Below are 60,948 nucleotides of genomic sequence, written 5' to 3'. Positions count from 1 at the left end.
CCACGCCAGTGGGAGGGCTCCCGCTCCTGCCCAGCAAGACAACGCAAACACCACCATCAATCTGCTTGCCCTGGGGAAATGGGGTTGCAGGGGCAGTTCCTACCAAAGCTGCAGACCTTGGTCCTTAGTGCTCAAGGGGAACAGGCATAGACCCCGTGAAGGACATCCCCTCTTGCCATCCACTCCCCTCTCATTTCAGGATTCCCACCACAGAGCCCACAACACTTCGAAGATCAGTACTTTATTTTCTCTAGCTCCAGTGTTGCAACTGTAGCAGCATATCAGAAACATCCCCACACAAAAACACACAATTCTCCCCTTCTTCAAAGAGCTGGCAACATTTGAGAGGCAGAAACAATAGTTACTACAGGCATTTGAGAAATTTAAGAAATAACACTTGCTCACCCTTAAAAACATACATTGTGCGTCTTGCAGGGAGGAAGCAGCAGTACATTTGTCATTCGAAGACACAACCATCCTTAAATAAAGTTAAATAAAACCTTACTGGCATAACAATGTGTTGGAGATGCAGCTTTATGGGGACTTTGGAGGAAGATGCTTGGAATAAGACATGAGCATTTTAAAAGAAAAAAATGAAAAAAACAAACTACACGTAGAATGTAACCTAGTAAATAGATTCAATGCAAAGTTAAGAAAACATATCATGGGGGAAAGATTTCACCCATTTGGAAAAAATCAGTTTATTGTATAAAGCTTTAATCTACAGGTAGTTGAACCTCAAATCATGATTTGGGCAGAAGAGCTACTCACACACACACACACCACATAAAAGTACGGGTGCTGTACCCAGGTGACACTGACTGGCTGCAGAGGTCACTCCAAAGACACCAATGACTGAGTACGTGCCATGATTATACTGAGCTGGTCACCAGGGTGGGATGGCGGGGTGGGGAGACCACTTACTATTTCACACTTTGCAATGTCAAAGTCACAATCAAAAACCAAACTGCAGTCTGCACGGGGCAACAATACCAACTTTGGAGATAAAAGCCAGAGAGGAAAGTTCATTTCTACAAAATTAATGAACACTTGTATCTGCTTAGTGCTTCACAACTTTCAAGGCTTTCCTCAACCTCCTGATGACCAGGCATGCAGGCTGGCCATGTGGATCCCCCAGCTGACCCATCCCTCATCACACAGGGAGGGGCCTGCAACCGGGGCCCACAGAGCTCCAGGTTCCGGTTTTCGCCTTTTATTCTTTTTTTTTTTTTTTAATTTATTCATTTATTTTTTTGAGACAGAGTCTCACTCTGTCGCCCAGGCTGAAGTGCAGTGGCACAATCTCAGCTCACTGCAACACTGCAACCTCCACCTCCTGGGTTCAAGCAATTCTCCTGCCTCAGTATCCCAAGTAACTGGGATTACAGATGCCTGCCACCATGCCCAGCTAATTTTTTGTATTTTTAGTAGAGATGGGGTTTCACCATGTTGGCCAGGCTGGTCTCAAACTGCTGGCCTCAAGTGATCCGCCTGCCTCGGCCTCCCATAGTGCTGGGATTACAGGGATGAGCCACCGCACCCGGCCTTCACCTCTCCTTCTTGCATCCTCCTAACCAAAGGAGTGCTCCTAGAGAAATCAAGTTTCTTTTCTAAACACCAGTGAAACCAAAATCCAGTAGGAAATACTTTGCTTCAGTGTGGCATATCTTAAGTGGACCAAAAGAGGCGGTAGGATAAACTTTTTACAATTTGCTTTAAATTCCACTTTGAAACTTAGAATTTGATTTTTTTTCCCCTCCATTTGCAGAATTTAACACCATTTAACACGAACCCAAGGCAGGTTGAAAGCGCAGATGTAAACATTTTCAGCAGCATCGTGGACTCTACGGCTTTCTGCATCCTCATGTGGACTGAGGCTGCAACTGGTTTTAGGCTGTAGGGGGCAGAGCAGAGAGGAGGTATTAACCCCTAGATCGGACCAGACAGCAGCCAAGCCCCACAACCCAGCTGCAAGGGGCTGTTGACGGGGCACACGTGGGAGGTACCCAGTTTGGCCCTTTCCCATCACTGATCTGAAAAAGTAAGTCAACTGACTGATAAAATTCCTCATCGCTATTAGGGCAAAATCTACTCCCGAAGGCACTGTGTGCATGGTCCCGAGATGGAAATTCTCCACGTGTTACTTCCTGGGCAGTTACTTCCTAGGCAATAGCACCACTCAAAAGAATCCAGGCCTGCACCTCCTCGGTGAGATGTACCACACTGACCGTGGTGGGTGGCGGCAGGTCAGGACCCGGCTCACTGAAATGCAAACACACATGAGCTTCCTGCTCATTTTCAAAGACAAGCTCTGGTGAGGGCTCCAAATCGGAGACAGTGCAGCTCGTCTCATCAGTATCCCCTTGCACGGCAGCCTGGCAGAGCAACAAATGGCACAGCTAGGGAAAACAGGTTTGTATTTTCTCTGGGCGGCAATCCGACTCGGCACACACCATTTCAGAAAGCGAGGCTGCGAGGCCTATTCTCGGGTGACACAGAGCGGACGAGGATGCAGAATGGCTTCTGGAGAGAGGTCTTCCGACTCGGGCATGAGGGTCCAGGTGAGACCTCAGCCACAGGGCCCTAGCAGATAGGCCTGGCTCTTGTCACATGCGATGAGAAGCTGTGACATTGGAATTAATGGTTGGGACAAGACAGGGGGACAACAGACAAAGACCGGAGACACGTTTCCCTAGACTGCACAGGGAAACACAGGAGATGAGATTCAGTCAAAACACACATAGATCACGTTACCTGAAGTGACTGAGTTAAAAGGCTGATGCAGAAATAAGTCCTAGGATGAAGGCAGGATTTACCCCAAACACCTGCGCCACAAGCCGCCAAATGCTGCCTATCAAGGGCTTCTAAGTGCTGGCCCGGGAAGGCAGGCATTCACCTCACTCACAAGGGGAGGAAGCGGTCTCAGCAGGTTTATGTCCAGTCACCCTAATGCTGCTGGGCTCCACCACCCTCCAGCGGGCGAGATCCTGCCACCCGGCATGTATGCAGGTGTATACACAGCAAGAGAAAATGGGCCAGGGCCAGATCTCTGGTCCTGAAATTTTGGGGGAAGACAAAGGAAAAAGGCACATGAAGGTGGCTGATTGAATTTAAAAGAAAAAAAAAAGGTAGCTGCAAGTGACATATCATTATTTTGATTTTTTTTTTAACGTACCTTTTTTTCCCCCATGAAAAGAGAAATTCAAAATATAAACTTTATTATTTTACATTCAAGTGAAACTTCCATCTGGCGGGGCTAAACACAGCTGCAGGTCACATTCAGTGATTTATTACTTTGGTGCCTTTTTCGTTCACCTGATGGAAGAATTCAACCCTCTCATTTAAAAACAAGAACAACAAAAACAGCTGGAGAGTCCCAGCTGCAATACTAGGTGTAGACACGCACAAGCACACACACAAATTCAAAAACTTCTACATAGAAAAATAAAGGATAAACATTATCCATCTATTTTGTACTGTGTCATGGAACTTTTATATACATAAAAAATTTTTTTTGTTTACTGTTTTCAGTCACTGCAAATTTTCTTCCCTCCTCTGGGATCTAAGGATCCAGGAAGGAGGCTGCCACAGTGAAGCAGAAAAGCTACATTCTGCCCGGGGAGGAAGAGAAAAAGCAATTTCTCGCTCCCCTTCCAAAGTCTTTCCTGTCCACCACCGCCTCGGATGTCCCTGCAGACAGCCTTCCGGTGAGCGGCTGTCCCGTCCCCTCCTCTCTGTAAGGCATTGGGGAGCAGAGGGCCCATAGGCAGCACCCTGCAAAAAAAAAAAAAAAGATCTAGCTGTGAAGAGAGGGCAAGGTACTGGATGCAGGCAGAGAATGACTTTAAGAAGAAAAGATTCTATGATCCCTTCCCACAGCCTGTTCCTTTAGTATGGAGCTCGATTTTCCAGCTGGCGCTTGGTGAGGAAGTACTTGAAGAACTCATAAACAGACCAAGAAATGGCGGTGGAGGGCATCTGGTAGACGACACGCGCCTGGATGCCTTTGAAGTAGCCGGCCAGGCCGTTGAGCTGGTACACCGTCCGGAAGGCATTGGCCATGCCCGACAGCCGGCCGCTGATGTTGGCCAGCGAGAGGGCCACGTTCTCCTGAGTGTTGAGAAGGGTCTTACAGACGTCCAGGGGGGTCGTGGCGGCCGCGGCGAGGGCCCCGGCCAGCCCGCCTGAGATGATGTGGGACTGCGGGTTGTAGGTCCGGTGGGGGTTGACCTGCTCCTGCAGGAACTCGTAGGTGATGAAGTGGATGGACTGGAAGGGGATGTTCATGGTCAGCTGCGTGGTGTAGCTCCGGTAGAAGGCCCCCAACCCCTCGGTCCTCCACACCGTCCGGATGCAGCTGAGAGCTGACCGGTGCTGCGAGTTGTACATCTGCAAGCGCTGCTTCACCACTGTGGTTGGAACCGCGGGGCAGGCCAGACGGACAGCCAGTGGGCAGTGGGTTGGAGGTGGCCCCACCCCAGGTCGGAATGAAGCCAAGCCATAAAGAGAAACAAGCCAGTTAGACACTGGAAACAGGCGAGAGCCAGCACACACAGCCCTAGTCTGAGCAGCCGCCGAGGGCCAGCTCCTGGCAGCCCTGGGTTACAATCCATTTCTATTTCCAGGATTCATGCCTGGAAGGTGGCTATTTCCTTAAGTTTCTCCTGCCTGAATCTTGCTGAAGGCAGCCCCCAAACCAGGCAGCCACTTCAGACTAGAGTCGCTGATCTATTTCCCAGATCCTGGCTGCCCCTGGTAGGAACCCTCAGGACCCACCACAAAGCTGAATCCTGTCCCCTATCCTCCTGCCCTTGTCCTTCCCCAATACATCAACTGGAAGCGTGTCCCCTCATGTATTCACAGGGGTTTGTGCCTCTAATGGTAATTCTAGCTTCTGTGACACAGTGTGTTTGAAACAGACACTAGAATTATGTCTGCCCAAGTTCAATGACATTCTAACTGGAGTTCACAGGACAAGAGATAAATGAGACTAACTGTGGTACCTTAGGCTCAGGGTTTTACACATAATGTGCTTTTCTTTACTTTTAAAGAAATAAAGACTGTAAATCAATAGTTATGACAAGGAGAAAGAGACAGTTTGAACCTCGCTTTTTTCTCCTTTAAAAAAGATAAAACTCTTGCTTGGTTACACGAAGTTAACTACCTGTTTACTGACCGGGTTCCTGAATGAACTGCCCTAAAAAGCAGCCCAAGATATACAATATGTAAGCAAATATTTATTTGGGCATTTTTAGGTTTTTCATTGAACTACTTCCTGGAAGGGTTTCCTCCCCCCATCGCCGCTTACCTAAGAATGCCTCTTTCCTGCCCCGAAAACACTCTGTCTTGAACACATTCATTACAGGACGAGCCATGAAGGCAGGTCAGTTTACTTAAGGGCATCACATCTCTTGAGAAAGATAATGTGTGTAAAACAAAACAGAACACGAGCTGTCTTTCTTAGCTGTCTACTTTGTAAATAAAAAGGGGAAAAGGTGTGTGTCCCTCCAGCATGCCTCGTGCAGCACACGATAAAGAAATCAATGGGAATGGAGAAGGTGATTTTCTTCACCTGCCCATTGGCTCAACCTCAGTACCCAGACCACAGAGACTCCCCGCCCACCTCCCAACCTGCCCCATCACAACCCTGAAGGTCAGACCAAGTCCTCTATCTGCTAGGACATGGGGGGTAGCTGAGAGCAAATTTAATAGCTTCACCTTAAAAGACAAAAGATAGGCAAACTTATAGCATAAGACTTCAAATGTTGAAACTTTTCTCTCCAATTCTCCCTTCTGGCCAGAAACTATTTTCAGATGAGGCAAAAAGGTGAAAAGAGCTCCACAGCTCACCCAAAGCCATCACCAGGTAGAGAATGACCCAGCGGCAGGTCTGCCCAGTGCCAGGCCCAAAACAGAGTCACTATTCAGACCCGAGCTGGCTAAGACAGCAGGATATATAAAAAGGGAACAGACTCTGGTCTGCCCAGCTGAGGCTTGCTTCATAATACCCCCGAAATATAAAAGAACAAAAAGAAGATAATGTGGAAAGAGATGGCTACAACAAAATGACCCAATGTTAATTTCTGAAGCACGGTGATGGACACATTGGGGTTCATCATACTATTCTCTCCACGTTCGCACCTGTTTGAAATGTAATCCATAATCTTTCGTATTAAAAACAGTTAAATTGAACACTAGCCCTAATAGCCTCTGATAGGTTCCCCATACATTTGTCTAGGATCAATAAGTGTTAAAAAGGGCTAAGAGAGTGTGTGTGTGTGTGTGTGTATGCACACATAGGTTTTAGAATAGTGCAAAAGCATGCAACAGAGTCACCAGGAAACAGATTCTGGTACCTAGCTCCAGGGATTCTGATCCAGTAGGCACTGTGTAGAGCCTGAGAATTAGCATTTGTTTTATTTTTGTTTTGAGGCACAGTCTTGCTCTGTCATCCTGGCTGAGTGCAGTGGTGCAATCATGGACTCACTGCAGCCTCAACCTCCCAGACTCAAGCAATTCTTCCGCCTCAGCCTCCCAAACAGCTGGACCACAGGCACGCACCACCACACCTAATTTTTGTATTTTTCGTAGAGACAGGGTCTCATTATGCTGCCCACGCTGGTCTTGAACTCCTAGGGTCAAGAGATCTGCCTGCCTTGGCCTCTCAAAGTGCTGGGATTACAGTTTTAAACCACCATGCCAGCCAGAATTAGCATTTCTTTTCTTTTCTTTTTTTTTTTTTTTTTTTCCTTTTGAGATGGAGTCTGGCTCTGTCACCCAGGCTGGAGTACAGTGGCGTGCTCTCGGCGCACTGCAACCTCTGCCTGCTGGGTTCAAGCGATTCTCCTGCCTCGGCCACCCCAGTAGCTGAGATTACAGGTGCACACACCACACTTGGCTAAGTTTTGTATTTTTAGTAGAGATGGGGTTTCTCTATGTTGGCCAGGCTGGTCTCGAACTCCTGACCTCAAGTGATCTGCCCACCTTGGCCTCCCAAAGTGCTGGGATTACAGGCATGAGCCACTGCACCCAGCCTCAGAATTCGCATTTCCAACACCCTCAAGAGGTCTGATGCTACTGGTCTGTAGAACACACTTTGAGTAGCTCTGAGCACAGGAATACCATAAAACTCAAATGTTCATGTCCCTTCTTGAGGCCTTTGATAACGTAGTAAAAAATTCAATTCTCCTGTCTGCTCTGACTGGAGACTAGGAGCCTCCCTGCCCACCTTCAGTCCTCTCCACTCCCCCACCATTTTTTGTGCCCCTTTGTGCATCCCCTACTGCCCCTCCCTGGGACCATGACATTACCTTCTGCTGGATTCATTACCGCATCGTGGAGCAGGGTGGCCATACTCCCAGCTATCCCTGCAAAACAAACTCCAGAAAATTACCCTCTGCGATCGGGTGTTCTCAGGAAGTTCCCGGAACCTAAAATCAGATGGAACCCAGGACTTAGCTTTCTAAGAAGCAAAATGTACTACCAGCTCCACCCAGGTGAGTATTGACTCTTAAAACCCTAAAGTGATGGTGGAAATATGATAAAAATGGGGGTGGCTAATTTAGGCACGTTCACCCACATTTTAATCTTGCAAAAACCTCGTTTTCTTTCTTGTAGTCAACCCTGGGAAAAAGCGAAACCTGCAAGTGTTGGTGGTTCCCAGAAACCACACATCACGGCTTTTTCCACTGTCTAGATGTTAACTCTCTCTTGTCCCTTGCCTTTGTCTACACATTAACTCACTTTGCCCTGAAGCTGGGGCCCTGAAAGGAGATAATACATATACAGCTGAGAAGGAGGAAAAAAGCAAATCTGGTTAAAATCCAGGCTTTAAAAAAAAAAAAAAAAAGGAGAAGAAAACTGGGCAAGAGAAGAGGAAATCAGGAGAATCTGCATTTGGTAGATTTCCAGGGTCGGTCTGCAAAGCAACGGGACTGACCCCATCTGAGAGTCAGGTCAGGCCTGGCTTCAAGAACCAGGAACCTCAAAAGCCAGAATCAGGCCTGGAATTTTGCTTTTGGCTTTGAGTTTCCTCCCTTTGCGGTGACACTGCCCCGTAATTAAAATGACCACGGGAAGGTGGGAGGAATGAGGAACACCAGGATGACTCTTCAGCAATGCATGTAATACCCACTCCCCCGCCACACACACACTTATAATCATTCCTAGCCAGATCACCACAGCATACACCACACGTTGCAGAAACAGCGCAGGGCAGCACTTGGCATCAAATGGATTCCGTCAAATCTCTTTCAAGGAGAGAAACCCTTACAGAAGGCAGTTTCAGCAAAAGGGCCCCAATGTCATAGAATCGGGGTAGGTCAGGGCATGGCTCTTTAGTGACCGTCTCAATAAATGCACTAATGGCCAATTTTTACAAAGCAAAACAAGTATCTGCAAACCAGCCAGGCACGCTTATGATCAAGGTTGGCTAATGGGAGGAGAGATGCTTTCTGAGCAGAGTAAAAAGAGAGGGGGAGAAGTTATTGCTGGTCATATCTATGTCTCCATTGTTGAAAAAAATGAATTTTGTCAAAATAAAGGTACTTTATGCTGCTATCCATATTTCCATTCCAAACCCAAACAGAAAACAACAAAAGCCAACCCCACCAGAGAGGAAAATAAAAGCTCAGCCCTCCCCAGTAAAACATGCCTTATGTAAGAGCTGCTGACAGATTTGCACCCCCCACCCCGCCTCTCTCCCTCAAAACAACCAAACAAAATGATTTCAGCCCTTGCTTGCAGAGAGACGAGACTCAGACAAACAGAAGAGAATGGGGGTAAAATTCGCAAATCCCCGGAAGCTTAAGGTGGGAAAGGCCTTCTGCGTTGCGAGTCCTTGTCAGCCATAAAACTTCTTGACCTTTTAAAGCTTAGTTAGATCTTGGCGTTGTAGAGACCTGTTGTACCAGTTTTTAAATAGTCTCAAAGAAGCTGTCCAGATAACTTTTTTTTTTTTGAATCCAGCATTCAAAAGTTTTGTTTCTATTCAGGGTTTCTCCTATGTCTGATCATTAATTGCTTTTGAATGTTTAAAAACAAAACAAAACAAAAAATAACAAAAAAAGAAAACCCACATAACAATAAAACCAAAACCCCCTCTGTCACTGATTTCTCCCCAGGCTTCAGAAAGCGGAGGGGAACAGAAAAAAGCATGTGTGTGCGCGCGCGCGTGTGTGTGCGTGTGTCTGGGTGTGCGTTGCACACACAACTCTGAGTTCTTTATTCATGAGCAAGCGGGCCGAAGTCGAGGCGGCTGGGTCACAGGGAGGAACACCCTGGGGAGGGACGTGTTGAAGAAGAGAACTTTCTAACTCCAGACAAACGCTTTCAAAATACCGTTGGCTAGGTGGCTGTTTCCTTGGTGGTGGAAAACGTCATTTAAAGTCCTTTTCATGTTTTCATAGCAGGCAAAATACATGGCGTGGGCCGGCCCTGCACCCATGACCATGACGTTGACGCCCCGCAAGGGCCTCCAGAAGCCTTCAGTCCGCATGATTTTCTGGAGGGCTCCGTAGATACTTGTGTACCGGGCTTTGGGATCTGGACTCAAACTCTGCATTCGTGTCTGGGAGTGGGCAAGAAGAGAAAATAAACAAAAAATAGAGTTAATCAGCATAGTAAAGAAGGAAAATAAGACCTGGAGAAGGAGAGAGGGAGAAAACAATGTTCATAGTTTCACAGGATTTCTCTGGGAAGGAAACATTTGAAATTAAAATGAATTCTACATGGACATAATGAAACCTACATGAATGTGTGCATGTAGATTTCATTATGCCCCACAAAGGGAGAAAGAGAGAGAAGGCTGTGGAAGACGAAGACCTTCCCCTGCCACTGGCAAGTTGTGTGGCCTCTGGGGAATCCCTTAACTTCTCTGGGCTTTAAGACCTTCAATTAAATAACAGAGTTGTTGCAAGCAGCAAACCAAACAATGCATATGGAAACCCTTCAAAAACTCAGAGTCCTAGATAGATGTAGAATTGTCCTGTGGTGCCCACTCTGGTTGTGAAGACTTCTGTGTCCTCACTTATCTGAAACCTCCGTGTTCTGGAAGCTTCTATTCAGACCCTAAACCATGAAATCTCTCCGAATCCTCCAGCCCTCACTTACCTTGTCACCTCTAAATACCTTTTTACATTTCATTTTTATAAGTTGGCACTTAAATATAAATGGTCTTGTTCTTAATTTCTTTTTTTTAAGTGAAAGCAAGTTTGTTAAGAAAGTAAAGGAATAAAAGAATGGCTACTCCAGACAAGAGCAGCATTCTTAATTTTTTTGCATGCACAATTTTGTGTCCTTGAAGCAGAGACCTGGCTTTCCCCTCCTCTGTCATCCCTAGGACACCACCCAGGAGGGAAAGGCGCTTGCACAGGTGTGATGGTTAATTTTATGGGTCAGCCTGAATGAGCCACAGTACCCAGATATTTGCTCTAACACTAGTTTAGATGTATGTACGAAGGGATTTTCTAAATGAGATTAACATTTAAATCAGTAGACACTGAATAAAGTAGATTAACCTGTATACCATGGGTACATACACCCCCATTTAATCAGCTGAAGGGCTCATGAGAAAAAAACTGGGTCTCTCTCAAGGAAGAAATTCTGCCTCCAAACTGCCTTCAGACTCAAACTGTAACATCAGCTCTCCCTAAATCTACAGCCTGCAGATTTTGGACTTGCTAGTCCCCACAATCATGTGAGCCAATCCTCAAAGTAAATCTCTCGATTTCTAGGTAGGTAGGTAGGTAGGTAGGTAGGTAGGTGGGTAGGGAGATTAGATAGGTAGGTAGGTAGGGAGATTAGATAGGTAGGTAGGTAGGTAGACAGATAGATAGACAGACAGACAGACAGACAGACAGAGACAGAGAACAGGCAGAGAGTTAGATAACCTCTTTATGTAGCCGGATACAGATGTCTCTGTCTCTCCTGGTTTCTGTCTGCTAGGACCTAGGGAAGGTCTTCAACCAAAGGCTGGTCTTATAAACCCAAGTAGACTTCACACATCTTAGTATCTGTTTCTCTGGAGAACTCTGACTAGTACAGTAGGTAAGAAATACTCGCCAAGTGGAAGATCACCATGGCTCAGTCCCACCGAAGTAACCACATTCCTTCCTTCCTTCTTCCACCCTCCCTCTCTTCCTCCCCGCTCCCTCTCTTCCTCCCTCCCTCCCTCTCTTCCTCCCTCCCTCCCTTCCTCCTTTCCTTCTTTCCTGCCTCCTTCCTTTCCTTCCTCCCACCCTTCCTTCCTCCCACCCTCCCTTCCTCCCTCCCTCCCCCACTCCTTCCCTCCCCCACTCCCCCCACACACACACATCCTAGAGGAGAAGCTTTTCAACTTTTGGCAGGGGTATCCTTTTATCTCCAAACAAAATCATACAAAAAATCTAATCCTATATATAAAAAAGGAGGGCGTCTCTGATTGAAGACGGGCAAAGGACTCCCTGGGGCTCCCTGTCACTCCCCAGGACAGACAGCCCCAGGTACCCCAGGCTCGGAGGAACAGTGAAAACCAATCACCTGAATTAGTGGTCATTTTCAGAGTTCAGATTTCACCAGCTATTAAAACCACAAAGGAAATGGACACACCAAGGCCAACTTTTTATTTTGCCCAGAAAGGACACAAAAACAATAACAATATAAGCAACAATCACCACCGCCCTCTACCGCAAACATCATTTCCTAAAAGGGCATTTTTAATGCTTGAAAAAAAGTAAGAGGCCGGGCACAGTGGCTCACGCCTGTAATCCCAGCACTTTGGGAGGCTGAGGTGGGTGGATCACAAGGTCAGGAGATCGAGACCATCCTGGCTAATACGGTGAAACCGCATCTCTACTAAAAATACAAAAAAAAAAAATTAGCTGGGCGTGGTGGTGGGCACCTGTAGTCGGGAGGCTGAGGCAGGAGAATGGTGTGAACCCGGGAGGCAGAGCTTGCAATGAGCCGAGATTGCGCCACTGCACTTCAACCTGGGCGACAGAGCGAAACAACGTCTCAAAAAAAAAAAAAAAAGGAAGACTACCTCTGATTATAAAATGGTACCTTAAATTAGATTTAGCTTTATTTTTTATTTTTTTCTTTGATATGGAGTCTCACACTGTCGCCCGGGCTGGAGCACAGTGGCGCCATCTTAGCTCACTGCAACCTCCACCTCCCAGGTTCAAGCGATTCTCCTGCCTCAGCCTCCTGAGTATCTAGGATTACAGGCACCCTCCACCATGCCCAGCTAATTTTTTATATTTTTAGTAGAGATGGGGTTTCACTATGTTGGCCAGGCTGGTCTCAAACTCGTGACCTCGAGATCCACTTGCCTCGGCCTCCCAAAGTGCTGGGATTACAGGCGTGAGCCTCTGCACCTGGCCAGATTTAGCTTTATTGAAAACTCGCTACTCTGCTCCCTTTTTCCTACCACAGAGTGGTGAAAACAACTTCTGGCCCAGTCCAAGGCAGCTGCCAAGACACCTGGGCCCCAGCGTCCTGGGGAGGGTGGCCCTGCACCCTTTGGTTTTTAAAAGTGATTTCAATTTTAAGTTGTTTCAAAAAGGATTTGATCTGATTTAATAAGATGATACATTAGGCTAGGTGTGATGGCTCACACCTGTAATCCTGGCACTTTGGGAGGCCACGGCAGGAGGATCGCTTGAGGCCAAGAGTTTGAGACCAACCTGGACAATATAATGAGACCTCATTTCAACAAAAAAAAAGAGAAATTAGCCAGGCATGGTAGCACACCTCTGTAGTCTTGGCTATTTGGGAGGCTAAGCTGGGAGAATTGCTTGAGCCCAGGAGTTTGAGGCTGCAGTAAGCTATGTTTGTGCCACTGCACTCTAGCCTGGGTGACAGACGAGATCCTGTCTTAAAAAAAAAAAAAATAAGAATTAAAAAAGGGATACATTATAAGCAAGAAAGACCAAGGGAAGGACAAGCAAGTGAATGTGCCAACCAAGAAGGTATCTGAACCAAGAGAATACCCAGGTCACGGTCACAACCCCTCATTCAGCTCCCGAGTGTCCTGTTGGCCAGACCAAATGAAGTACACACCATGCCAAGTGCTCATGCTGGGAAGGAAGAGACAAAACTCCTCCTTTAGGACACATGAAATCGCTCAAGTTTTAGAGCAAATAAGGCTTCGCATGTCACCTGGCTGCTTCTTATACTTGCCCCTGACAAAAAGCGAGGGTACCAGGCGGTACGATGTGGCTGTCAAGAACCCCAGCTTTGAATCAGAGAGAACTGGGGCTGAATTCAGATTCCATCACTCATGGTGTGACCCTGGGCAAGGTCATTAAACTCTCTAAGTTTGAGTTTCCCCACCTGAGAGAATGGTTGGGAAAATTAAATGGGATAATACGTGTCTAAAACCATCATTATTGTCAGTAATAACACGAGTCCCCTGTCGAGGGGCTACATGACGGGATTCATGGAGAGGTCAAGTGAAAGGGTTCTAGTGTGTGACCTTCCAGGGTTGTGCAGGCCACAGAAGTGGGTTGTGTTTGTCTTGTTCACAGCAGATCTCTAAGGACCAGTAAGATGATTTATTGGGAGCCCAATAAATATTTGTTGAATGAATGATGAACAAACAAACCCAACTTAGAATACCCACCGGAGTGAAAGGGTACTGTGTCTTGTCTCTTAGCCCACCACCCCTAAATAGGAGCCACAATTTCTTGGACTTAGCCATCCTTGCCATCACCTTTAATTTGGACCTCACGTGTCACTGCATTTCTCAAACCTAGGTGTGATCTGCAGAACCACATGTGGAGCAGAGGCAACCTGTCCGCGGGGGGCTAACGTGGGCCTGTGAACAAGAGGTGGCTCCAGGCAGCGCCCTTCAGGGGAGAGGCTCCCATACCTTGGGAATGGCAGTGCATCTTCTTGGGGATGAGCCCTGACTAGAGCCCTGAGGTTTCCAGCCTAGGGCAAGGTCCTACCAAGGTTTTGCAAGCCCAGCCTATGGTCAAAGGCCTTCCTTGGGTTCCAGAGCCCTGCTGAGCAGGGGTGGCAGTCTGAGCAAACACAGAGCACGGAGAACTGGCTACTGAGGTTGCACTTTGGACCTGATGCTGGCTCTGGCTACAGCCCAGTGGCCTTGGCCATGGCATCTCATCTCTCTGGTCCCCAGTGTCCTTGGCTGGAAAATGAAATCAGGGAGGATCAGAGCAGGGGCTGATGATCAGAATCACCTGGGAAATGTTTGAAAATACCCATCCGTGGACACCACCCAAGCACGCACTGATTCGAGTCCTCTTTTTCTTTTTAAAGTTCTCCCAGACGATTTCGATCAGCACTCAGCTTGGGGAACCACTAAGTGACCATCTAGACCCCTTCCAGCCCCAGTCCTCTGCCTGGGCAGTCGGGAATTACCTCTGGTTACCTCCGGAGGGAGTGGCTGAGAGAAGGCAGGGGGCACAGAGGGTGCCCGGGCTTTACAGTCACCCAGTTCGAGGCTGTCAATCTCAATTCCAGCTCTGGGACCTCAAGCAGGTTCCTTAACCTTAGGGCACGGCCATCCTTGGCTGGAATAATCTCCCATAGAGCTGCTGGGAAACACCCAGCACAGGCTGGCTGTCAACAGTGACTGTCCCCATCCCACCCCGTGATAACGTGAAGCCATCAAGAGGGTCTCCCCTTTAAAAAACTGCTCATGTCAGCCAGTCGGAGGCTGTCATCACACCAAGACTTGAAGGGACATTTGGAACTGATTTCTCACCCCCTCCCCTTTTTAAATTAGGGGTAGGGCAGTTGGAGTAAACACTACTGAACCAAAATGCATCATTCTCTTATGAAACAAAAAGGTCAACTGGGTATCTTTGTGCTGTGAAAGAAAAATAAAACCTCAGGGCCCCAAACTCACTATGTCAAAGGAAAAGAAAGTTAAGCTTGGGAAGTGAGTCATGCAAACCTGACCTTCTTTTTGTTCCCAAACAGACAGCTGTAATTTCATAAGCTTACTTTATCTTATGTAAAACGTAGATTTACTCAGTGCAAGACCATGATTGACTTTCCCCAACTCCCTTCTTTTCACATGTAAAATGCAGATTCACTGAGTGCTAATCAGAGCCTCACAAGAATGGTATCACTTGCCTCAATGCCTACCCTTCCTCCTTTTATTTTTCTTCTCTCCCTCCTGCTTGCTTTTTCCCCTTTAAATACTGATGTTCCCAAAGCCCTCTTTGGAAAAAGCACAGGACACAGATCCTACTGTAACTTGTGTTTCTTTTTCCTGGTGCATCCTCCACCTTGACAGAATAAACCTCTAAAAGATTGAGATCTGCCTCAGTCACCACACCTCAGTGGACTTCTCTGCCCTCAGAGTGGTTTACTCAAGGGCAGGCCACAGTTAATGACACAAGCCCCAGACAGAGGCAAGTGGTCCATGAGTGCAGAGATGGGCCTGGTCAGGCCCCCGCTGGGACCACTGCAGCCACAGCAGCCAAGTTTAGGGCCAGAGCCTCATTCATCCTGCACCACCATCATTTCTTCCACCTGCCTGCAGGGAGCACCCAGTTAGCTTGACACCAGGATACAGAGGAGAAAAAACGATGGGGAAAAACAAGGAAAGTGTGTGATAAGAAGAGGAGGAAACGAATCACAAGGATGCCTTGAAGTAGTGTAGGGCAAGAGGCCAGGAGGGATCAACCCTGCAGCAGCCTCAGGAGAGGCAAGAGAGGCAGAAGGCAGGCGGCTAGGAAGGCAGGCGGCTAGGAAGGCAGGCCGAAGTGGCCACAGCCAGAGAGACAATAATCAATTTAGTCTCTTTTTTATTTTTTATTTTTATTTTTTAAGACAGGGTCTCACCCTGTCACCCAAGCTAGAGTGCAGTGGTGCGATCACAGCTCACTGCAGCCTCAGCCTCCTGGGCTCAAGCAATCCTCCCACCTCAGCCTCCTGAGTAGCTCAGACTACAGGTGCGCACCACCACGCCCAGCTGATTTTTGTAGAGACTGGGTCTTACTATGTTGCCCAGGCTGGTCTCAAACTCTCGGGCTCAAGTGATGCTCCTATCTGGGCCTCCCAAAGTACTCTCTTTTTTAAAGCTCCACTACCCATAAAACGTAAAAATGAAGGCTGGGCATTTTCTATTCCCTGAGGATCAGAGAGGGGTAAAAAAAAAGTCTGGGAGTGAGTGGAAGCAACTCAAGTGTCCATCACCAGATGAAAGCATAAACACAATGTAATAGATCCATACAGTGGAATATTATTCAGCCTTAAAAAAGGAAAGAAAATTCTGACACAGGCTACAACATAGATAGTTCTTGACAACAACATGCTAAGTGAAATGAGCCAGTCATGAAAAGACAAATACTGTATGATTCCACTGATATGAGGTGCCTAGAGTAGTCAAATTTGTTGACTAAAAGTGGAATGGGGGTAGCCAGGGGCTGGGGTGAGGAGGAAACAGGACAGAGAGGTCTTGTTTTATGGGCACAGGAGTTTGAGTCTTGCAAGATGAGGAGAGTTCTGTGGATGGATGATGACGATGGTTGCGTAATACTATGGAATGTACTTAATGCCACTGAACTAACGGTATGCTTAAAAATGGGTAAGATGAGAAATTTTGTTATGTATATTTTACTACAATTTTTAAAAATACAAAAAAAGGAAGTGAGGGTGGAGAGGAGGAAAAAGGAAATGAATGAATCAGGATGCATAGAGACAGGGCAGAGATTAAAAATAAACACGCACACACACGCACACACACACACACACAACCGGAGACAGAGAATTTCACAAATCTCTTTTCCTGTCCAGGTTTCAGTTCCTGCCCAAGACCTAGCTGCCAGTCTCCTCCTGTTCAGTAAAATCAGTTTCCATGTTTGCATTTCAGTTCTCCTCTCTTGGAAATTCATAAGCACATTAGCATACTAAAGCCTCTGGGAAATCCTTCGGGAAAGAAACCCATTTCTCCTGGTTTTCCGAGGCACTTCCTAAACCTCTGTCTTTAGCAATGCAAGCCTTGTCTCATTTAATAACCAGAGACACCTGACCGAACACACGTGTGAAAACACAACTGTAGCCAATGGGAACCTAAGCCCTTGAAGCAGCAAGTACGGAGAACATCCAGGTGTCAGAGAGAGTCAGAAAGACCCCACTGGCAACTGTGTGGGGAGCAGGCCGAGGCAGGCGGTTGTGTGGCTGGCCCCTGGAGGGGACAGGGAGTGCCAAATAAGCAGCTGAGAGGAGCCCTCGCGTGCTGGCTGTGAACATGCATTCCTCCTCTGCACCTGCCTGCAGGATGGAGAAATGTGTCCTGCCCGGGGAATCAAAGAGACAAGGGTCTCTGGCCTGACACTGCCACTCCCAGTGTGACCTGAGCAAGTCCCCTCCAGCCCCAGAACTAACTGCTCCAGGACAGTGAAACTCCCAGTGATGTGAACTCTGTGTCTGCATCCACTGGCTCCACAAACTCCTAGCAAGGCTAGAACGAAGTGAAGGGTCAGCCCCTGACACCAATTCTCCCCTAAGATGACAAAACAGGAAAGGCCTGTCTCACTGGCCTGTTCTCTCACTGCAGGGAGGAGGGAGAGTGGAAAATGCACATTCTGTCCCAGGTGAGCTGGCGGAATCATGTAACAGGCGCTACAATGCCCTTGGGAGACCGCATCCAGCCCAGCCCCCACCTTTTCAGATGGGAAACTGGAGCCCAAGAAGGAAAATGACTTGTCCAAGATCCTGTGGGTAAGGAGCCTCTGATCCAGGCCCAGGACCAAAAGACAAAAGAGAAAAGAGAAGGGGGCAAGTTGAGCCTTGTAGGGGGCCTCAGGCCCTTCTGTGGGTCCTGCAGAGGTCATGCCACCCAAGCCAGTCCCCTGTAGCATCAGAAATGCAGCCACTGACTCCCTGCCTGACCTGGTGACAGCCTGTGACTCCCACCTCTCCAATTTCTCAAAAATAAAAAACTTTCCATGTTTGAAATTCACGTGGCATTTCTAGGACTGAGGAAATAATCATGTGAAATCTACTCACTGGCCCGTTCTAAAGCATTTGCTTCACACCTCCCTTGAGCCAGGTGCAATGGGGATACAGACAGGAAACAAACAAGCACTGTGATACCATGAGCAGCACAACTCTGGCGAGCGGGGGCAGGGCTGAGCCCTAGAGGCTGCTCTGCACCATCTCTATTGCAGACTTTCTTCCAGAGAAACGAAACAAGGCTCAGGCACCTCGAAAGTGTTAGGATAAATGCCAAATGTTAGCCTCTGCTGCCCAATGTCTGCTTCAGAATTCAAAATCAAACCAGTAAGTTTTTTCTCTTTCTGTCAACTGTTCCCAGCTAGCACTGACATTCACTAAATGAACCACAGTAAAATGTGGGGCCAAGCCCAGCCCCCTCCCTGTTTTCCAAGCCTCACCCTGCAGTCCCCTGGCCAGCAGCTCTCCCGTGTCCACCATGAGCCCATCCAGAGCTCTATGCTCCTGCTTCACTGGGGTCTGCTGAGGACACTCTCAAGACACCAAGAAGCCAACTCCCAACCACAACTGTCCAGAAAGGATCAGACCAAGGAGCTGGTTCCTGCAGAGCCCTCCCTCACTGCAACTCCACGCCACAAATCAATCACAATGCGAGGCCCAGGAGGAAAAGGCTTTTTTGGCATTGTGCTTTATGGAAAGGATTGTCTTCCTAAGTAAAGCCACAAACCCCATCTATGCCTTGGAAAGCCCTGTCTCACCTTCCAGCATCCTTAGGAGGCACACGCTACAAATGCAGAAACCCAAACCACATCAAAGAGCACCATGCACACTAAAACCACCGGCGCTCCCCGTCCAAAACCACCTGCTCCTCGTCCAAAACCACCAGCCTTCCTCACTCGAACCTCCTCCCTTCCTAGGCTCCTTTACAGAAGAGGGACTCTTCACAGGGCTTTGGATGGTCACACCCTGGCCCTTTGAAAAGTCATGTAAAAATCATGCAAAACTGGCCAGGTGTGGTGGCTCACACCTGTAATTCCAGCACTTCGGGAGGCCAAGGCAGGCGGATTACCTGAGGTCAGGAGTTCGAGACCAGCCTAGCCAACATGGCAAAACCCCATCTCTACTAAAAACATAAAAATTAGCCGGGTGTCGTGGCACATGCCTGTAATCCCAGCTACTCAGGAGGCTGAGGCAGGAGAATCGCTTGAACTCGGGAGGCAGAGGTTGCAGTGAGCCAAGATCGCACCATTGTACTCCAGCCTGAGTGACAGAGCGAGACTCTGTCTCAAAAAAAAAAAAAAATCATGCAAAATAAAGCAGGAGGACATCACTCAGCATCACTCCCACACACCGCAGGCAAGAGCAGAGCAGCACAAACAATCCTTTAACTGCAGCTCTCAGAGCACAAATTAAAAATATGCCTAATTTCAAGATTCCAAATCATGTCTTTTTCTAACATCTCCCAAACTGGCAAAAAAAAAATACACAAAGAGAATATACATATAATGCATATACATACACACACACAAATAAACACACATATATATACACATATATACATAGACACATATATATACATGAATATATACATATATACATACATACATACATATACACATATGTATGTTTTTAATGAAAAGGAAAATTTGAGCTGGGTGCAGTGGCTCACACCTGTAATCCCAGCACTTTCACTTTGGAAGGTCGAGGCAGATGGATCACTTGCTGCCAGGAATTCAAGGCCAGTCTGGACAACATAGCAAGACCCTATCTCTTCAAAAAATAATTTTTTTAAAAAATTAGCCAGGCATGATGGGTGCCACTTTAGCTACTTGGGAGGCTAAAGTGGGAGGATCACTTGAGCCCAGGAGACTGAGGGTGCAGTGAGCTATGATCATGTCACCACACTTCAGCATGAGTGAGAGAAAAAGACTCTGTCACCAAAAAAAAAAAAAAAAAAAAAAATGGTGCTCTTAATGTTTTGAAACCAGTAAGAGAAAAATGATTCCCCTCAAAGTAGTCATTGCCCCCACCTCAAAAAAGGGGGAGTGGGGTGGGAAAACTATTACCTATCAGAATCACATGGCAGGGGACTCAAGCAAAGCTAGAGGAACACACATTCTGAAAAACGCTTCCTGCTCATCTGAAGAGTCTCTGGTGAAAACTACTATTTTGGAACAAGCAAAGAGCCCAACCAGCTTGCTAGAAAGTCAGCCAGAAAAGCTATACCAAGACAAAATGAAGAGCTGAGACCTGGTGGAAAACACTTGTCCAACTACATCAGGTCTACGTGGCCTTCCCTCCCTCACCTACAGGAAGGCCTAGACTTCCTTTAGCGTTCAGGTCACCCTGATGTTGGAGAGGGGAGAAAGTGGGTTCATATGTGTGAGAACAAACCACAAAGGCTCCTCTGTCTTTCCACCTGTGTACCCGAATGATCCCAGTTTTCAGAAGGGTCACATTTGTCCCTCTGAAAAGACCAGCCGCAGTCTGACCTCCTGGACATCTGCCGCCTCTGAAGTGGACCACAGAGGATTCACGCCACCTGTCACTGATGCTCTCCAGACACAGTCCTGAAACACTCAGGGTGTACCGGGGCTTCAGGAGGCACTGCTGTTGCTAAGGACAAAAGACTCAGTGAAGAGTTTTCGTTGCACATTTGGTAGAAAATAACAATTCTGCTAAGACAGCAATAACCAAGTTCCTCAGCCTCCCAGGAGAGAAGCCACAGCACCAAACCCCCCTTCTCCTTGCAATAGGTCACAGCAGCGCGTGCTATAGGGTAGAGATCCAGACTCCAGATCACATCCAACCTGGAGAAGGTGGCCAGAAGGAAGCCATTGGAACAGCCACCTAGAAAAAAGGAAGCGTATGTCAAGCTGTAAGCATCAGAGCTGTCGCTACAATCTCTCCTACACTAGTTCATTTTGTGACTATGTACATATTTTACTTTGACTGGAAAAGAAACGGGCAGATTTGGCATGGAGAGGAAGAAAACAATTCTCGCTGCAGGAGGAGGTGAACATGCTGGTACATCTGGGCAATGAGCTGTGGCTGGAGGGTCTGGTGTGCAGAGAAGACAGCAGTCAGGTAAGGGTTGAGAGGCAGCCTCAGACTTAGGAGAGCTGCTGCAACCCTAGATGATCAATTAATGTTTACTGGAAGAAAGGCAGGATGGGACTAGACCATGCAAGGCCCTGAGTATCTTGCTGGAGTGTGTGGAATTTACTTTATGATCAGGTGTCTTCCATGGCTACGCATTGCACCCAACAGCAATATGATGGGAGCTATGAAAAGTCATGCAGGAAGCAAGACAGATGGGCTCTTCAATATCTGAGAGAAAGCAACAAGCCATGCAACAGAAGCCCTCTCTACTGGGGCCCTGGATGGGCTGGCCGCTCTCTCCAAAGCTGCAGCTGCTTGCCAGGTCACCACTAACATCACATACCAGTTAGATTTCCCTATCCACCCATGGGCAGCAGCTCCTGGCCTTGCCTGTGGTTCCGAGGGTGCCAATCCCACATCCCCTGACCCTAGAAGCCCAATCTGATCTCCGCCCCTTTTCCAGAAAAGCCTCCAATGGAAGGAGGGGGGGATGGAAGGGTCTGTGCCTGGCCCATGCCCAGTGTACCGAGAACACACTCAGAATATCCCATATGTGACCCACCCAAAAGGATTAAGTTATCTCTGCCCTACAGGTGGGGCAAATTCCAAAGATGCCAGATAACAGGACTAAGATTTCATGGGTGCAACTGGTGACCTCCTTGGGAGACGGAAAGGGAAAGGACAATCCTGGATTGGAGGAGGAACTGAGCTGCCAGTCTCTCCTGCCCAGCTGCCCTGCCCTGCCCTGGTAAGAGGGACAGGGCCTGAGTCACAGTTCTTTCTCATCCTGCATCTGGTGCTGACACACTGTATGGCCCCAGGTCAATCAGCTTGCTTCTCTCAGCCTCCAACCCTTCTATGTGCAAAATAATTATAACAATAAAAACGGCAATATTAGCAACCAGTTATCCCCATTCTACAAATGGGGAAACTGAGGCACAGAGCGACCAAACGACTTGCCTCAAGGTCACAAAGTACAGAAGCAAGGTTAGAAAGAGGCCAGGCGGTCGGCCAGAGTCATGCTGTTAACCACTAGGCTATCCTACCTCTCACAAAGGGATGGACGCTAAAGGATCCCAGGTGATCTTCAACGTCCCCTCTGTCCCAATATGCTCTGTTTCTACAACACGCTAAGTCCCACAGATGTCACCTCCTATGTGCCTGACCTTGGGGAAGACCCTGTGTCAGAGTCACCTAAATCCTCACTGGTTCATGTCCACAAAGCCCCTGGGGGCTCTGTCTATGCCCAGCTGCAAGAGTGTAACTTACAGGCAATGTCAACAGCCCTGATCTGTGGAGGTCACACAACTTATCTGTTCCAGAACCCTGGTCATCACCAGACTGGGCAGTAGTGGTTGGTTCAATACAAACCCATTCTGTCTCCTAAAGAAGCGCTTGAGACATTAACTAGCTGAGGTCACAGAGGGGCATCCTGACAGATGAAAGCCTGGCACTCCGTCAGTATTCAAAGGCTAAGGTTGAAATATTCCAACCGTCAGGTTGCTTTCAAGAGAGAATTGAATTCACTGCTAGTAAGCTGGACTAACCAGGGCCTCTCCTTGACGCTGCCAGCCTTGTCAATGTCACTGGTCCATAAACATCCTGCTCATAAGTAAGGAAGAAATGCCTCATCCTCAAAATTGTTTAGTTTTTTTGTTTTTTGGATTTTTTTCTTTTGTGAGATGGAGTCTCACTCTGTTGCCCAGGCTGGAGTGCAATGGCCTGATCTCAGCTCACTGCAACCTCCACCTCCCGGGTTCAAGCGATCTCCTGCCTCAGCCTCCTGAGTAGCTGGGATTACGGGCGCATGCCACCACGCACGGCTAATTTTTGTGTTTTTTGGTGGAGACTGGGTTTTACCATGTTGCCCAGGTTGGTCTCAAACTCCTGACCTCAGGTGATCCACCCACTTTGGCCTCCCAAAGTGCTGGGATTACAGGCGTGAGCCACCGCACCCAGCCAAAATTGTTTTCCTTTTGTATATAGACACACTCACTGAAGCGTCACAAGGCTGCAAAGAAAAACAAATTTAACACAATGTCCACATCAAAACACCACAGATGCACATCAACCCATGTGCGGGGAGATAAGAGTAGTATCCAGGCACCTAGAGTATGTTCACAGACTCCACACAAGGCTCCCGCCCGGCTCCCCGCTGCAGCCCGGCAGCTCTGCCGTCATCGGTTTTACACGATGGGGCTCCCTGTGAGCTTTCTTTTGCTTTCAGAGTTCCCCTACCCCTCCAACCTCCCCAACTTCGTTCTGCCAGTGAGCAAACAGTTAGACTTGCCCAGGCTCCCACTGCCAGACTCGCCCCTCTGACCAGGCTGCTACCATATTTTGCTGAAAATCCCAATCACAAAATCTCAAAGAAACCGAGTTCAACCACCCACCCAATGCTCAAAGACCGTCTCTGCCCATAAGAAACATATGTTCGATCGCGACCATCTTGGCTAACACGGTGAAACCCCGTCTCTACTAAAAAATACAAAAAACTAGCCGGGCGAGGTGGTGGGCGCCTGTAGTCCCAGCTACTCGGGAGGCTGAGGCAGGAGAATGGTGTAAACCCAGGAGGCGGAGCTTGCAGTGAGCTGAGATCCAGCCACTGCACTCCAGTCTGGGCGACAGAGCGAGACTCCGTCTCAAAAAAAAAAAAAAAAAAAGAAACATATGTTCTGGTTGGGGACACTAGGTGCCATGGGGACAGGGTTGGGATAGGATGGGAAGGGTGTCAAACAGTCAATAAAGACCTCCCAGGTAAGACAGCGTTCCTTCTGGGCACGTGGCCTGGGCAGCAGGAAAAGCCAGAAGGACCAGCTTTGAAGTTCATCCATTATATATAAAGAGCTTCTACTCCACTCCAGCCACATTCCTGACAGCACAAAGATGACCCCATCCCCACCTACCACAAGGTCGAAATCCTATTCTATTTTTCAGCTATATGAACTTGGATAAATAACTTAACTTCTCTGAACTTCAGTTCCCTCGTCTGTAAAATCCCCTAACCATGCTTCCTGAGATGAACGAGAAATCCATTTATTCACCTAGTGGAGTACAGTAGGTACTCAATAAATGTTTATCTTCACCAGAACTATTTTTAGAAAGACTCCAGTATATTCCCTACCTGGAAAGGAGAAAACCACCACCTAAGTTAATCAAAATGGCTTGAATTGTCATTAAGAACCACAGCACTTAGCCTAATCTTGCTAGAAGGTGTGGGTGTTTTTCTCTACTTGCTGATAAATGGCCATTTGGCTCAAAGAACAGCAATGCAGGTTTGAACTGAATAATGACTGAATCAAACAATAGATCCTGGAGTCCCAGGTGGAGGCTACCAGCCATAGGGCACTGGTGTTGGGAAATCCAGGTCACAGTCCCTGCAGCATCACGAGGAAGGGACAGAAATAAAGCCCCATCCTGACCCTAGGACCCCCTGCACACCTTTCAGTTTCCATGGAATATACAGCCCCAGGACCTCAAACCTGGACGGACAGGCTTGGAGACCCCTCTGTATCTAAATCCTAGCTCTGCGGCTTCCTCTTCCATGTGTGTCCTTGGGCAACTCACTTCAGTTCTCTGCCCCCTTTTTTTATCTGTAAGTGAGGCTCCTAATGGCACCTACTGCCTAAAGTCTCTGTGAGGATTCGAGGAAAAGCCCTTTGCATGGGGTCTGGTGGACAGCTGCCTGCTGTTTTTATTTCTGCTTTTTCTTTCCTTTTGGATAAACAGCAAAAAAGACGTCATTCTTAGCAATGACATCATTTTTACCAATTCCTTCCTAAGACACACTGCCTAGGAGCAGGATCTGCCCTGGTTGGGAGCACTCTCACCTGTACTCACCACACACGACACTAGGATGTGGCAGGACCACCTGAGCAGCCCTTCCCTTCAGCTGCCCCAACTCACGGAAGGGAAACCAAGACCCCAAAGAGCGAGGGGACTCACACATGGTGGCCACCTAAGGGACTCTGATCCCTCCCCATTCACCTTTCTTCACTAATCATTTCTAAATGGATGGACTAGCCTGCTTAAATTAAGCCTGATTACATAACAAAGAAAACTTAGATAGCTGGCAGAGAGGTGGGGGAGGGAAGTCACTAGTATCAGTTTACACTGGCACAGAGGCCCAGACAAAAGTGCTCTGGGAAGCTCACTCACCTGCTCAGAGCCAAGGGCAGCTCTGGGGACCTTTGACCAGTGCTGAAGTCCAGGGCCAGGGCTAGGCAGGGACCTTGAGGGCCAAGATTCCCAACACTGCTGACTGGTCTGGTGTGGCCAAGTTCATACTATGGAAAAGGCCCTCCCAGTGGCTGAGAGCTTGCTAGCCTCTGAACTATAGGGAGACCAGCCCTGGGGGCAACAGCCAAGTTCAGCTACAGGACTGGGCACCAAGAAGCCCAAGCTCGACAGTAGCCCTGGAGGACCTGGGATCCCCCCAGCCCGTGGGTGCGGGCACGCTCTCTGGTCCCTTGGAATCGGGGTGCTACGGGGCACAGATACTTACACCGAGTGTGTCTCACTAGACCAAACAGCAGTGCTCCCCAAACTGTACACCTAGGTAAGATAGACAGAGCCCTGTTCCAAGTTAGAAGATCTAAATTCTGTCCTGCTCTGCCACCCAATCCCTGAGCAACCACGCAATCATTTCACCTAGCTGGGTGTCAGCTGTCCACCCTGCACGGGCCAGGAAGCCAGGCACCTCAGAAGCCCATGCTGTCTTCCAAGCCGGGTGTGGTCCTGCCAGCTTCTAGCTTCTACAAATCCAGTTCCCACGCCCTTGGCGGAGGCCACACCTTCTAAAGCACACCCCGCTATTAGCCTATTATCCACAGAAAAAAAGGATTTTTAAAGCACCCTGTCGCCAGTCTCCTCTTGCTCATTCCTTCATGTATAATTACGCCAAGTGATGCGTCTGCGTGACTCCCAGGAAAGGTGCAGAGAAATGTGAAGGAGGGCGGCAGCACTGTCATCTCTGAGCCAGTGCCATGCTCGCTAAAACACACGCTCAATAAATGACGACCAAGGATGCAGAGATGAACTCAATTCCACCCACAGGCAGGTAACAAAGCAGGTTTTGGTTTTTTCGCTTTTTGTGGTTTGTGTGTGTGTTTTTTTTTTTTTCTTTGAGACGGAGTTTCACTCTTGTTGCCCAGGCTGGAGGGCAATGGCTCGATCTCGGCTCACGGCAACCTCCACCTCCCAGGTTCAAGCGATTCTCCTGCCTCGGCCTCCCGAGTAGCTGGGATTACAGGCATGCACCACCACACCCGACTAATTTTGTATTTTTAGTAGAGACAGGGTTTCTCCATGTTGGTCAGGCTGGTCTCAAACTCCCCACCTCAAGTGATCTGCCTGCCTCGGCCTCCCAAAGCAGGTATTTTAAGTCCTCCTCAAATTCTGCCTGCTGTGGATCTGTCTCCCCTAGCGCAATGCACCTGGCCACAGTCTGGGGCCCACCCCACAGGTTAACAGCTGGGGATGTAAGCCCCATCAAAGCTGGGCTCTGGAATTTAGGGGTGCCAGGGGGCAAATAAGGGGTCCAAATTTCCCAGATCCTACCAAAGTCAGATTTCCCACAAAGGCTACTAACTTGATAGCGACTAACCACGTGGTGCAAGTCACAGCTCTAAGCCACAGCTCGAAGGGATGTTCTTTCTCCACACAACTTTCACCTTTCACCTTTCACCTTTCACCTTTCACACTGATGACAATCACAGAGAAAGATGGCAGGACAGCAGATGTACCAGGCTCGCTGTTTAAAGGGTCTCAGGGAGAAACACCAGAGGAAACAACCGCAAGACTCGACTTTCAACCTCTGGGACTCACTTGCTGAATTTATGCCAGACAATATGAACGAATTACTTCCGAAGCTTTTGGAGGACTCACTTCAAGTTGTATTGGATGCAAAAGGTAAGAGCAGGAACCTTCATGGGTGAGATTTTTACGCTAAAACCCTCTCCCTGGAAAGCAAGAGCTCCGGCATATAATTTAAACCAAAGCCGTCTGACCAGAAGGGTTTCCAAAAGTGAGAGGAGGAAGCAGGGACCAGAGATGAATGACTCCTCGGACCACAGAAGTCTCAGCTGGTAAAACTACAGGATCGTTCTGCAAGAAAACGATGCCACTACCTAAATGTCAGCGCAGTGCTAGGGACTGCTGGACCTGAGGGAGCAGGTGTCATCTCTGCCTTCAAGGAGTTTATAGTCTAGTAGAGGAGAGAAAAAGTACTAAAAATCCTATCGATAAAAATTTCCAAACTCTAAATGCCATGAAGCAAAAGCAGATGGTGCAATGAGGGCAAATGCAGGGGAACTTCATTTAGATTTGGGGAGGGGTCCTGGCAGTGACCATTGAAGGTGAAGCTAGGGTAGAAGGAGCGACAGGTGGAATGTGAACAGAGGCTCCGAGAAGGCTTGTGTCACCTGAAGCCTGCTGAGTACCAGGAGATGAGCCTGGAACGAAGTGTAGGATATATAGCCCATGCTGGGCCCTGAACACCAGACAGAGCAGGGGGAGGGTATTTTACCCTTAATGCTGTGTTTCCACCTGTGTGGTCCTCATCTCTTGCCTTTGGCCAGGCGCGGTGGCTCACGCCTGTAATCCCAGCACTTTGGGAGGCTGAGGCGGGCGGATCACCTGAGGTCGGGAATTTGAGACCAGCCTGACCAACATGGAGAAACCCCATCTCTACTAAAAATACAAAATCAGCCAGGTGTGGTGGTGCATGCCTGGAATCCCAGCTACTTGGGAGGCCGAGGCAGGAGAACCGCTTGAACCCAGGAGGTGGAGGTTGCAGTGAGTCAAGATTGCGCCACTGCACTCCAACCTGGAGGGGCAACAAGAGCAAACCTCCATCTAAAAAAAAAAAGGCCAGGCATGGTGGCTCACGCCTATAATCCCAGCACTTTGGGAGGCCGAGGCAGGTGGATCACGAGATCAGGAGATCGAGATCATCCTGACCAACGTGGTAAAACCCAATCTCTACTAAGAATACAAAAACTTAGCTGGGTGTGATGGCGCGTGCCTGTAGCCCCAGCTACTCGGGAGGCTGAGGCAGAAGAATCACTTGAACCCAGGAGGCAGGGAGGTTGCAGTGAGCCTAGATCACGCCACTACAGTCCAGCCTGGTGACAAAGACTCCATCTCAAAACACGAAAAGAAAGGAAGAGAGAAGAAGAAATGAAGTGAACATAAGAGGAGGCAGTTCCTCACTGCAAAATCTACAGGAAGTTCAAAACACCACGGCAGGGAGATCCCGCAGGGAGGCTCCCCAGCTCCCTAGCCCTGTCATTCCCACGGAGGATACCCTGGAATGATGGGCTAACCCCATCTGTGCTGCTGGCAGTGCGGGGTGACCTTGGCCATGCTGGCTGACCCCTGGATGACTCAGCTTCCTGGTAGTGAACTTGTGAAAGGGTCTGGCAGGAAGGAGTCAGAGAGCTGTAAACAGAGCCTTCCAGAAGCATCTGCCACACTTCTCCCCTTGATTCCAGGGCGGGGCTGTGGCCATTCAGCATTTCTGTAATTGCCCAGATGGATGATTTGCAGTCTTGAAGTGTTGTCGTTGGAAGTTTCAAGTAGGTTAAATAAACTATCATTTATTTCTAGGCAGGCAATTTGGAATGCAGGGGCCCAACATGGTACATGGGCCGCTGGTCCTTCCCACCACTGCTCAGACCCCCTGCAAAATTCCATGGGAGGGTCTTCCCAGCTTCCGCTGCAAAGCAAAAGTGCTTGTGAGCCTATATTTTACACCCAAAGTTGAAACAGGGAGTTAAAGTTATACTGCCCAGTGAAAATAAGGAGTGGAAATTTTAGAACTGGTGAGTATCCAAGAGAACCATGTAGTGTTAGTTCAATCTTGCCATGTTATAGACAAAGAAATTAAGACGTAGACAGGTGTTTTTCCCAGAGTCGCTTGATTAGTGGGCCCCTGGTCATCTCAAGCTAATTACAATTCACCCTAAAATGCAAATCCAAGCCTTATATGTGTGTATCTACAGAAAGATCTGCTTTTGCCTTGGTTCTAGTCCTTGCCTTCCTTGCCCTCCAGTCAAGCAACACCATGAATGGCCAGTTCTGGATTGGCAAATGTTCTCCGTGGCTCTCCCAGTCCCTTCCTTACACTCGAGCTGCTCAGGTGAGATCTGAAATCTGTTTTCAATTTCAAGTCACTTCTGGTAGAAGCCCAGTTTTGCAGTAACTTTTGGGTTGTAGGATCTGAAAGAGAATTTCAGAAACTTCCTTATGATTGATTTATCAGAAAAAGTGCAAAAGATTCTTGGAAGAGACCTCAAGGGAATTTGAAAACAAGAATTCTTATCCAAGGTCAGGCAAAGCGTCACCAACCAGCCGGCTCCCAACTCCTAGAAGTCTGTGGGGGGAGCAGTGCTAATTCCAAGGATAAATGGAACCTGCCGGAACCTAACATTGTACTAATACACACCGCATCCCAACCCCCATAATAGCAAACTGCAGTTCTAACTCCTTCTCTACTTCCTTCCGAAATTTGGAAAAAAAAAAAAATTTAAAACAAATAAGTAGCTAAGAGTCATTCCAACTTGTAGATGAATTGTTTTCTTGTGATTTTATCACCTGCACAATTAAAAGTCATTTCTGAGCTGATATTTTTGAAGCTCTAAGGGCTAAATACAAATCTACCTTAATTTTGTAAGTAAGGCAATTTAACACTTCACCCTTCCTGGCCCAAATATATAAATATACACAAATATATATACACATACATATATATACACACAAACATATATATCCACACACACATATATATACACACACACACATTGAAATTCAGTTATTGCCTGAGAAGCCAAGGTTCAAGAAAAAAAATTTTAAGCACAATTTCATTAATAGAGAGATCTCCAATCTTACATACACTTGAGGTTTCTAACTCCTTTCATAGATAACCCTTCTCCCCACACAGGGCATTTTCTGTTCTTTTTGTTTGTTTGTTTGTTTGTTTTTTTGAGGCGGAGTCTCGCTCTGTCGCCCAGGCTGGAGTGCAGTGGCCGGATCTCAGCTCACTGCAAGCTCCGCCTCCCGGGTTTACGCATTTTCTGTTCTTTTATTTATTTATTTTAATTTTTTTTTATTTAATTTTTTTTAGAGACAGTGTCTTGCTCTGTCACCCAGGCTAGAGTGCAGTGGCATGATCATGGCTCACTGCAGCCTCAAACTCCTAGGCTCAAGCTATCTTCCCACCTCAGCCTCCTGAGTAGCTGGGACTACAGGTGTGCACCACCACACAAAGCCAAATTGTTGTTTTTTTTTTTTTTTTTTTTTGAGACAGAGTCTTGCTCTTGTTGCCTGGCCTGGAGTGCAATGGCACAATCTCAGCTCAATGCAACCTCTGCCTCCCGGGTTCAAGCGATTCTCCTGCCTCAGCCTCCCGAGTAGCTGAGATTACAGGCATCCGCCACCACACCTGGCTAATTTTTGTATTTTTAGTAGAGACGGGGTTTCACCACGTTGGCCAGGCTGGTCTTAAACTCCTGACCTCATGATCCGCCCATCTCGGCCTCACAAAGTGCTGGAATTAAAGGTGTGAGCCACCGCGCCTGGCCCATTTCTTTATTTTTATTTTTAGAGGCAGGGTCTTGCTCTGTTGCTGAGACTGGTCTTGAACTGCTGTCTGCCAGCAATGCCCCTGGCCTCAGCCTCCTGAGTAGCTGGGATTACAGGTGTGAGCCAGTACACTCATCTACATTTCCACAGGGCATTTTCTATGCTTCTATCCTGACCATTTCTTCTGAGTGACAACTTGGTATTGTCTAACGACTCTGAAAATGGCCCACACACGTGCTCCTTCAAAGCACCCAGCAAAGAGATTCTGTAACAAAGACCCCTGTGCCGGGGAATCTGTGGACACACAAATAGAGAGGATAGCAGGTCTGTGCCCCTGTCACCGCACCGGCCTGTTGGAGAAACAGGACTCGGTTTCCAAAGCTGCGAGATCCAAGAGCTTCCATCTACACCCTGGACTATCATGGACTCCAGGGGGAAAGTCCCCAAGCTCTCATCTCAGGCCCTTTACCGAGCCCAGCTGACTGTGCCCTTGGCATTTGATAGCAGGCCACCTCTGAGAGAGGAAGGCCACAAGGAAAGAGAGAGGACAGGAAAGTGTCCAGCTCTCCAGTTACCTTTCAAAAGAGACAAGAAGTGACACACTAATCTGAGCCTCCAGAGCAGGCCCTGGCACGACAAGATCCCAGGTCCATCTCTGACCTTTGGAAGGCACAGCTGTCGCCTACACCATCCTCAAGTCTCTCTTTGCCCTACAAGTTGTGACCTGGACCAGGAAAGGTCACTCAGGCTAACCCTAAACCTGCACACATCACATGAGCATGTTTTATTTTTAGCAACTTACCTGGCCACTGCTCCACCAGCCACTACTGCCACCCATTATGAGCCAACGATGAGCAGAAATGCCTCTAATGTGACCGCTTAGCCTTCCTTCCTCCCGTTTCCATCCTCCTCGGGTCCTTAGTTCAGCAGTGAAAGTTCCCACCCGGGAGGAGGCTGGGCTTCTCTGAAAGCCACCAGGCAGTCAAACAGGGAATTAAGATTTCAGAACAGAGAGGAGAAGAGCTGCCCCCTGATGACCCCAAACCACAGACACTTTCTCAGCTCAGAGCAGAACCCCAGATTAGAGTGTCAGAGGGATGTAGGCATCCTGGGGATGGCCAGGCACCTTGGGACAGGCCGTGATGTTCTTAGGGACAGAGAGAATCATACAGTTTAGTTGTAACATCCATATCTCCTTCAGGTCCACATAGAGATACTGAGATATTCCTTCCTCGGGGGCACTTACTCCTCCCCATGAAGTTCAGGATCCCTGAAGACAGTTCATCACTCCTGAAAGGAATGATTCATTGGACATCTGTCCTTCCTGCCACATCCGGGCTCCCATGGGGAATGCCTGGGTTGTGTCAAGCCTCCGCCTCCCTAGTGCCCAGCACCCACGGTCATACCCCATAAGCCCCATTCCTTAATTACAGTCACGCATCGCAAATGATGGGGATATGTTCTGAGATATGCATTGTTAGGTGACTTCATCCTTGTGTGAATATCACAGAGTGTACTTACACAAACTGAGAGGGGACAGCTACTGCACACCTAGGCTGTACGCTATAGCGTGTTGCTTCTAGGTGACAAACCTGTACAGTATGCTCTGTACTGAATACTGCAGGCGACTGGAATACCATGGGTATGTGTTATCTAAATCAATCTAAATATAGCAAAAGTACAGTGAAGGCTGGGCGTGGTGGCTCATGCCTGTAATCCCAGCACTTTGGGAGGCCGGGGCGGGTGGATCACCTGAGGTTGGGAGTTTGAGTCCAGCCTGGAAGGCAAAGGCTGCAGTGAGCCAACACTGTACCACTGCACTCCAGCCTGGGCAACAAAAGTGAAACTCCGTCTCGAAAAAAAAGTACAGTGAAAATACCATATAAAAGTTTGTTCTTTGCCAGGCACGGTGGCTCACGCCTGTAATCTCAGCACCTTGGGAAGCTGAGACGATTTTTTTTTTTTTGAGATGGAGTCTCGCTCTTATTGACCAGGTTGGAGTGCAGTGGCATGATCTCGGCTCACCGCAACCTCCACCTCCCAGGTTCAAGCGATTCTCCTGCCTCAGCCTCCCGAGTAGCTGGGATTACAGGCGGTGCCACCATGCCCAGCTAATTTTGTATTTTTAGTAGAGATGGGGTTTCTCCGTGTTGGCCAGGCTGGTCTTGAACTCCTGACCTCAGGTGATCTGCCCGCCCTGGCCTCCCAAAGTGCTGGGATTACAGGCATGGGCCACTGCACCCAGCCAAAAGAATTTTTTAATGGTACACCTGTGTAGGGCATTTACCATGAATGGAGCTTACAGAACTGGAAGTTGCTCTGGGTGAGTCTGAGTGAGTGGTGGTGAGTGAATCTGAAGGCCTAGGACATTACTGTGCACTACTGTAGACTTCATAAACACTATTCACTTAGGCTACACTAAATTTATTTTTTTAACTTTTGCTTTCTTCAATAATAAATTAAATTTCAAGGTTGGGCATGGTGACTCATACCTGTAATCCTAGCACTTTGGGAGGTCGAGGCAGGAGGACTGCTCGAGGCCAAGAGCTTGAGACCACCTGGCCAACATTGTGAAACTCCATCTCTACAACAATTTAAAAATGAGCTGTGTGGTCGTGCGCACCTGTAATCCCAGCTACTCAGGAGACTGAGGAGGGAGGATTCCTTGTAGCCAGGAGTTCGAGGCTGCAGTAAATTATGATCTCAACACTGCACTCCAGCCTAGGCGACAAAGCAAGGCCCTGTCTCTAAAAATAAATAAATACATAAATAATTAATTAATTAATTAATTTAATTTAGTTTACTGTAATGTTTTTATTTTATAAATTTCAATTTTTTGACTTTTTGACTCTTATAATAACACTTGGCTTAAAACACAAAACACATTGTACAGCTGTACAAAAATATTTTTTCTCTATATCCTTATTCTATAAGCTTTTCCTTTTAACTTTTTTTTTTTTTTTTTTTTTTTTTACTTTTTAAACTTTTTTCTTAAACACACACATTAGCCTAGGCTTACAGAGGGTCAGGATCATCAATATCACTGTCTTCCACCTCTACATCTTGTCCCAATACAGTTGGCACCTCCTGTGATCACAATGCCTTCTTCTGGAATCCCTCCTGAAGGACCTGCCTGAGCCTGTTTTACAGTTAACTTAAAAAAAAAAAAAAAAGAAAGGCCAGGGGCAGTGGCTCACACCTGTAATCCCAGCACTCTGGGAGGCTGAGGAGTGTGGGTCACCTGAGGTCGGGAGTTGGTGACCAGCCTGGCCAACACGGTGAAACCCTGTTTCTACCAAAAATACAAAATTAGCCGGGCATGGTGGTGCATGCCTGTAATCTCAGCTACTCGGGAAGCTGAGGCAGGAGAATCGCTTGAACCCAGGAGGGGGAGGTTGCAGTGAGCCGAGATTGTGCCACTGCACTCCAGCCTACGCGCCAAGAGCAAAACTCCATCTCAAAAAATAAAAAAAGTAGGAGTACACTCTAAAGTAATAACAAAAAGTATAGTATAGTAAATACATAAACCAGTAGTAGAGTCTTTCATTATTATTTGCAACCATTACCTACTAATTGTGTGTGCTATGCTCTTACATGACTGGCAGCATAGTAGGTTTACACCAGCATCAGCTCAAACACGGGCGAAATGCAGCGCGTTGTGATGCCCCTAGGTGATTGGAATTTTTCAGCTCCATTATAATCTATGGGATCACTGTCGTCACATATGGAGTCCATAGTTGACTGAAACATCATTATGTGGTGCTGACTGTAATGCAGCCATTCAACGAAGGGCCGTGGATGAAGCTACATTTTCACAAACGCCACTTGAATCTTCCTAGGGAGCCACATTACTGTGAATCAGGCTAACGCAAGCCAATGTTTAGCAAATGAACCACAGAGATGGGTGACTAAGGAAAGCAGCTTTCTTGATTCTTCAGTTAAAGACACACCCTGGGTTTACCCCTTTCACCCTCATGTGTATATACATGCACTGGCAGCATCTTCTTGCCTTTGAAAAGATGTCCCCCATCTCTTGTCTGACTCCCTGGATCTGATTATCAGCCGGTCACTCAGCCAACTTTAACCCAGGCTCCCAACAGCGCTAGGACACCCGTGATCCACAGGAGGGCAGAGAAAGTGTGGAGAGGAGCACTGCGCATCAAGGACACGCTGTGAGTCAGAGGCAGTGCCCGCGGGTCCCGCTGCCCGGCAGGTCTGGCTGGCCAGCTTCCTGCAGGCTGCAACCTCTCTCTCCACGTTCTGCTTCTAAAGCCAGGCCTTGGGCAATGCAAGGCGTCCGCAAAACCCTCAACATGGGCACCACGGGGACCCTGAGACAAAGGCACTTGTGTGTTACCTCCTTCTCCTCTTAAGCAAGTGAGGAAAACAGTGACGGGAAAGGCCAAAGTGGGGAAGAGCCCAGGCATCTGCAAACACACACAGTCATTCTTCCGGGATCATTAGTCACCTTCCTGCTCCTGGGGGACCCCTCCCCACAGTGTCCCCAGGCTCATCTGCCTGCTGCTCAAAGGGACAAACTTTCTTGGAAAATAAGAGTAAGGATATAAAATGAGAATACCACAGACGTCCTCACCCTAACAGCCCTGAGTACACCTCCCGGAAAGTGGGCTCATCCTGTCCTACCCTGCCGGTTTCTGCTACGCGCAGCCACTACTATCCCCTGTCTACATTACCACGAAATGAGCGTGCTCTGAGCAGCACTGGCTCTTCCTCATTAGCCAGCCAAAGGGTCGGCAGCAGACAGCCACCCTGTCTTGGCTCAACAGATGGGAGACACTGTAAGGAGAGAGGTGAAGTGCCCAAGGCCAGGCAGCTGCGCTGAGTCCTAGTGCTGGAATGAGAGCCTGGATTTTCCATTCCAATGAGCTAACATTACCCCTCCCACAGGATCCCAGTGTGATAATAAATACCATGACCTAGCACCTGCACAGAGTTTTATACTTTTAAAGTGGTGTTCCCTGCCAGCCTGCCTCTATTTTCTCACTACATGAATAGGCAGATCGGCCAGAGGAGGCAGGATGGGCACCGTTAGCGTTCCTTATTTCAGATAAGAAAACTGCAGCCCTAGTGGACCACGGAACTATGATGTAGTGCTCTTCCCAGTAAGTCACTTATATACATATACTGTGATCTGGCAAGGAATCCTCAAGACGAGTCCGAATTCAAAACACTACAGTGAGTGCAGCTTCGACTCGCTGCTGAAATAAGAAGGTGTCACAGCAGCTGCAATTTGTTCCAGAGAGAGAAGCCAGACACAGCCAAAAATATCCTGTGGCAATAACCATATGTCATCATCCTTTTTCCTTGCTTGCTGGAGTATTTGGCCAAAAAACTCCTAACTATACATTAGAGCCCTGCTTTCTGTGCCACACTTTCTGGGTGCCATGATTTCCTGGAGTTAGTCTCTCGACTCAACTCTGGTTCCTCCGTCCCAACAATGCAGCTGGGTCCCATCATCAATCCCAGCCCTTTCTCATATTCCAGAACCCAGCTCAAGGGCTGTGCTGCCATTAACAGCTGAGTCTGCATCCAACACCCTACACTGGCTTGCTCCAGCCTGATTCCCTTCCTCTCTCCTCTCGCTCTTCGCTCTGGAGCAGAAAAAAGCCCAAGTTCTAGGGCATGTAATTTTTCTGAAGTTCAGTTTTCTCGAATATGAAATGAGAAAGAACACCTGCCTTTTCTCACCTTCAAAGGAGAGCTAAGAAGATCAAATGACCAAATAAAAGCTAAAACAATACAAAAATAATATAATTAACAATTGCAACAGCAATATACAAACATATCCAGGCATTCAAGTAATGCTTTTAGAAATAACAAGAGGAGCTGATATTAATGGAGTGTTTGCCCTGTGCCTGGCACTATTCTTAACATTCTAGGTGTATCATTTCAATTAATTCTCACAGCAACACTGAAATGGGTACTGTTATTAGCTCCATTTTATAGATGAGAAAAACAAGGCAGAGAGAGGTATCAGGAACTTGACCAGGTGCCACTCCAGGCAGTCTGGCCCCTGAGGTTGTGCTGTTAACCTAAACAGCTCTAATTATCAAGCACATTGCCTCTGATACAATCTGTCATTAGCTTTGCACGTTAAAGTTTGCCAGAGCCATTCACAAATCTACCTCACCTAAGCTTCCCAACAGCCCTGTCAAAAAGGTAAAGTAGATGACACTAGTCTAGGTTCACAAGGAGAAAACCAGCCCAGAGAAATGGTTAGCCCAAGGTTTCCAAGCTGGTTAATGGCAGGACCAGGACTTAAAATTCATGGGGCCTGCACCCCGCCCCAGTTTGGTGACCGTTCTAGGACCTCAACACCAGCGTAAGTCTGACACGCAAACGCTCCTCCGGGTCCCCCACCCACAGCAGTGTCTCAAATGCACCCTTTCTGGTCACGCCAGGGAATAAACACTGTTGGCTAAATAATAGCCAGGGTCTCTCTTTCACCAGTGACAGCCATCACAGACCACGTGGCCAGCCAGACCTCAGGGTCCCAGAGCCTTCCAAGTGGCTCTCCGGATGGACCTGATGGATCCAGAGGCTCGGTGGACCCGGAGGAGTTCCCTCAGTGACACAAGGCTGGAGTCCCTCAACTTGACCCACATGGCCAGACGTTTCCTAGACCTGTTATGCAACCTTTGCTTCAAGCAAGCTGCTGCTGGGATTTCTCCCTATTTCAACATGTTTTGTTTTCTCTTCAGAGAGAAAGCACGAATGTGAAACCATAACACCTCTTAGTACCCGACAACGGCCCTTCCTGACTGTCTGGGGTTACGAGGAGGGTGGGGGATGTTTTCAAGAGTACCTCCTGTGAGCCAACTTGAGCCTCCAGAATGACTAACCACCGTGGGAGGGAGGGAGGGCGAGGATGGTGGGGAGGAAACACAACTGAGGACCACTGTCTCTCACAGGAGAAGGAACCAATTTCAGAAGCGCCCAGCAAATAAACTAGAACGATGCTACCCTGTAGGCTCTAGACCTGCAAGACGACAGCAGCCTGAGCAGTCCAGAGTCCAAATACCCCAGACCTTGTTCTCCCAGCCCATTTGAAAGTCCATCAAGACAGGCAACTCTTCTCTTGAAAGGGAGCTGTTTCTGTCGCCTTAGCTCAGGGTCTAATTATAGGAAGCATGCTTACTTTGAGAATGGGGGACCAGGCATTCTTACTTTCGTGGCCCAGTGTCTAGCACAGTGCCTCGCCAAGAGGGCACTCAGGAAATGTGGAATGACATGAGTGGCCAAATGAAGACATTGCCTCATCGGGGTACAGCTGCTGCTTGCCGGGTTACACACACACACACACACACACACACACACACACACACACAAAACACAAACAACGGAGCCAAGAAAGTCTTCTTTGTGGCCATAATATGCATGGATTCAAAACCAATGCAAAACAAAAAATCAAAACTGGAATTCGTTTAACAACAAGTTTTTTTTCTCTCTCTCTTTTTTTTTCTTTTCCTTTGAGACAAAGTCTCGCTCTGTCATCCAGGGTGGAGTGCAGTGGCGCGATCTCGGCTCACTGCACCCTCTGCCTCCCAGGTTCAAGTGATTCTCCTGCCTCAGCCTCCCAAGCAGCTGGGATTGCAGGCACCTGCCACTGTGCCCAGCTAATTTTTGTATTTTTAGTAGAGACGAGGTTTCACCATGTTGGCCAGGCTGGTCTCAATCTCCTGACCTCAGGTGATCTGCCCGCCTCGGCCTCCCAAAGTGCTGAGATTACAGGAGTGAGCCACCACACCCAGCCATTAACAAGTTTTGAAGATTTTCATAATTTTTTTTTTTTTTTTGCATCTCTTTTAAAAAGCTGTGCCTTCCTTCATTCAACCCATATTCACAGAATACTTCTGTGTCATTCTGTGGATGAGTCCAAGAAAGGCTGGAGGAGGGAAGAGTTTCAGTCTGTGTGCCCGCCATGCAAAGGTCGGGCTTTACATGCAAGGCAAACAGAAGTGCTAAGGGATTATCAGGTGGGAAGAGACACAGGCGTGAACTGCAGAAAGACGTGGCTACTCCCCATCTTTCTGCAGGCTTGCAGGCTCTGCGGCACTCCCCATCTTTCTGCAGGCTTGCAGGCTCTGCGGCACTCCCCATCTTTCTGCAGGCTTGCAGGCTCTGCAGCACCATGAAGAATGGGCTGGATCTTCCACTCCCATCAGCTAACCTTACCTCTCCCGCAGGATCCCAGTGTGACAATAAACACCATGACCTAGCACCTGCACTGAGCTTTATACTTTGAAAACTGTGTTCCCTGCAAACCTGCCTGTATTTTCCAACTAGATGCACTAAAAAGACCTACAAGGGAGGCACAGTCGGCACTGCTACTCTTCTCTATTTCCGATGAGAAAACTGCAGCCCACCAGGAAGCTGCTGGGCTTGGAGACTGAAGAGCAGGACCAGCCATGACTGACGTGCAGAGTGAACTGCAGAAGCTCCTCCATCAAATACTTACTGAGCACCTACTGTGCTTCTGGCAATGGGAATACAGTGGTGAACAGAGGAGCATACATCCCTGCCCACTTGGAGCCTACATTCTGATGAGGGAAGAGAGACCATAAACAATAAAATAATATTGTAAACATAAGTAAAATATGTAAACAATATAAATAAACGATGGGTGTACTTAGGAAGTAACAACTGCTGGGGAGAAAAACAAAGCAGAGATGGGCAAAAGGGAAATGTGAGGCAGGGGAGAGTAAACTCACTTTTTTTTTTTTTTTTTCTTTTTGAGACAGGGTCTTGCTGTGTTGCCCAGGCTGGAGTGCAGTGGTCCAATCATAGCTCACTACAGCCTTGACCTCCCAGGCTCAAGCGAGACCAAGAAGCTGAGACCACTGGCATATGCCACTATGCCAAGCTAATGTTTTTGTTTTTTGTACATATGGGGTCTCGCTACGTTGCCCAGGCTGGTCTCCAACTCCTGGCCTCAAGCGATCCTCCCACCTCGGCCTCTCAAGTTATTGGGATTACAGGCGTGAGCCACTGAGCTCGGCCTAAACTCACTTTTAACTTGGGCAGTCTGGGATCTCAAAGAAGAGGAGACATCCAGGTCCCTGAACCAAGGCAGTAAGTAGCTGTGGGGAGGGAGAGAAGGAAACACATTCAAGAAGTATTACAGATACAGCCACGGGCAGGCCTTCCCTGCATAGAGGGTAGCGGCGGGAGAAAAGCTGACGATCACTCCAGGGTGCAGAAGGAGGGCCCGAGGGGAAGCCAGGACCACCATTCTGGCCACACTGAGTCTGAGGAGGCTCTGAGGCAGCTGGAGATTCAGCTCCAGAAAGTCTGGGCCCAAGATAGTGATCTGGGAGCCATCAGGTCCCAGGAGGAAACTGAGGCATGTGTGCTGGGGAGAAATGAGGTGGAAGGGCACATTCCTGAGGAAAAGCCATGCCCAAAGAGGAAAACTGAGTATCGCAGGGCCAATCCCCTCTCGGAGGTGCCGTTGGCAGGGACAGAGGCAGCAGGGTGGGCGAGGAAGATAGTGGGTAGCCAGGAGCCTCCGTGAGGCTGCAGCTGGCCAGTGCAAAAACCAGGAAGCAGGGGTGGCAAGTGAGGAAGCAGAGACCAGTGTCAATAGTTCTTTCACAACATTTGTTGTTTTAAGGAGCAAGAAAAGGGGCAACAGTTTGTTTATGGGAAGAAATTTGGGGTCAAGGTGAGAAGTCTCGGGTTTGTTTAAGACAGGATGGGCTTGGATCTGTAGAAACATTTTTGAGAAAAACTCAATGGAGCAGGAAGGCTAAAGATCCCAGAACTGAGTCACTCAAGAGTGAGGGGACAAAAATGACATCACCATCACCATTTATTGACAACGTACGCACCACGTACTGCGGCAAGAACTTTACGTATGTTGCATCATTTAATTCTTTTTTATTTTTCCTCTTTAATATCTTTTATCATAGAGATATAGGAAGAACAACAGCTTTGAAAAGACAAAAAAATTATCCTGCATCAGAGGTAGGGTTGTTAGACAAAAATCAGGAGATTGCTTCCCCAGTTTCATGGTCCATAAGAAGTTCACATTTTGTAGAACTAAAGTCTTCAGGATCACATTAAGAGCTTTTAAAGATTAAGTGGCCTTTGCTTCCACACTTTCTGAAGTGTAATACAGAATACAAAATGGTTTGAGGGGCTTTCCCTTTAGAGAACAAGGTGGCTGACACAAACTGATCAAGTTCTCACACCCCATACCTCCAAGAACACTGAAAAAGATCTGCAGATCTTTCTGGTGCAGGAGGGACCTCTTTATATTCCTCTTGTGGTGGAAGTTTAAGGATGTCCTTTAAAAACGTCTACATGTAATAATTTTAAATTCAGTTGAGGAAATCAGTGTCCCTCTTCAGGGCATTCCTTCTTAATTCTTACAACAACCCTATAAAACAGCTCTTGGCATTTGATATGGTTTGGCTGTGTCCTCACCTAAATCTCATCTTGAATTGTAGCTCCCACAATCCCCACGTGTTGTGGGAGAGACCCAGCGGGAGGTAATTGAATCATGGGGGCAGTTACCCCCACGCTGTTCTCATGGTAGTGAATGAGTCTCACGAGATCTGAAGATTTTATAAGGGGAAAACCCCTTTCACTGGGTTCTCTCATTCTCTCTCGTCTGTTACCATGTAAGATGTGCCTTTTGCCTTCCACCATCATTGTGACGCCTCACCAGCCACATGGAACTGTGAGTCCGTTAAACCTCTCTTTCTGTATAAGTATCTCTTTCTTGGGTATGTGTTTATCAGCAGCATGAAAACAGACTAATACAGTATTCATATCCCCACTTTGCAGAGAAGGAACCTGAGCTTAGAGAGGTTAGGTAATGTGCCCAGGTGTGCAGCCAGGATTCAAATACAAGCGTCAGAGTGGTTTGTATACATCTCCCTTCTCTGCCACATTGATGTACCTTAAAGGAATGAAGACACCTGTTCCCTTACAGTGGGGATGGAAGGCAAGAGAGTTTGGAAGGACGGTGACAGGAAGACGGGTTTCATCGAGGTACTGGTTTCCCTATGACATGGAAGCAAGATGCCAGGCTGAGGCTGACAACAATAGGGTGGGGGCTGAGGAGCAACAGGACCCCTGTGAAGGATGCAAGCAGCTACCCAGACACGTGGAACTGAGGCCAGGGAGCATGCGCATTGGAGGCAGTGTGAATGTTCCTGAAGGGCTTGGCTGCCCAAGGGACAGATGGGCTGTCCAGGACCCAGGTGGGGCAAGCTAGGGTTGGAAAAACCATAGGCAGAGAAACTGAACGCCCCAGCAGCTGCAGTAGTCAATCTTGGGGTCCAGGCTATCAGACATCTGAATTTAAGATCTCAGAGGCGGACAGTTCTGAGTTAGGTCAAGACACCATGGAGGTGAAGGCCATTGACTCACAGGTGTAAGGAATAGAGTGATATGGACTTGAGTCGGGTGGGGACAAAAAGGGGCCATCCTTAGGGTGAGGACAGGATCTGTGGAGGTGAAGTCTGTGCATCAGAAGCCAAAGTCCTCAGGGAATGAGGGAAAGTGACAGCAAGCATGCTGATAATGATGAAGATAAAGATGAGAGCAGACATCAGAGAGTATCCACTGTTCTGTGCGTGTACCAGGTACGTGAAGTGCAGCGAGGGCTTAACCCTCACAACCACCCTGGGAGATCAGTACCATCTCTTCTCCTTTTTACAGATAGGGAAATAGCACAGAGAGGTTAAGAAACTTGCCCAAGGTCACACCTAACCGGGAAATGGGACCCGGTCCCAGGGATTTGGACTCAAGGGTCCATGCGCCCAACCCTTAGCAAGAGGAGCTGGATTTCCATCAGAAGGGGGAAGTGGAAGAAACATTCGGTAAAAGGGGAAGATGTAAGGGACCTTGTTAAGGAACTTCCACAAGGCCCACTGGAAAAATGAGAGAAGAGGGAAAGAAGCAATGGAAAGCTGGGTCAGGAAAGAGAAAGCAGGAAGAAAATAGGATCCCCATTTTACAGGTAAGGACACGAAGAAGCTAAGTGTCCTGCCCAACCAGTAAGTCAAAGACTGGAATTTGAACCCCAAGACAGTTCTCTAAGGGTGGGAAATCCATCTCAGCGGGAACTTGAGGGAAGGTTGAGGGAACTTGGGGGAAGATTTCCAGTTCAACAAAAAGAAAGAGGCTGGGCATGGTGGTTCATGCCTGTAATCCCAGCACTTTGGGAGGCCAAGGTGGGAGGATCACTTGAGCCCAGGAGTTCAAGACCAGTCTTGGCAACAAATTGAGACCCCCAGCTCTATAAAAAATTCAAAAAATTAGCCAGGCATGGTGGCATGTGCCTGTAGTCCCAGCTACTCAGGAGGCTGAGCTGGGAGGATCACTCAAGCCCTGGGAGGTCAAGGCTAGAGTGAGCTGCGATCATACCACTGCACTCCAACCTGGGTGACAGAACGAGACCCTGTCTCAAAAAAAAAGAGAGAGAGAGAGAAAGAAAAAAAGAGAAAGAGATTGGGTATACCCCTCCTATGACAAACGTCAGACACAAACATTCAAGGTGGGCATGGAAGTGGCAAAGCCATGCCTCCTGGCATGGGCCAGCCAATACCATGATCACAGGGGTATGTCTGTGGCCAGCACGGATGGGACATGACAGCTGGTATTTCAGATTAAAAACAAAAACAAATTATTTGGCAAGAAAAGGTTCAGTACTAGTGGAGACAGTAAAAGGGCCACAAAGCTCTAGGGTTCAAGAAAGGTGCTGAAGGCTTCCACACCAGCAGGTGAGTTCATCCTATGAGTCAGAGGAAGGAAACTCCCTGAAGTCAGAGGGGGGTCAGGAGCCCAAGACTGAAAAACAGAGAAAGTGGGACTGATTCCCCAAGACTAGTCACTGCTCCAAGGTGGGACAAAAGTCATCTTTAATGAGATGGCCACATGCAGCTGAAATGTGCCCAAGTGGAAGCCAGGAAAAGGTTTGGGAAGCACATTCCTCCCTTCCAGGTGACACACACATCCCCCACCCCAGGTGCACACCCTTGTATAGTTTAAGCAAAGCAGCTGATTAAATCCTCCCATTCAACCCCAAATACCTCTCCCTACTAAAAAGCTGAGGCCCCCTTTGCTGTTCACAGTACTCCTGGGCACCCGCCTCCAAACCACACCCCAGCCTGGCCCTCAAACCACGCTCCAGCCTGCCCCTCCCCAATTGAGGGCAGAGAAAAGTGGATGAGGTTTTCACCCTCCTCGGGCGGAGTAGGCCTGAGGGGTGCAGGCCATGGCTGTGGGTATCGGCACGCAGCCTGGGGGTTCATGAAACAAGGAACAGGACTGCAGTTCACAAATCCCCCTTTTTTGATTCCTCACTCCAAATTCACCTTTTAAGAAAATCACCTCTCATCAAAGGACAGAAAAGAAGGGAGCAGGGGGATGTGAAGGAGAGGAGACAAGAAGGGAGAGAGAAAAATCATTATAATTTTGTCCCAGGAACTAGAGCAATTTGGGATTTCACGCCCTTCTGAAGCTGAATGGCATGGACCTAAGTGCACTGTTTGGAAAGCGCTAAAGTGGGTGGGAGAGGACTCTGGCAGCTGCTGCACTGCCCCCCACCACCCTTCCTACCAGTCCTCCTGCAGCCAGGAGAAAACTCAGGAGAGAAGTCAGAAGTTGAGGTAATGCTGTGCTGAGCTGGGCAGGCTGGCTGTGCACGCCATGAGGTCAGCCAGGAGGCTCCTAGAGTGAATGCTCAGTGGTGCACCCACCTGGGAAGGAGGGCTCATCCTAGGAGAGTCACAGGCAGGGTTTCCCCCAACAAGCAAAGCAAAAGAAGGGCTGTGAAAGGGTCAGCGGAAGTCCCCCGGCTTCAAATCTTTCCTGTTTCCTTCTGCCCCTGCTTTCCCCAGGCGGGACTCGGCATGGTCTCCGAGTGGTGTGCCTAATCTGGTTGGAATTTCCTCCTCCACCCACCTGGCATGCTCCTCAAGTCTTGAGCTCTCCTGACCAGACCAAGGGTTCTTGTATCCACCCCAAGTGCCCCTTGCCACTCTGGAACACCAGAAAGAGGCTCATGGAAAACCTGCCACCAGGCCCCGCCAGAGAGGAGTCAGTCATTGCCACCAATTGGCGAGAGCCCTGCAGAGACCCTATGCTCCCTCCCTGGGTATCACTTCGCTGCTCACTGTCATCACGGGGGCAGCCAAAGGTCCCAGTAGAGTGGCCCTTTATGGATCAAGGAGCACTGGCATCCCACCATGGGAGGACCAAGTGAAAGAGGAAGACACAGGAAGCAGCAGGAAAATTGCCAAAGGTCTTCCAAATACCCACTTCATAATCTCAGTGTCGCCTGCTGGGGCTCCAGAGACATTTCCTCAGGTTCAGTGGTTTTCATATTTTTTTGACCAGAACTCCTAGCCAGAAGTACATTTTACACTTCTGTAAAATGCATCCGGGGACACACACACACAACCCAAACAGAATTTCAACATTTCTCCTACTCCATGCCAGGCACACTCGTATTTTATACTCTCACTAATAACTTCTTCTTTTTTTTTTTTTAATGCAGAGCCCACGAATGGGTCATGGCCCACCATGTAAAATACACCAGTTATTAAAACACACCACTGGGGAGGTGAGGTGTGACTTCATGAACAAGCAAATTTAATATTATAATGGGAAGTATCCACCGGGCCTACTTTGCACTTAGAACTGCAAAATAAGTAGCATCAGGTTCAGGGTTGCAAGTGACCAGCACAGAGTTCCACAGTCCATACTACCTAGGATAGAAAAAAAACCAGCCGATTCAACATTCTTATTTGTCATTGCAAGATCGAAGTTAAAAATGGTGCCTTTCAAAATTGGAGAAAGCTTTCTCTCTTTCAAGGTCCTATTTACATAGATTTGTTTTCAGCTGTAATAATTCTTTTGTTATTTCAAGTAACATAAAAGAGGACGATGGGTGTTGTGTGTTCAGAGAAACGGGGCATCGGTTAAAAATGTGGAGAGGGACTGAATAGGTCCACTGTCCCCACTTTATGTTGATAAAACTAAGGCACAGAACAGTGCCCGAGGTGTGAAGCCACTGAGGAGCACGGCTTGAAGCTCAACCCAGGTCTCCTGACTCAGTTACTCCTGGTCTCTGCCATCATCCAAAATACTTAAGAGCGACACAGGGTGATCTCCCCAAGCCTTTCTATGATGGAGCATACATCCCTGACTCCTCACGCTGGGCAGACAGCTGTGCTGATGTTGGCAGATCCTGGCACTCAGCGGCAGCCTCAAAACCAACCCCTGCACACTTCAGCATGGAAGGGCCCCTAAGGGTCATGTTTTGGGGTCAGTTAGAATCCCAGAACCTAAAAGACTTTACTGATTAGCTAACCCACACCTTGTTTTACGGACTTATCTAGGAAAATCAGACCAGCTCCTTCTACCACTCACACCATGTTAACCTGTCCACAGATGAAAACTGCTATGGAAAGTAATACTAAGTACACAGGTGACATCTAATCCAAAACATATCAACATCTATGGGGCAGGGAGAAACTAAACACAGATTACACAATTTAAACAAGTGAGAAACGCCTCTTGAGAGTGTCAAAGGGTGCTCAGAAGGCACAACTAATTATTTCTAATCCTAAAAATAAGCTAAAATGATGCTCTGAAGTGAATTCACAGTGGGGTTCCCGAACAGAACAGTCATCTCAAGACACCAGCAGGACTAAGGCCTGCTCAAATAACACCTCCCTGCTCCTAACTTTCCCCAGGCTCTGCCCAGGGCTCTTGAGACAACAGCTCCAATCATGGAGAATTTTATTACATTCGAGGAATTCTTTCCTACACAAATGCCTCCTGGTATCAGTCCGGTGTCCTTCCTGGAGATGAGAACCATTCCTCTAACTCCCCACTAGAACACTGGAGGGACAGATGGGTGATGGCTCAGGTTTAGGTCCAGCAGCACCTTGGAAGCCCATCTCTTTCCTCACTGGACTTATGCCTGTCCAGACACTGACTGCCGGCTCCCCGAGCCGGGAAAACCCTCGTGAGTTATACTTTCTGGCCTTCATACCTGCTCATGCAGAACCAGCATCAGCAACAAGATACAGCTGCTGGGGGTGCCTCTGTGGGACCTGCCTTGCAAAATAATTGCCACCTAGAGAGGCCTCTGAATCCCCCAAAGCACACTGCAGCTGCAGCCAGAGGACTGGAGGTGGTGTAGGAGCCTGGGCAAGGTAATCGGTTCGCCTCTCTGCGCCTCAGTTTCTTCATCTGTTAACCCCCGGGGCTGTTGCATGAATTAGATGAGTTATGCCTATAAAAGTGCAATGTGTAACAGTCAATACTGGCATTACTTCCTGTACCACTCTATCCTGGTCCTGGGGTGTTCTGGGCAGGCTGACAGAGGGCAACTCTCAGTCTACCAGGCAAAACCCACCTACTAACGCTGCCTGTTCACAGAAATGCAGTTAAAACTACCGGGGCAAGTGACAGACAGGGTTTAAAGGAAACTGAGTGCTTATCACACAATCCACAGCAAGGGCTGTAAGGCACAAGCCCATCCACCTCCCCGCAAGCAAAAGAAGGCAAACGTCATTGCCTACCGGCGCCTGGGCGACCCAAAGTAGGGGCAAGAAGTGCAGGAACCCTCAGAAAGAGGATCCCACGGGCCGATGCCGAACCGGTAAAGAGCTGCCACGAGTCGAGAGAAGTCTTGCCGGCCCCAAGTCCCCGAAATAACCTGGGAGGAGCAGCCACACATCAAGTCCTGAGGGCGCGCGGCCCGGCCAGGGCCACACGTTTCTCAGCGCCAGCGTGGTGAGGGCTTCCCCCGCAGGGAGCTCCCTCGGAAACCGCGCACGTGTGGGCGGCCCCAGCCAGCCCGAACGGCCAGTGTGGTAAGACTGTGCAGAGCTGCAGCGATCGCGTCCCCCGGGAGCCCCGTCGCCGCCGAAGCCAGCGGTGCTCGCCACTCCGCCTCCCCCGCCAGCAGCCGGGGCCCGGCACGCAGCGAGAGCAGCGGGCGGTGCGGGGCAAGGACCGGGCACCCTCACTGGGTCGGCGGAAGGCGCGGCGCCCAGGCTGCGCACAGCTGCTCCCGGGGATACTCCGGCCCGCCGCGGTCCTGGGGAGAGCGCGGTTTCGGGACTCTGCCCCCAGGCTGTCGGCGCGCGGGATGCAAACGCGCGCGCGCTCCTCCTCCGCTCTTTGCGTCCCCGAAGTCCCCCCAGCGCCTCACCTTCACCGAGTCCACCGGGTACATGACCGAGTGCTCCAGGATCCCGGCCATCGCTCCGGCTGTCATGTGGGTGGACACGGAGGCGCTGGTCGGCAGGTTCTCGTAGTCCTCCGACCCGGTGGCGTCCTTGCCGCCGCCGCCATCTCGGCTGTCCCCATCCATCCTCCGCGCCACCGCCTGGCTGCCCACGCTCCCGCTGCGCAGCTCCATCCGCCAGCTCCGCGGGGCGCAGGAGGCTGCAGGAGGTGGGCAGGGAGGGGGAGGGGGCGCAAAACTTCACTTCTTAAAGTGGGAGCCACCTCCCCGGGGCCGCGGCGCCTGACGCCATGGCGGGCTGGGGTGGAGCGCGGCGGCCGGAGACACCAATCGCCGGGAACCAAGAGGCCGGGGGCCGCCGCGCCATTGGTGTGCGGGACAGTGGGGACCCGCCTCCCTGTGTGACGTCACCGTCCCGTGCAAATTTCCAAGCGACCGGACGGGGGCGAGAGGAGACGTGGGGTGTCCCGGAAAGTTGTACTATCTTGAGGATGGGGCTGGTCCGCGAGGGGCAGGGGAGGTCACTGGGGAGGGGCCGCAGTGAGGTATGCCCAGAGATGGAGGCAAGCGTGACAGTGTCTCGGGGAGAATCCGCCCCCGGGGCGGGTGGGTTTGCAAACAGAATCGCTGAGCGAGCTTTGGCATTCCTAAGGCCTGAAGTTAAAACTCAGGGTCCCATTCTAGATTGCTTTGTTGGAGAGACCGCCGCTCATTCGAAATTGTTTCGCTCAACCTAAATACATAATGCAGAGCTAAATTTGTTCCTCTTGTTCTCACCGAGAGGCCGAACCCACCCTGCCCTGGACCAAGCAAGATTGTAAGGAGTGACCAGGAGGGAGCCCCTCTGAGTTGGCACTTCCAGGAAATTTTCTTTGGATCTGATATGCCCGTAAAGTCTGTAGAGGCCTGATCTCACAGTAGAAGTGCGAACTGGCTGAGAGTAAAATCTTACAGCCTTGCCCCTGCCTGTCTTAAGACTGTAGTCACCTAGTTCTTCAAGTCGTCCTAAGCTGGCCTCTTCAGTAAAGTGTAACCCAGGCTGTTTTAATGTTGTTTTGCTCCAGTTTGGGGGAAAAGGGAGAAATCAGAAAGTAGGGGAGGGACCTGTCTGCCTCTGGAAGTGTCCATCTAAATTGCATGTTCCAGGGCTTAAGATGACTTGGGCTGATCAACTTCTAGGCACCAGGGCCCTGCCTTATCTAGACAAGGCTTCTCGTCAGGAAGGCTGGACCCTGAGATATGAAAGGGTGGGGAAGACCCTGAAGATGCTGAGCCTGCTGTCTGCCCTCACCGTGATCAGCATCCCAAGCAGCTCTTAGGGATTTGAGATACAGTAATGTGAGCATAGGTAGAGGTCAATAGAGGCGTCAGGGCCAAGGGCACTGTTTCCCCAGTTTTGGTAGCTGCAGATAGTAGCTGGCAAGATGAGTGCTAAGAATGTGATAACTAAAAACAGGCTCTGTGTTTTTACCTAGCCATCTCTGTAATGGCTAGAGAAAACTCTACTTTTGTCAAAGGTCATTTTTAAGAAATACTGATCAGAAGCTGTTGATCCTTATTTTTAAGTGGATGCCCTTTAAGCATTAAGTCTCTGAGAACCCATTGCCCCACTTCTGGGAATGTGACAAAAACCCAAATACACATGAAGCTCTTCTTCAGAGCATTCCTTATTAATCATTGGAAACAACCTAAATGTTCAACGAGAAGGGAATGACTAAGGAAATTATGATGCATGCATAATATTAATGAAATATTAGGCAGCCTTTAAAAGTGGAATTTACGTTACACAATATGGATGATGATTATAATGTAATGTTAAATGAAAAAACAACAAAATTCTATAACCATTACCTTCACAATGTAATGTAAATGTGCGCAGGAAAAGAGTCGCATGGTTACTGTGCTAGTGATGGAGGATTATAGGCAACTGCTTGGACTTTATTTTTCAGACTTTAAATGGTACTTATATTATTTCTGTAATTTAAAAATAAAAAATCATTCATTTTAGGATATATATACCATATATACACATACATATACATATCTATATATAGAAGTATATACGTATAGGATATAGATATTTACATATATAAGACATAAGTAGGATATATAATATATAGATATGTACATATATCAAATATGTTGATGCGTGTATATAAAATATATAGACATGTGTATATATAAAATGTATTTTTTACTTAGCCTCTCAGCATTCGTATCCATGTGTATATATAATATATGTACGTTTTATGTATAAATGTATAAATTTCATATATAAAATATATGTTTATATTTTATATATAAGATATATACACATATCTATACATTTTATACATATTTAATATATACCTATTATATATGATATATACACCTATGTATACATATATACATCTATCTACATATGTACACCTATGTTATATATGTATGTATATTATATGTACACCTATATTATATATAATACATATGTATAAGATATATTTTATATATATATATATGCACACACACACACGCGCCTCCTAATGGATGAGAAACCCTCCGAACTTTGCAATAGCAAAACCAGTGGAAAGAAGTTGCCTTTTGATGGTTAGGAGAATTCTTAGCAAATGTGAATATGCCCATAATCTTCACAGACATGATTTTTGTTGAATTTCATTAAATAAATATTAGAAATAGTTGAAAATCTTTGGAATATTGATTATTTAAAAGAATTCAATATTTTTTTCTCCCCATATATGGTAGATATGGTGGTTTGGCACTTAGCATCTTAGACTCCTCCTTGGACTGCAGTGGCCAGAACATGTAAAGCCACATTTCTCAGACTTACTTTCAGCCAAGGGTCTAGCCATGAATTATATTCTGCCAATAGATGAATTAGAAAGATCTGGAAAGTGAACGTGAGATGAAGCTCCCTTCCTGCTCTTTGATGTTTTCTACTGCCTAGCAAGGTCGGAGACACTTGAGGCAGGAACAGTTGGGATGGGCAGTGGGTTCCCTACTGCAACAGCATGGCAGTGTTTGGTCACCGGATTCATGGATGCTGAGAGGTATTTATGGAAGTAGGTGGTGCAGCAGTGATAGTGGCAGCCTCCTGATCCCCGCACCATGACTTTGTAGGTGGCCTTCTGATTCCTTGCCTTTGAGGCCATGGCAGAGGTAGCCAGTCCCTTGGGAAGCCAGTTTGGCAGTGTGGATCTGTGCCTAAACCCCTCCCCACAGTATTGTGTATAGCAGCGAAAGGGCACAGTGATGAAGGAGCCATCCCGGATGTCAGAAGGCAGTAACCGGTCCAGCTCCCAGACCTCTAGGGAAGGCATGCTGGGAGAGGGTAGCATCCCAGACAGAATAACCCAGTGCTTGGGCCACACTGCCATCAGGAAGGCAGCAGCTCTGTCTTTCAAAGGCAAGAACATGGTGACCAGGAGCAGAGGAGTGGCAGCTCATTTGGTCCTCTCCCATGGGGCAGGCCAGGAAGCTCAGAATGACTCGTCACTTCTATCAGAGTCTTTCGTAAAGTTCCTGAACGTTGTAGTTCTGAAGATGTCCTCATGCAGCCCTGGTCTAACTGGAAGCCAAGCTCCACTTAGAAAGAGGAAGCTGTAGAATGTGCAGGGCAAGAAGCACCTGACTTGGAGGTGTGGACCTGTGCAAGCCCTGCTTCCAGTGTTCAATAGCTGAGTGGCTCTGGCCTGTTTCTGGCAAGCTTCCTCCTCTGTAGATTTTGGTCATTCCTACCACATGGTGAACCAAATATAGAGAAAATAGACTCAGTATTTGGAAGAGGATGTATCTGAATTATATATACTTCACCATGGAAGCTCATGGAGAGGTTTAGATATAATTGTGGGGAGTTGGGAGAAAAGAGGACAGAAAATGAGGGGTGCAGAAGGAAGAGGTTCAGGCTTTCTCCCAAATCCTGTTTTTTTTTTCATAAGAATTACTCTAGCCCTGACATCCATCTGCTCCGTGCAACACACAGGTACATTACTACCCTAGTTGTAATTTAGCCAGTGCTGGGTCTCTCCCTGGGTCCCAGCACTCCTCTGCTTTGTGCCAGAGAGAAGACTCCTGGCCACAAAGCAACTGCAGCTAGCATTATGTCAACTAGGACACCTGGTGGTGTGGTGTGCTTTCAGGCTTTGTTGATCTTTGGTGTTTTGTGGGTTTTTCTGGTTTGTGTTTGTGTGTTTGTTTTTGAGACAGAGTCTCGCTCTGTGACCCTGGCTGGAGTGCAGTGGTACGATCACCGTTCATGCAGCCTTGAACTCCTGGGCTTAAGCGATCCTCCTGCCTCAGCCTCCCAAGTAGCTGGAACTACAGGCATTTGCCACCACACTTAGCTAATTTTTTAATTTTTCTGTAGACACGCGGTCTCACTATATATTGCCCTGGCTGATCTCAACCTTCTGGACTCAAGCAATCCTCCTGCCTCAACTTCCCAAAGTCGTTGGATTACAGGTGTGAGCTACTGCACCTGGCCTGTTTATTATAATACACTGTCATCCACATCCTGTGTAATTTTAAGTAGAGTACGTATGTTGGGAGGGCCTCAAAGGACTCTGGGCACACAGTTCCTCCCTCCCTCATACAGGTCCTGTCCTGTAGCCTCAGATTCCTTGCTTTCCCTAGAACAGTGCTGTGTTTCTAAATCTATCCGAGATTCATACAGAAATGAGTCTCCCCATGAGATGGACGAATAAATGGAGGCAAAAGCTAGCCTCCCTCTCAAACCCCAAGTCAAATAAAGAAGAGATGGGAAGGAGCCATCAGATGGGAGAACACAGGGCTGCCTCACTTTACCAGGCATCCTTGTACAACCAGTGGTGAGTGGCAAGGGTCAGAGCTGGCGTGTAATCAGTAACTTGAGAGAGAAGCGTTGATCTGCTTCCCAGGAGCCTGCCTGTGCCCTGGCGTCCTCCGACTCTGCTGCTTCACTCTACTAATCGTCATGCCACGTGATGTGGGTGGGCCACCACAAGAGCTGACATCTGCATTTTTCCCTCTCCTGGCCTATTTCCACAAATATACTTGGTGCCCCATCACCTAATAGAACCTCTCTTCCCTGATCCTTATCTGAAGCTAGTACCCTCTGTCTCTCCTCCATCCTGAAGTCCTCCGGAGAGGGGAGAGGAATCTCCCTGCTCTCTCTGCTAAAAATGCACTCAGTCCTTAACCCTTTACTTAACCCTTTGCGTGACAGTTTCTTTTCTTTTCCTTTTTTTTTTTTTTTTTTTTTTAGACGGAATCTCACTCTGTCGCCTGGCTCGAGTGCAGTGGCACAATCTCGGCTCACGGCAACCTCCGCCTCCCGGGTTCAGGTGATTATCCTGCCTCAGCCTCCCGAGCAGCTGGGATTACAGGCGCCTGCCACCATTGCGTGGCAGTTTCTAACCGTTGCAGTTTTCTACAGGAATTTTCGCGCGCCAGCCACATCGGCTGCTCCTCCCAGCGCGAACCTCTCAGCCTCCGCCTCCTCTGGAATCCCCTCCTCACTTCCGCTCGCTTTCTTGGGGCCCTCTGCCTTCTCTCCCTCTCCTTCCTCCCTCCCTGCAACTCCCGACCTGGCAGCTGCTGTCCTGTCCTCCCGTTGGTCATCTCTCCTATTCCCACACCCCAGTTACCAACCCCACCTCCTCCGCATTCCAGTCCCACGTGTTCATGTGCCTTCCGGCAGCTCTACCTGCCGCACCTAAAGCTCAGAACGCGTACAATATTTGTGTCCTAGGAGTGCTCTAACAGAATGTTACAAACTAGGTGGCTTAAAACAACAGAAATGTGGTCGGGCGCAGTGGCTGACGCCTGTAATCCCAGCACTTTGGGAAGCTGAGGCGGGCAGATCACGAGGTCAGGAGTTCGAGACCAGCCTGAAACTAACATGGTGAAGCCCCGTCTGTACTAAAAATACAGAAATTAGCTGGGCCTGGTGGCACATGCCTGTAATCGCAGCTACTTGGGAGGCTGAGGCAGGAGAATCGCTTGAACCCAGGAGGCGGAGGTTGCAGTGAGCCAAGATCGCGCCACTTCACTTCAGTCTGGGCGACAGAGCAATACTCTGTCTCAAAAAGAAAGAAAGAAAGAAAGAAAGAAATGTATTATCTGGCAGTTCTGGAGGCCAGCAGTCTAAGATGGAGGTGTCAGTGGGGCTGTGCTCTCTCTGAAGGCTATCCTGGAGGACCCTCCCCTGCCAGTTGCCAGCTTCTGGTCTGGCTTGTAAACGCGTCACTCAGACCCCTGCCTCTGTTGCCATGTGGCACCCGCCCTGTGTGTCTCTGTGCCTGTCCAACTCCTCTTTTCTTATAAAGATACCTGTCATATTGGATTCAGGGCCTATCCTAATCCAGTATGACCTTGTCTTAACTTGATTACATCTGCAAAGACTGTATTTATAAGTAAGGTCACATTCACAGGTTCTGGGTGGACATGAATTGGGGCAGGGGGACAGACACTATTCAACTCAGTCCAGTGAGGCAAGAGCACCAAGAGGCCTGCGTTCCTGTCCTAACATCCCTTTTTCTCCTTCCTTCGTCTGTGAAATGATTATCTGGATTGGACTCACTGGTGTGCAGATCCCTCCAGCTCTGTCTTTCCAATCTTTTTTAACAATCACCAACTCCTTTTTTTTTTTTCTTTCTTATTAAGTCTCGCTCTGTTACCTAGCACAGTGGCGTGATCTCAGCTCACTGTAACCTCCGCCTCCCAGGTTCCAGCAATTCTCCTGCCTCAGCCTCCCAAGTAGCTGGGATTACAGGTACTCGCCACCACTCTCAGCTAATTTTGTTTGTTTGTTTTGGGGGGGCAGGTTTGACACACAGTCTCACTGTGTCACTCAGGCTGGAGTGCAGTGGTGCGATCTCAGTTCACTGCAACCTCTGACTCCTGGGTTCAAGTGATTCTCATGCCTCAGCCTCCCGAGGAGCTAGGATTACAGGCACCTGCCACCACGCCCGGCTAATTTTTGTATTTTGGTAGAGACGAGGTTTCACTATGTTGGCCAGGGTGGTCTCAAACTCCTGACCTCAGGTGATCCACCTGCCTCAGCCTCCCAAAGTGCTGGGCTTACAGGTGTGAGCCACTGTGTCTGGCCTAGTTTTTGTATTTTTAGTAGAGACGGAGTTTCACCATATTGGCCAGGCTGGTCTCAAACTCCTGACCTCAAGTGATCCGCCCACCCTAGCCTCCCAAAGTGCTGGGATTACAGGCATGAACCACCGTGCCTGGCCACCAGCTCTTTCTAATGCCATTTTTTCCCCTTGCATTTACCTCCTTTTTAGCAAGCTGTAGCCAAGCATAGAGTCATCTCTCTCTTTTTTTGACTCTTAGATTCTATTAGCCACATCTGGATCCAGCCTCTGAGACAGCATCGTCTATAGCTATGGTGACTCTGTAATTTATCATCCAAACTGGGACACTTTTTGAGAATGAAAAGGGTCACTGTTAACAATTCCACCAGGACAGAGGGTATAAACCGAGACTATCCTGGGAAAACCCCAACATAGGGTCACCTAATTATAGCCAGACCTTGCTTGTCATCCCCAAAACCATGTCCCTCAACCTATGGCCCTTGTCTCTTCTTATATCCTGTTGAAAGGGAAGACTCTCCACATCTCCACTGTTGAAATGATGCTCAACATTCGTTTCTCAACTCAGACACCTCAACTTCCATGAAGTCTTCTCTGACCCCTAAAAAGTAAGAGGAACCCTGGAGCTCTTCCTTGCCTCTTCCACAGCTCTTAGAACCTTGCACTTTACATTGCAACTCTGGAAGTCATGTCTTGGCACTCCCATTACACTCTAAGTTCCTTGAATACACACAACGAATAAACAGTACATATTATTAAATGAGTCAGAGTTTCTTTGGAAAAGAGCTTCATCTTCCTATATAAATAACAGCATGAAAATATTGCAGACTTCCATGATTCCCAGGGAGTTAAGAACACGTTGCACCTCGGAACTGGAGCTTCTGAGCAGTTTGTGGAGTAGAGAGAAAAGGGTGACTTATTTTTCTTCCAAAGCATATGTCACAAACACTAAATTAGGGAGCTACCTTTCTTTTCTTTTTTCTTTTTTCTTTTTCTTTTTATTTTTTTGAGATGGAGTCTTGCTCTGCTGCTCAGGCTGGAGTGCAATGGTGTGATTCCGGCTCACTGCAACCTTCGCCTCCCAGGTTCGAGTGATTCTCCCGTCCCAGCCTCCCGAGTAGCTGGGATTACAGGCACGTGCCACCACATCTGGCTAATTTTTGTATTTTTAGTAGAGGCTGGGTTTCACCAAGTTGGCCAAGCTTGTCTCAAACTCCTGACCTCAAATGAGCCACCCAAAGTACTGGGATTACAGGTGTGAGTCACCGTGCCCAGCCAGGGGACTACCTTTCTTAGGACAACATGGAGTTACAAAGCTGGGGACCTGGAAGAGAACTAGAGTATGATATAGTCTATAAGTCCTTTCTTACAGGTGGACAAAAGAGATCCAAGGTAAAGTAACGTGTCCAAGGACACAAAAGTGGTTGACAGCAAAGCTTGGATAAAACCCCAGGTGTGTCATTCAATACACTTACTCACCTTTGAAATAAACTCAGAGCCTGATAAAACTCCTTTATTGCTATCATTTGTCGTATCTCAGATGCCTGCTCTGTAAAAATCAATAGTCATCAATTCTCCACTCTGGTTAGCTTCACCTGACACAGCACATTAGCACATGGCCACATTTGCACAGTTTTGTACTGAGCTCTATGCGCAATGAATAAGAGAGTTCATTGACCACGATCCTCTAGGCAGCAAAGTCGCTGTATTTCCCCTCCTGGAATAGACGACTGAGCAGAGAAGAGGCCCCTCTGTAGGAGAATGGAGATGATATCGCATAAAAATAGCAAGCATGTGCTTTGGAGACAGATCAGGATTGAGTAAAACCCACTGCTTCCAAGAGCTGCCCTTGTGAGAAGCAGCTCGTTTGCAGTTGGAAGCACCAACCACTGTGGTTTTCCATTTGCGTTCCATGCGTTTTCTCTGTCCACAGCATCTAATTATGCCTGGCTGGTCTCTCCTGACTTGAGTCATATGTGTCTCTCAAGTCTGGACCTCTGTTTCAGCTGCTGTTGGGGGGCAGTTGCAGAGTTATTGTGAATTTTCAGGAGAAAGATGTGCAAAGGGGGCCAGGTTGCCACCTACCAAAGCAGGGGTGAAGTTAGCACTGAGAGTCTCTCAGGTGGGAGAGAAGGGTTAATGAAGGATCTCCACTTGGTGGCCTGTCTCCATAGTCCTTCAGAAACATTGGGTAGCAGAAAGGAACCCTGGGAGTGGCCTCAGAGAGCAGCCAGATCTTCTCCCTCCTCTCAGGCTCCCAGGCTGAACCCTTCAGCTACTGTGTTGGTAGATGGAGCCCCAGTATCTGAGACTCCCAATGTGGCTGTGCTAGAATGGGCAGGATGGTACCTTTTCCCTACATCAAAGCTCCAGGCTATGGGAAAATTCAGCCACATGCACATTGTGAAGTTTTTAATTCTGCTTTGTTAATTTCCATAGTCCCACTTGATGTAACAAACACATCCTTCTCAATTGAGCCCAAATGTGGTAATTCATAAAATTTGTCCATGTAGCAAGATGCTACGTAGCAGTTTGCCGCAAGAAATCTGCCTACTCAGGACAGATTTTCAAGAATCAGGACATTTGGTGAACATAATCAGAAAGAGTATTTTTAGTCCAGTTTTTAAAACTAACTAGCTCTGATGCAACCAGTTTGGAAAATGGTCTGGCAATATCTAATAAAGCTGCGTATACACATGACCTATGACTCAGCAGTTCTACTCCTAATATATACCCCAGAAACACCTACTTTATGCACCGAAAGACGTTCACAAAAATGCTCTTAGCAGCACAATTCACAATAGTCCCAAACTGGAAACAACCCAACTGTTCATCAGTAGCAGAATGGATAAATACATGGTGGTATGTTCACATAATGCAATGTGACACAGCAACCAAAAGGAATGATTCTCAACTTTGGACAACAACATGGTTCAATATCACAAACACAATGTTGAGCAAAAGAAGCCAGACACAAAATAGCAGACAATATGATTCATTTAACATACAGTTCAAGAACAAAAAAAGCTAATTGGTAGTGTTAGAAACCAGCACAGTCATTACTTTTGTGGCTGCAGGGAAGCGTGAGAAACCTCCTGGGATTCCGGTCATATTCTGGGTTTTTTAATTTGGTGTGTTCACTTTGTGGAAATGCATTGAACTGGACACTTACGACTTCTACAGTTTTTATAACATATATGTTATAAGTCAATATATAACTATAAATGTAGAAATATTTATATATTCTGGAGAAAAAATATAGTAAATATTTGTTTAATTGATTGAGGAGGAAGCAGGGAATAGCAGGAAAGTTTAAAGTTTACGGGAAAGGTAAACTTTGAAGTCAGAACTCCTGATTTACCACCTACTACCTAGCTGTGTGTCCTTGGAAAAATTACTTACCATCTCTGAGTCTGGTTCTCAATTATAAAATGAACACGAAGAATTCCTACATTACAGAATTAAATGAGAAATTACAGAAGGCACCTGATATATATTAAGGCTATTATACATATATAGACTACTGCTATATATATAACATATAATACATATAATAGTGATATATATATATGCCAAACTGTCGATTTCCCCTTAGTGTTAGGCTAATATTTGTCAACACTTACTGTAGCCATAGACAGTCACCCAAGCTGGAGTGCAATGGCACGATCTTGGCTCACTGCAACCTCTGCCTCCTGGGTTCAAGCAATTCTCCTTCCTCAGCCTCCTGAGTAGCTGGAATTACAAGCACCCACTATCACGCCTGGCTAATTTTTGTATTTTTAGTAGAGATGGGATTTCACCATGTTGGCCAGGCTGATCTCGAACTCCTGACCTCAGGTGATCCACCCGCCTCGGCCTCCCCAAGTGCTGGGATTACAGGCATGAGCCACCATGCCTGGCCTGCCATAGAGATTTTTCATAGCATGTTTATGTTCACCAAAGATCTGTCTCTTAATCGGCAGTTAATTCTGCTTTTTAAGTGTCCTCTGGCCAGGTGCGGTGGCTCACACCTGTCATCCCAGCACTTTGGGAGGCCAAGGTGGGCGGATCAGCTGAGGTCATGTGTTCAAGACCAGCCTGGCCAATATTGGGAAACCCCATCTCTACTAAAAGTATTATTTCGCCAATATGGCGAAACCCCATCTCTACTAAAAAAATTTAGCTGGGCATGGTGGCGGGCATCTGTAATCCCAGCTACTCAGGGAGGCTGAGGCACAAGAATCACTTGAACCATGGAGGCGGAGGTTGCAGTGAGCTGAGATCACGCCACTGTACTCCAGCCTGGGCAACAAAAGCGAGACTCTATTTAAAAAAAAAAAAAAAGTGTCCTTTGTTTTTTCCCAAAAATCAAAATCTTTTTGATAAATGCAAGTATATAAAATCAGTACATAAATGCAAGTACATAAACATGATTTGCTCAGTTTAATGAACTTAATTTTAAGATATAGATCAATTCAAAATCTCATCAACTGTGTCACATCCGTAAAAGTTACTTTAAGGGCATTAGCAGTCTCTCAAAATTGATCAGTTTGGCACAAGTAAAAGGCTTGTGCACTCACCCAGGCACAAGGGTGTTACAGTCAAGCACATTTACACAGGTAGAAACACAGAGTGCCTTCTTGTAGCTTTGCTGTATTCCCTTCTGTCCTTCCATCCCTGTCCTAGGAGAGCAGGGAACTCGCTTAGTTTCAGTGTCTCTCCATTCCCGGAAGTTGGTGGCCAAGTCATCCTAAAAAATGGCAACTTGATAACTTTCTAGCACTTTCAGATATCTTATCTCCTTTCCTTCTTAGGGCTGTTATTAAGGAGCAAGCTGCAGAAATGCAGGCCGTGTAATTTATGATAGTTGGCTCCATTTGTTGCTGCACCCCAAGAGGGTTGATTAATGGTAACAATATCAGCAGGAAGGGGGTGGGACACGGGACTCTGTCCTTGACTTAGGTTCAACTCAACTATTTTTTTTTTCTTTTAATCAACTATTAGAAAAAGTCCTGGGATGCAGATTTATCAACCTCTTAGAAGACAAAGCTAGGGGGAGTCGCTTCTTAGAATGTTAAAATTCAATTTTTTTTTTTTTTTTTTTGAGATGGAGTTTCCCTCTTGTTGCCCAGGCTAGTGTGCAGTGGCACGATCTCAACTCACGGCAACCTCTACCTTCCGAGTTCAAGTGATTCTCCTGCCTCAGCCTCCCGAGTAGCTGGGACTACAGATATCTGACAGCATGCTCAGCTGATTTTGTATTTTTAGTAAGACAAGGCTTCTCCATCTTGGTCAGATTGCTCTCGAACTCCCAACCTCAGGTGATCCACCCACCTCAGCCTCTCAAAGTGCTGGGATTACAGACGTGAGCCCTTGTGCCTGGCCTCAAAATTATTTTTAAAATCTTTAAAAGTATAAAATTTTACCCTTAAATCCTAAACATTAGGGTTTTACTGGACAGGACTCAGCACACCTAAGCAGATAAAACTTCACATGGCACTGTCCTCGCCCTCCAAACTTGGTATAAACTCCAGCTCCTAGAACAATTTTCCCTGGCTCTCTTCACCTGGATAGTTGCTACTTGTCCTTCCAGTCCCCATTTAGATGTCACCTCCTCTGGGAAGACATCCTGACCTCACAGGTTTGCTTCTAGTTGCTCAAGCCAAAAACACTGGAGTCGTTCTTAAGTCCATGTCTTTCACACAGAAAATTCCATCAATCAAGAATCATGCCAGCTCTACCTCCAAAATGTTGCTTTCCAATATACAGTAGAGCTGTATGTATTCTTTTTAAATGTCTAACTGGATTATTTATGGTTTTATTTATTGTGCTTATTTGTTTGTGTTTATTGTCTGTTTCCCCTCCGAAAAATGTGTCTCAAGAGAGACAGAACTCCGATCTGTTTACTCATGCTTCCCAGAATCTACAGCAGTCCCTAAGACATGGTAGAAACCTCAAAAGTATTTATTTTTTATAAATGAACAGATAAATGTTCGGCACTCCTGGATCACCCTGAATTCTCTCATCATAAGACTTTGTATCCTGCCGTGTAATTGACAG

At 47.8% G+C, this 60,948-nt stretch overlaps 1 protein-coding gene across 4 annotated transcripts; it reads right to left on the bottom strand.

The window, feature by feature from the left end:
- Positions 1-225: 225 nt before the first annotated feature.
- On the bottom strand, positions 226-48,153 carry SLC25A37 (solute carrier family 25 member 37). Of its 4 annotated transcripts, XM_007961942.3 has the most exons (5): positions 47,798-47,882; positions 46,631-46,873; positions 9,340-9,568; positions 7,311-7,367; positions 226-4,409 (listed from the first exon to the last, which is right to left on the bottom strand). In XM_007961942.3, exons 2-5 carry the CDS (start codon positions 46,649-46,651, stop codon positions 3,889-3,891), a joined length of 828 nt encoding a protein of 275 aa, XP_007960133.1. In that variant the 5' UTR covers positions 46,652-46,873; positions 47,798-47,882; the 3' UTR covers positions 226-3,888. The 4 variants fall into 4 exon arrangements, with proteins under 4 accessions (XP_007960133.1, XP_037839603.1, XP_007960132.1 ...); XM_037983675.2 differs by lacking the exon at positions 46,631-46,873 and having other exon boundaries at positions 8,864-9,568; positions 47,798-48,153; XM_007961941.3 differs by lacking the exon at positions 46,631-46,873 and having other exon boundaries at positions 47,798-48,153.
- Positions 48,154-60,948: the final 12,795 nt, after the last annotated feature.

This window comes from Chlorocebus sabaeus, chromosome 8 (assembly GCF_047675955.1).
Source record: "Chlorocebus sabaeus isolate Y175 chromosome 8, mChlSab1.0.hap1, whole genome shotgun sequence".
Classification (NCBI taxonomy): Eukaryota; Metazoa; Chordata; class Mammalia; order Primates; family Cercopithecidae; genus Chlorocebus; species Chlorocebus sabaeus.
This window is presented reverse-complemented; position numbering and strand designations above follow the sequence as displayed.

Excerpts from the sequence above, each read along its gene's own strand:
- SLC25A37 (XM_007961941.3), bottom strand. The coding sequence starts at position 48,007 with ATGGAGCTGCGCAGCGGGAGCGTGGGCAGCCAGGCGGTGGCGCGGAGG. Across the intron at positions 9,569-47,797 it reads ACCCGGTGGACTCGGTGAAG|ACACGAATGCAGAGTTTGAG; the intron begins GTGAGGCGCTGG and ends GCCCACTCCCAG. Across the intron at positions 7,368-9,339 it reads AAACAGCCACCTAGCCAACG|GGATAGCTGGGAGTATGGCC; the intron begins GTATTTTGAAAG and ends TTTGTTTTGCAG.